Source organism: Phoca vitulina, unplaced genomic scaffold, assembly GCF_004348235.1.
Source record: "Phoca vitulina isolate PV1807 unplaced genomic scaffold, GSC_HSeal_1.0 scaffold5, whole genome shotgun sequence".
NCBI lineage: Eukaryota > Metazoa > Chordata > Mammalia > Carnivora > Phocidae > Phoca > Phoca vitulina.
The window spans coordinates 5,234,412-5,306,500 of record NW_022589708.1 but is presented as its reverse complement, the minus strand read 5'-3'; positions in this window follow the sequence as shown (position 1 = coordinate 5,306,500).

The following is a 72,089-nucleotide window of genomic DNA, read 5'->3' as shown; positions in this document are numbered from 1 at the left end:
ATGAAAGGAAGCAGCTTTGTCTGGGTACTCCTCATCTGAACTCTTCATCCAGACCCACTTTGGGGGACTCTGCTTTAGAGTTTCTTTTTTTCCATTTTATAGAATTCTTCTTGTGACTGATTCCTCTGTTTCACAAATATAGAAAGCATTTTAAAAATGCCACATATGGACCTAATGGAGGAATACAATATATAACTAAAAAAGGCTATACTATATTTTGACATCAAAATATAAAAAGCATTCTAAAAGGTAAAGTTCTGCTTATTTTGTTTTCCTCTAGTAGGAAGTGAACTAACTTTCTCCGAGACAAATGGTAATTTTTTTAAAAAATCATGTTGAATATAGGTTTTCCTAAAGGAAAGAAAAATTATCTCTTCAAGAATCAGAGTATGTTTGTCTCAGTGAGCAGGCTAGAGAAAAAATACATATTTAAAATAAATTCATATCCATGATTTATTGAAGGAAAAACCTGCCACATTATTAAATTATGATGATCAACATGCTTGCTTTCATCAAACCCTGTGTCTTATAGGACTCCAGTCCAATTCAATTTGTTTTTTTTTTTTCCTTAAAGAAAAATTAAGCACACAGGACCATGATCCATAGAAATGCGCCTCTGGAATTGTATTGTGTATGTGCTGCTTCTTCACGTTCTTACCACCAGCAGCCACAGCCCTCACGTCTGTGGTGGCCCCCGCAGTTTGTTGATCCCGCACGCAATGGGACTTCATGTCTTCCACAGAGATTACCATGTGCAGCTCAAGTATGTAGTGTGGGGCTCTCCATCCATGGATCAAGGACAGGACAAGGAGAGCTACACCTTCAAAAATCTACATCAGACTGAGCCAGAGAATACTACCTGTTAATTGTGCATTATTGGTACATTTTTTAAATCATGTTTCTTTTAGAGTTGCCCTCATTCATAATATTGAAGTTCACTCAAGATTCTCACCTTTGGGTGGTATTAGAAGCCTTTGGGAGTTCATGCATTATGTATAATCTACATAATCATAATCCACACACTTGAAAATTAAGCCATTAGAAGTAATATTAAAAGTAATGTAAAATAATTTATGCTCTGTCAATTTTACCTTCAAACGTTTTTATTTAACAAAATCCCCACCTGTAAGGGTCTATAGAATTAGTTTGTCCAAATGATGCTACAAATAAATAACATTTCTAGATGCTGATTCTTTATGATTCTGTAGCTATTGGCTTGTGTGACGTCATGAGCCAGTAAAAGCAGATGAGATACAGGTTTGGCATCCTTGTAGTCCTACTGCTGATACGACTGTCTAAGTTTGGGTTCTTCCAGTAACGGTGCCTGAGGGAAGGATCTGAGTGCAAGCAATTGATTAGGAAGAGCTCCAGGGTGCCAGGGAGAGCAGGACAGAGGGAGGAACAGAGCCAGGCAAGGGTGGGATTTCAGATGAAGACCCAGACTCCCCAGGATTCTGCAGGGGCTCTGAGAGCGTGTCTGGATTCAAGGCCAAGTACTGGGTATTTGTACTTCCGTACCCGTTGTTTGTCCTTCTGTGCTTGAGCCGCTGCTGCTGGTGGTAGTCCAGAGGATTTCTGGCTCACTTTACAAGTGGGGCAGTGAATTGGACGGTGGAGACCAGCCTGAAGGTGGCTGATGTGAGCCACAGTGGAGCAAGGATGCACGGAGCGGTGCAAGACACAGATTCTGTGTTACCCGGGGAGGGGGAAGTGAGCACGAGCTCTGCCTGCTTACACTACTCACACTCCCGGAAGATCGGGTGCCTTCCCTGTGTGCGTGTGCGCGGGACGGGCAGGGGCTGCCTGCAAAGAGCGCGCTAGTGGAGGATGAAGGGACATTAAACGCCGTGTGAAAGGGCCCGGCGCAGCGCCCCAAGTGCGCTCATCAGTTGTCCGTGCTAACTGTCTCTCCATACTCCTCCACGACTGCTTTGTTGCCTCATTCCCAGTTGAGGAATATTCTGTGCTTCTTCTTTCCCACGGGAGGCACCACATTTGGCATTTTTAACAAACACCCTACAGGTCAAAACTGCTGAATCCTGAAGCTATGGAGACCCTCAAAGTCCACGAACCCACTGAAATTGTGTGGGGAAACACGGATTGCAGCTTTTTTTTTTTTTTTCTGGAAAAAGGGCCTGTCTTGGAGAGGCAGGGGCGGTGCCGAGCTCAAATTCCAGGTTGCCTACTTCCTGCCACGTGTACCTCTGTCTTGCTGCTGGTGTGAAGAGAAGTGATGGGGCTGGAAGGATGGAATTAGGAGAAAGAACTTGTATGAAACACGGCGGGCAGCCCACTGAAATCGCGCGCGCATGCGCGCCTGTGTGCTACTGTTCGTTACCACTGCTCTTGTTACTGCTGTTATTGGCCTCATCACATCAATACGCGCTGCTCTCTAAAAGCCCCGATCCCTATTCCTGCAACTGTGCCTCTGCGCATGTGCTCCCTTCCCTGAACTTTGCTCTCCAAGTAACACCCTTGCACCCGTCCGAGGACCAACCCCTCCCCACCCCAGACACTGGGCGCTCCCTCCCCGGCTGTGAGTCTAATGTCCCAGGTCACTCCCCGGTAGCCAGTACGCGCTGATCCCGCACGTCCCAGGCTCCCACCAAAGTTCCCAACCCTGTATGTCTCATCCCTCTTAAAAAACTAAACTCTGTAGGAGGAGAGACCTTCCTTCTGTGACCCGATGCTCTACTCATCAAGTCTCGTAGAACCAGTAAATCCTAAGCGAGCGGAGTAGACCCTCGCCTACTGTGTGTTCAGTGCATCATTTTAATGTAGCTCATCCCCGTTGCCAAAGGAAATCTCAAACAAAGAGTGAGTTACTTCCTCACTAACAGTGACCAGGGACATCGAGCTTATGGGTGCCTCACTGAACGCCCCGTGCACAGTAGGTGCTCAGTCAGTATTATTGAGTGGATCAAATAAGCAGTAGAAAGGTTTTACTTAAACTACTGTGAGGGGCACCGGGGTGGCTCAGTCGATCAAGTGTCTGAATCTTGATTTTGGCTCAGCTCATGATCTCAGGGTCGTCAGCGGGAAGTCTGCTCCAGACTTTTTCTCTCCCTCTCCCTCTGCCTCCTGCATATGCCCATGCTCTCTCTCTCTCTCTCTCTCTCAAATAAATAAATAAACCTTTAACAAAATGATTATGTTTGGCATGGATACCAGCATTGATGAATTTATGGTACCTTTACATTTAAAATGTATTAAATAAGGGAGGGAGAACATTATTTCCATCATAGTCATGTAGAAGTTAAAGTATCAAAACAGAGCTGGAAGTAAGAGAAGACAGACTTTTCCACACACTACAGTTTGTGAAGCAGCCAAGTGTCCCCTGCTATATAGCACGACACTAAAATAACTGTTGGCTTTGGGGCTGGTTAATGATACCTCATTACTGATAGAAGATAATGAGATGATAAGGGCAAGATTCATTGACCTTTCAAAGGCTTTTGATTTAGTAAATGACACTGTCAGATAAGCTAATTAATTTTGGCTTTTCTCCTGTAGTGATGTAGGAGTTCAGATCTCATTTGATTAGTAGGAAAAATCAGGGACTGTTTTAAGGCTATCAGCCTGATTTATTGCTCTTCCTATCTGATGGTGCCTTAGGGCTCAAGAACTGATTGACTTTATTTTATTTATTTTAAAATTATCTTTCTGATGCAAGCGATAAGCCAAGAATTCACTTCCAGAACAATGATAATACCGCTGCAAATAACGTTTCCCTTAGTGTCCCAGGACTTAGTATGCTTTTGCCTCTGAGTCCCTACATTTGCCAATAAGGAAGATTCTGGAAGATAAGCTTGCTAATGGTGGAAACATTGCTCGGTGACAAACTCCCCTTACACAGGTGACAGCAAACAAATTGGAATCTAAGAAAAGCAGGAAGGCAAGCAGTTTGGTAGAGCTGAGTTAGTCAAAGAGTCTACCTAATTCTCAGTTTCTAGGTAATTTGAGGCATGTTCCCACAGCTCTATTTCAATGGTAAAAGCTTGGCGTTTTTTTTTCAATAAATACTGGTCTGGCCTGCTAAACCAGGTCCTACATTGCACTGCAGACAACTCCATAATGGGAACAGATGACTACATTTATTCTTTAGACTGAGGCATGTATTTAAAAATGTTTGACACCTACAAAAAGCCTGTAATTCTATTCTTCATTGAGTTTGATTCTATTCTTTACTGACTGAAGTTAAACGAAAGGAATGTAAAGCAATCTTCTTTTTAACTGAAGTGAGTGTATTTTTTAGAACTTGCGAGTTTAGATTTATTTCCCTTCGACTTTCAAAGACATACCTGTAAATAGTCATTCAAAAAAAGTGGAGCTGAACTCTAATGAGGAAATAAATCATAATTCAAAGCTAGAATTTATAGGAGAATGATACATTGGGCTTCTGATCTCTCTATTATATAATAGAGAACAGCAGAGTTAAAAGCCTATTAGCCACATACACCTACCACATGACCCCAAGCCATCCTCCTAGGCATTTACCTAAGAGAGCTAAAAGCATATTTCTACTCGCAAATGTTCATAGAAAATTATTCATAATAGCTGAAAACTGGAAACTACTCCAATGTCCAGTAATGAACAAATGGATAAAAAAATTGTGGCATATACGTACTACACTATATGACTCAGCAATAACAAGTCAAATTATCAATACAAACAACACTGACGGATCTCCAACTAATGGCGATGAATGAAAGCTAGACAATAAAAGAGCACATACTGTATTGTTTCATTTGTATCAAGTTCTTAAAAATCCAAGTTAATCTATAGTAACAGAGAGCAGATCAGTGTTGCCTGGGCTGGGGCCAGTGTGGAAATGGGGAATGTATTAGTCATGGTTCTCCAGAGAAACAGGCCCAACAGGAAGTGGAGAGATGGAGATTTATTTTGAGGACAGATTCACATGATTCTGCAGGTGTAAGTCCGAAATCTGGAGGGAAGAGTAGTTGCTGCAGTCCAAAGGCCTTCGGAGGGCAGGATTCCTTCTCACTTGGGAGCTCAGTCTTTTCTCTTAGGGCCATCAGCTGATTGGATGAGGCCCACCCACATAATAGAGGGCAATCTGTTTTACTCAGCATCTACCAATGTAAATGTTACTCATCCAAAAAACACCTTCACAGAAATATCCAGAATAATGTTTGACCAAATATCTGGGCACCATTGGCCCAGACAAGTTAACGCAAAATTAAACCATCACAGGGAAGGACAAGAGTGAGGATTGCCGAGACCATGAGGGAATTTGGGGGATTGTATATATGCTGATTATCTTAATTGCGGTGATCAGTTTCACGTATACGTAAGGTGAGGTTTATAAATCTGTACACTTTACATATGTACAGCTTATTATATGTCAAACATATTTCAGTAAAGTTCTTAAAAAACAGAGTCAGGCTTACTCAAAAGACAGTCACTGAGCAGGCTGGGTGCCACGGGGGAGGGAGAGATCTCCAAGGCCTCATCTATGTGCCCCTTAAATAACTTCTTTAAAAAAATGCTCATTGGGGCGCCGGGGTGGCTCAGTCGTTAAGCGTCTGCCTTCGGCTCAGGTCATGATCCCAGGGTCCTGGGATCGAGCCCCGCATCGGGCTCCCTGCTCCGCGGGAAGCCTGCTTCTCCCTCTCCCACTCCCCCTGCTTGTGTTCCCTCTCTCGCTGTGTCTCTCTCTGTCAAATAAATAAATAAAATCTTTAAAAAAAAAAAATGCTCATCAGCAGAGAAATGAAATGTTGCCATATGAAAATAACTTGTGCATGGTAATAATGGTCCATAGGTTCTACTATTAAAAAATTGCATGCTAAAAAAATAAAACAGGTATGGGATACTGTACTGTTGACATCCCTCTGAGCATCATGGCAGACTTCACACTTCTGGTGTTAACTATTTTCTTTCAATACAGTAGTTTTTATTTTATTTTATTTATTTTTTATTTTTATTTATTTTTTTATTTATTTGAGAGAGAGAGAGCACAAGATGGGGGAGAGTCAGAGGGAGAAGCAGACTCCCCACTGAGCAGGGAGCCCGATGCGGGACTCGATCCAGGGACTCCGGGGATCATGACCTGAGCCGAAGGCAGTCGCTTAACCAACTGAGCCACCCAGGCGCCCTCAATACAGTAGTTTTTAAAAAAGAGCCCATTCTTTGGTATGTGGTTATCTGGCGCTGTGAAATGGATTAGGGCGCGTCATACCCTGGCGTACAAATCCATGATGACAGGGGCACTGCGTGCCAGGGGAGGGTGACTTCTGGCAAGATAATTAACTCCTAAATGGAATGCACCACTTGCCTCTTCCTGTCTCCCCATCCTGCTCCCACCCCCACCAGTAATTGGCAGATAATTATTTTAGTAGCAAAACAAACCTTCAAATTATACACTCTTTCTTGTGAAAAAAAAATGAATTAAACTCATTTCATGGTTGTAAATGCTAATGAGAATCTGAGAGATGTGTTAAATGAAAGTCCAAGTGGTAGGTTAATATTATTTAGGTCCAGCAAGCTCAAGGCCTTCAAAAAGAATGATGAGTTATTCATGACAGTAAAGGGAAGCTTTAAAATAATAACTAAGTTGAACTTTTTAAAAACTTTGTTTTTAAGAGTTTTCTAGTCTTTCTTCAGCATTTAGAGTTGATATGACTCTTTATCTTTAGGATCACTGAAATGTGTCTTCTTAGGGCTGCTTTTCTCATTGATCTTCCTCTCTTATAATCGGTGCCCTGACTTGATGCAGGTGAAAATACCCTCCGAATCTGCCTTGCACAGCAGAATAAAATAGGGAGTCTTTCAAAGGTCAGGCAGACTCCGAATCCTCCTGGACACGGCGTTCCGGGGATCACTGACAATTGTGCGGTGACGAGGCAATTGAAACAAATTTATTATCAGCAGTGCAAATGGCACCGTGAGTGTAGAAAGATCAACTCTGAAAACAAACAGTAGAATCACGGGTAGAAAATATCATCGTACCCAAATGCCTCCTCCCTCTTCCAGCGACACCCCTTTCTTAGCCCACATATACAGAGAGACCGTACTCCGTCCGCGTCTAGAAAGCTCGTGTTGGGGAAAGGAGGACGGATTATGCCAGAATATTCTCCCTCTCTGAGGGAAAACAGGATTCTTGGGCCCTGCCTTCCGTTCCAGGTGTGCGATTCCAGGAGACATGCCTCGAGGCTGTGATCCCTCATTAGTATTCTCCAGGGGGTGGTGGCGCCACTGTCATTAATAACCCAAAGGGGATATTTCACTTGTGAATCTTAAATACCTTTGCAGTTGTTGAATAATTTATATTTTTTCATAACACTCCTGTAGAAGGAAGGAGTGGTCCACCTCATTGCTTCCATTTCACATGTGAGGGAGCAGAGCCCGAAGTTAGGTTAAGTGACCGGGGGCGTGGGGACTGGCCAAGGGAGAGCAGAGCTTTGCCTCCTCTTATGGTTGCAAATGAGCTCCTTTCTCCTGGGGAGCCTCCTTCCCTCACACTCCCCCCCCACCACTCGCCAGTTCCTTAGTACGCAGAAGCTGGTGCTCCCCCCGAAATACGTGTCCTCCCTTGGACACTGTCACTAGGACTTAGAGAAATGGGACCCAGGCACTCACGCTGTTTCTCGAGACAACCCGTTTATCGACTGCTGTTTCTTCAGCAGCGTTAGTCACCGCGGTAGGGTTTGGACTCTCTTTTAAATAGAGATGCAAGTTTTCTGTGTATTCTGAGGGAAGGGACAGGGATGACATGGGTGGGGGGAGAGGGGCTAGGAGTTGCTTCACGTTCCTTTCCTTTGCATGTCTCCAGGCAAAGGGATGCTTCCCAAAATGCTTGTCTGATGTCCCCAGATGATAGCCTGTGTTTTTGAGCAAGGTTTTCCACTTTCGCCCGGTATGTGTCTCCTGTGATCACTTCATATCCAGACAGGAGAAAACAACTTCAGTAATTGCCGACTTAATTGGCAAGCATGGATCTCCAGGCTGTACTTACGTGTCTTGTCACGTCAGGCTGCTCCACGATTCTTGGCTGCCCCAGAATCACGTTATTCCCCAGATGGGCACTGTGCATGCCTTTCATTTTCCAGTCACTGTGCTAAATCCCACCCTCCACTTCCCGCTGGTCTCAACTACCTAGATCGTGAGGAGGAGGAGGGGACACCTGCAGCCACTTGGCCGTGTCACAAGAAGGCTTCTTTGTGTGCGTGCGTGTGTTTGTTTGCAGACCCTGTTCATGCAACCCGCCCACTGGTGGCCTTCAGCCAGCAGGGAGTGAGGGGTCCCTCAGGGGTCTTCACAGTACAGGGCCCGTGAGGTTGTGGCAGGGGACGTGGGCGAAGAATTTCTCAGCAGGCTGAGGATGAAATTGCTTATTGAAACTGGAAATAAAAATAATGAAACCACAAGATCACAGAAATCCAAGGATTGTAGACTTGAAAGGGGCCATGGAGAACATCTAATTTAATTCCCTCTTCTGGGATAAAACGTGGGTCTGAGTCCCAGTGAGGTTAAAAGATTTTAAAAGGATAATTTCATGTTTCTCTTTGCTTTCTTCCTCGAGGGCTTTCAATACTTTTTGTTTGTTTTTGTCTATATGATGTCTTCTCTGAGAATCAACTCTTAATTACAGGGGACATGGGCTGGGAAAGGCAGATAAAAGGAAGGTCACTTATGTCTTTCTTTTTGGACTTCATGTGTGAGTGCCTGATGTCTGAGAAATCCATTAAAGAATGAAGCCATATTCCTCAGACCATCCTCACGTCAGATGTAAACTTATCAAATCTCTTATTGGACTGCTGTCCATATTTAAATCCAACTCCTTTCCTCCTCTTCCCCGTACCCTAATTTAGATAATGTCAAATTAAGCCATGAGGAATGAGAGTCGATTGTCTCCCTAAACCCTCTGAAATAACTGTATATTTCTGCTCATGTAAAAATTAAATATTTATATATTATCCCCAAGGCAGGCCACATCTGTGAACAGAGGACGTGAGAAGATCAATAAAAATTTCAGAAATCTCAGAGCTGTCCTTGCTTCTGCTCCAGATTCAGCACTTAATTCTAGAATATTCACTATTCCTTTGGAGTCATAGACCTTTTGGGGGAATCTGATAAAGATTTGTTCCCTCAACCAGAAAAATAACATATCCATGTGCACCAAATTCTGTTTATAACTTACAGGAAATATAAAGATCTCGGATCAAGAACCCCTATTATGGATTATCTGTAAGAAACTTAGTCCATTTTTCAGAGTGATTTAATAGCTGAACTTGTGTTTGGAGTCAGGCTGAACTAATGGTAGATCAACCAATGATAAGAATTAAGATTTTTAGCTAGGACTGATGACTGAGTCTAGTGAAAAAGCCACTAGCCAGACCAAAGATATTTGAAATAACCAAGACTTCTTGTAAATTGGCATAATGGAGACTCCTCAATGAAGAATTTGGGAAAACTTAATGATAATTACCTTAATGGTAAATATACATTAAAATACAAATGAGATGAAAAGTTGTTAATGAAATGTTTTTGTAAATTTTATTACTTCCATAGAATCAAAAGTATGGGGTACAGATGTGGTTAAAATAAAAGGTTTTTTAAACCACCCTCCCACCAAAGGTGAGCCAGAGGTCAAAACAATATAATCCATGTAGAATGTATATATTCCAAGAAAAGCAGATTATGTGATGAAATTGCAATGCACACAAAGTTAAAGAAAACAAATGTAGTGCACTGGGCCTTGAAAATTCCTAAGTTTATTCTTTGATGAAATTCCAGAAACAGTTAAGAGGTGGGATCTGGAAGAGGAGAATCCATCAGTTGGATGGATTTTAGGAATTGTAGAAATACCTTTTAGGAATTGTAGAAGACAGAGAGGAGATACATTTCTTTGAAAAACACAGACACTTTGGTAATTATACAACACAAGGACACACTGCAAGTTATGAATTTAAAAAACCATAATTTAATGCAATTATTTATTGACTTATATATATATATAATATATATTATATATTATACATATATATACTATATATATATATATATAGTATATATATAAAAAAACTTTTTTGGGCATGGGGCCAGACAAGATAAGCAGGGAGGGCAGTAAATCCAGTTAAATATAAATCACAATTTCTACCATCAACAAGATGTACATAAAACTGTTAAATAATAACACAAGGCGGCATTTGAGTATTGGCACGTAGAGCAATTTTAAAAATAGAACAAGAAATGTGTGGGAAGAAGGGGATCAGCAAAGACATATGTGAGGGAAATCGCTATGTAGGAGCTGGGAGTTAAGATGGATTTGAGGTCTGGAGAGAATCTGGATGAGAGTCGGGATGCTGGCTTTAGTTTTATGATCCTTAGTGACAGGCTGCACTCTCAGTGGTAGGCTGAAGGAGGTCCTGTAGTCTGGGACAAGTCACCAAGCAGCACTAAGGAGCTGAGGACTTCACAGCCGAACTCCCTAAGTGATAACTTCGAACAGAGACCGGCATGCCCACCCCCCAGGGCTGCATGGGATGGTGCATTGCAAAATCAGGGTGCGCCTGACGCTTTGTCCAATTAATTCCACATAAATATTGGCCACCAGGATTGTTGGGTGTCAGGTAGACAAAAAGACAACGCAGTGGCCGAATCTGTCATTTTTATCAAGCTATTATTTTGAAGACATGCAATTACAGAGCTCACTTCTTACTGTAGGCTCTGTGGATGTTGGATTAATGAGGGTATGGGATTAAGGTATTCTGGGGGCGGGAGGGGTGGTTATATTTTTCCTCAAGGGATGGTCTTTTCTAGGGGAAATTCTTGCCTTGCAATTTTCAAGGAAGAAGTGAGGGAAGGAAAGGTTTATTATTCATTCATTTGAGAGAGAGAGAGCACAAGCGGGGGGAGAGGCAGAGGCAGAGGGAGGAGCAGACTCTGTGCTGAGCAGGGATCCTGATGCGGGGCTCGATCCCAGGACCCCGGGATCATGACCTGCGCTGAAAGCAGATGCTTAACCATCTGAGCCCTCCAGGCACCCCAATTGTTTGTACTTTTAAAAAACCTCTTCGACCTTCTGGTAAACAAAGAAAATCTTTCTTTAATGTCACTTGAAATCTGCACATGTATAAAAACAGCCAAAGAAACCAATTATAGTACGGAGGGTGCCTTTCCAACTATTCAATCCCTGGAGATTCAGAAATGCCCCATCGGTCAGCTAGACCCGCCACAATCGTATCTGTCATGCCCTGCAGAGAGCCCAAGAGATTTCAGTGGCTACGATCTTGGGAATTTATTCTTATTCTTATTTTTCTGCCCCTTCTTTTAACAGCACACTTTCAGATGGGTCTTCATAAGTTCAAAATTACCACTTACCACTTTGAAACGGGGAGAAGCAAATCATAAGAAGAATATAACACAAATAACACTTAACCTATGCAAACAGAAAAGTAGTCGAGGGCAATCATTTCCATGTTTGTTTTCTTCCCCCATCAAGAATTGGGGTTTTTGCATGGGAGGCTAAGCTCTGTCTGCAGGTGCTGTCTTCCTGGGGGTGAGAGGGCCAGCTGCACAGGGAGATGCAGAGCAGAGCGAGGGGTACAGTGCACAAGGTAGAACCCCCAGCCTGTTTCTGGAGTGAAGGCACATGTATGGGGGCAGACCTCAAAGACCCAGGTGATTTTCACGGGGAGGAGAAACCCCACCACGGTGGCCAGGGACACCTCATGTGACACCACTGTCAACCCCAAATCTCTGCCCAATTGGGAAAGTCCTCAAGGGATTAAAGACAGTCTCTCAATTCTCCAACTGGGGACTGAGTCAGAGATGCTGTTATTGTTACCCCAGGAGAACATGGGACACTCATATTCTCGGTGCAGGCCAAGATTCTGAAGGGGAGAAATGTTTCTCACGTCTCTAATTTCCACTGGATAATAAACCATTTCAGTTTCATTGAGTTCTGCCAAGAGTAGACTCCCAAGGTTTGAATTCTCTAGACATCCGGCTTTGCTCAGGTTGTTTAAGCTCTCCAAACCTCACTTTTCTGTTTGCTTGTTTGATTTTTATGGTAGAGCATGGATAAAGTGACTACCTTATCAAATTTCGGGTCCAATGATATGTATGTAAAGTGTTTCTGTGTGTGGCTGGTGATGCTGGCTGCTAAATTGGACCCCTCAGCTTGACCAGCGCCACTGTGTTGATGGTTCTCTTGCTTACACCTCCTGGCCCAAACTCTACATGATCATTGGAGAGATGGCAGCTTAAGAGAAGGGTTAGGATTGTTTAGACTCTGCCCCCTCCAATGTTATGTGCTACTGCAAAAGTTACTATGTGCCTTAGCTGCTTCATTGGTTCATTGGGTAATAATAATACCAATTTTTGTGTGTTACGAAGATTAAATTCGTTAATATAGATAAAATGCTTAAAGCACGCTTGGTCCATGGTAAGTACTCAGTGCATTCTGGACCATATTACCTCCACTGAATTTCTGATAAGCATCTTAGTTCCTGCCATGTGCAACTTCCTTCACTCATTCAGTAATTCAACAGTTACAGAGCACCTGCTCGATGCAACTGGGGACATGGTGGTTAACTAGACAGGATTTCTTTGCTCATAGAGCTGACATTCCAGGGCAGAGACACACAGTAACTAGACAAAGACACAATGCAATTTCAGCTTCCTCATTTCTGCCAGGAACCCCCAGGCAGGCTCTGCCACACGGCTGTATCTCGTGCCTCATGGCTAGCCTCTTCCCCTCACTGCTTCCCCTCATGCTATTCATCTCTCTTTCTCGAGTGTCCTGGCCTTGTTCCAGCCCTGAACACACTGCTCTCTCTGCTGGGAGCATCCTTTCCCTGAATTTTCCCATGGTTGGTTCCATCTTGGCATCCAGAACTCACTCCCAATACCACCTCCTCTAGGAGTCTTCCATGGCCTGATGTTGCCCAGTGCCCAACCTCAGTGATGTGCTGGGTCTTGATCCTGTTTATTCTCTTTCTTGCACTTGCCCACTCTGAAATCATTAATGCTTCTTTCTTAATTTCTTTCTTTCTTTCTTTCTTTCTTTCTTTCTTTCTTTCTTTCTTTTTCTTTCTTTCTTTCTCTTATTTATTTATTTTTAAAGATTTATTTATTTGAGAGAGCAGGGGGAGGGGCAGAGGGAGACAAGCAAACTCCCCACTGAGTGGGGAACCTGACGTGGGGCTCAATCCCAGGACCGTGAGATCATGACCTGAGCCGAAATCAAGAGTCAGAAGCTCAACTGACTGAGCCATTCAGTTACCCATTTGTTTCTATCTTGCCTTCTTGGCACCAGAATGCAAGTTCCATGAGGACAAGGATCTCCATCTGGTGTATTGCTCTGTCACCTGCCTGCATGGTGCCTGGCCTTAGGAAAAGCTCAGCAATATTTACACATAGAGAGAAATGATTCCTCGTGTGCCACCATCCCCCTCAGCGAGACCTAATCAACATATCTACTTGTCCAGGTTCCATCTTAAAAGAGGGCCTCACATGGTCACGACTCAATACAGGTGGCAAATTACAAATTGTATGATCCTGTTTGAGCATTTCCTCATTGTGAAATGTAAGTGGCTCTGCTTTGCCGAATGTCTAAGGAGCCTGCCAATCCGCATCCGGCATGCCTCAAGTACTTTTGAGCTCTCTTCTTTCTCTAATTGCTGCAAACCTTAGCTCTGCTGTCTATTCTTGAGGAGACAGAGGTATACCCCTTGTTAGTGGTCATTCCTGAACCATATGTCTATATAACAACATAATCAGATGTCACACAAGTAGTGAGGTTGGGTTCAATGCACACACCTAAAATTTTTTAAATCATTACGTATGTATACATTATATGTAAATTATTTATATATGTTATATATAATGTCTATTATATTTTATAATTATTTTAACTATCTAGTCATTTATCAAATACTACTGAGGTTTTTGCTCTGTGATAAATATCATGTTAATTGTTAGAAATGGAAGGAGAGTGCAAAATGATCTTCAGGAGTGTGAAATTAAACAGAAGAGATATGTATGAGAAACATGATATCATATAGTATGGGCGACACAAGTAGATAAATATATACAATTGTATAGAAATACAAGAAAAAAGGAAGTTTCTGCCTGCAGAGTCAGGGAAGGCTCCGTGAAGAGGGTAATTTGAACTGAATGCATAGTAGGGGTTTTCCCAGTGAAGAAGGGTGTGAGGAGGTGTGAATGGAAATTGTGAGGCATGCATGGCTTATATGGTGGCAGAAGAAATGGAAAAGTCTGGGGAATGTGGCAGAGACAGAATATGCAGTGACAAGCAGAAACAGATGCCCCCAAAAGGGTAGATTGTTGCTGAGTTGAAGGTCCTCATTGCACAGTTTACATTTTTATTCTGGAAAACCAACAGAATATTATAAACATTGGAGTTGCTTGATCACTCTTTTTTTTGAAGGATTATTTTGATAGTGATATGATAGAAGGATTGAACTGTGCATGTTTGGAAGTCGGGACTAAACTATTGTCAGTAAATCCTGATGGAAACTCTTTTAATACTTCAGGGGAAAAAAAATACCAGGGTCACACAGTGTTAGGGTAAGTGGAATACAGTGGCAAAATTTTAGAACCCACAAGAGAATGGATACCATTTGGTTGTTGTTTAGAAGTGAGAGGTTGCAAATTTTCTAGTTTAGAAGGCTAGATGACAATGAGGTTATTAATTGAGATCCAGAACACAAAAGGAAGACCATGATTTAGGAGGAAGGGAACACGTGCCACTCTGTACCTATGAGACCCACAAGTAGCTCTACCTATGGCAGTTAGATACCGAGATCTAAAAAGTAGAAGGGAATAGGGCAAATAATTCATTATTCATATAGGTGGTATTTACCAATATAAGCAGAGAGAAGCAATGCTGGGGGAAAAGGAGCCAGGTCCAAAATGTGTCATGATATGCCCAGGTTTTGCATAAGGGAAAATGACAAGGGGGTGGGGCATAATTTTTTTATTTAAATTCAATTAGGCAACATATACTACATCATTAGTTTCAGATGTAGAGTTCAATAATTCATCAGGTGCATATAACACCCAGTGCTCGTCACATCACGTGCCCTCCTTAATGCCCATCACCCAATTACCCCATCCCCCCACCCACTTCCCCTCCAGCAACCCTCAGTTTGTTTCCTAGAGTTAAGAGTCTCTCGAGGTTTTTCTCCCCCTCTGATGACTTCCAATTCAGTTTTCCTTCCCTTCCCCTATGGTCCTCTGCACTGTTTCTTATATTCCACATATGAGTGAAACCACATGATAATTATCTTTCTCTGATTGAGTTATTTCACTCAGCATAATACCCTCCAGTTCAATCCACGTCAATGTAAATGGTAAGTATTCATCCTTTCTGATGGCTGAGTAATATTCCATTGTATATATGGACCACATCTTCTTTATCCATTCATCTGTCAATGGACATCTGGGCTCTATCCATAGTTTGGCTATTGTGGACATGGCTGCTATGATCATTGGGGTCCAGGTGTGCCGTTGGATCACTACATTTGTATCTTTGGGGTAAATACCTAGTAGTGCAATTGCTGGGTCATAGGGTAGCTCTATTTTTAACTTCTTGAGGAACCTCCACTCTGTTTTCCAGAGTGGCTGGAATTCCAGCTTGCATTCCCACCAACAGTGTAGGAGGGTTCCCCTTTCTCCAAATCCTCGCCAACATTTGTTGTTTCATGTCTTGTTGTTTCATGTCTTGTTAATTTTAACCATTCTGACTGGTGTGAGGCGGTATCTCATTGTGGTTTTGATTTGTATTTCCCAGATGCCAAGAGATGTGGAGCATTTTTTCATGTGTCTGTTGGCCATTTGTATGTCTTCTTTAGAGAAATGTCTGTTCATGTCTTCTGCCCATTTCTTGATTGGATCATTTGTTTTTTTGGGTGTTGAGTTTGATAAGTTCTTTGTATATCTTGGATACTACCCCTATATCTGATATGTCATTTGCAAATATCTTCTTCCATTCCATAGGTTGACTTTCAGTTTTGTTGACTGTTTCTTTTGCTGTGCAGAAGCTTTTTATTTTGATGGAGACCCAATAGTTCATTTTGCTTTTGTTTCCCTTGCCTTTTGAGACGTATCTAGCAAGAAGTTGCTGCAGGTGAGGTCGAAGAGGTTGCCACCTGTGTTCTCCTCTAGGATTTTGAAGGATTCCTGTCTCACATTTAGGTCTTTCATCCATTTCGAGTATATCTTTGTGTACGGTGTAAAAAAATCGTCCAATTTCATTCTTCTACATGTTAGCTGTCCAATTTTCCCAGAACTATTTATTGAAGAGACTGTCCTTTTTCCATTGAATATTCTTTCTTGCTTTGTTGAAGATCAGTTGATCATAGAGTTGAGGGTCCATTTCTGGGCTCTCTGTTCTGTTCCACTGATCTATGTGTCTGTTTTTGTGCCAGTACCATACTGTCTTGAAGATTGCAGCTTTGTAATAGAGCTTGAAGTCCGGAATTGTGATGCCACCAGCTTTGGCTTTCTTTTTCAACATTCCTCTGGCTATTCAGAGTCTTTTCTGGTTCCATACAAATTTTAGGATTATTTGTTCCAGCTCTATGAAAAATGTTGATCGTATTTTGATAGGTATTGGTTTGAATGTGTAGATTGCTCTGGGTAGCATAGACATTGTCACAATATTTATTCTTCCAATCCGTGAGCGTGGAATATTTTTCCATTTCTTTGTATCTTCCTCAATTTCTTTCATAGTGTTCTGTAGTTTTTAGAGTACAGATCCTTTACCTCTTTGGTTAGGTTTATTCCTAGGTATCTCATAGTTTTTGTGCAATTGTAAATGTTATCAATTCCTTAATTTCTCTTTCTTCTGTCTCATTGTTAGTGTATAGAAATGCAACTGATTTCTGTGCATTGATTTTATATTGCCACGTTGCTGAATTCCTGTATGAGTTCTAGCAATTTTGGGGTCTAGTCTTTTGAGTTTTCCACATAATGTATCATGTCATCTGTGAAGAGTGAGAGTTTGACTTTTTTGCCAATTTGAATGCCTTTTATTTCTTTTTGTTTTCTGATTGCTGAGGCTAGAACTTCTAGTAACATGTTGAACAACAGTGGTAAGAGTGAGCATCCCTGTCCTGTTCCTAACCTTAGAGGAAAAGCTCTCAATTTCTCCCCATTGAGGATGATATTCACTATGGGCTTTTCCTAAATGGCTTTTATGATATTGAGGTATGTTCCCTTTATCCCCACACTGTGGAGTGCTTTAATCAAGAAAGGATGTTGTATTTTTGTCAAATATTTTTTCTGAATCAACTGAGAGGATCATATGGTTTTTGTCCTTTCTTTCATTAATGTGAGGTATCACACTGATAGATTTGTAAATGTTGAACCACCCTTGCAGCCCAGGAATAAATCCCACTTGGTCATGGTGAGTAATCCTTTTAATGTTGTGTTGTATCCTATTGGCTAGTATCTTGGTGAGAATTTTGGCATCCATGTTCATCATGCATATTGGTCTGTAATTCTCCTTTTTGGTGGGGTCTTTGTCTGGTTTTGGGATCAAGGTAATGCTAGCCTCATAGAATGAGTTTGGAAGTTTTCCTTCCAGTTCTATTTTTTTGAAACAGCTTCAGAAGAATAAGTATTTGTTCTTCTTTAAATATTTGGTAGAATTCCCCTGGGAAGCCATCCGGCCCTAGACTCCTGTTTGTTGGGAGATTTTTATGGGTCTGTTCAGGTTTTCTATTTCTTCCTGTTTCAGTTTTGGTAGTTCATAAATTTCCAGGAATGCATCCATTTCTTCCAGATTGCCTAATTTGTTGGCATATGGTTCTCATAATATGTTCTTAAAACTGTTTGTATTTCCTTGGTGTTGGTCATGATCTCTCCTCTTTCATTCATGATTTTATTAATTTGGGTCCTTTCTGTTTTCTTTTTGATAAGTCTGGCTAGGGGTTTATCAATCTTATTAATTCTTTTAAAGAACGAGTTTCTAGTTTCATTGATTTGTTCTACTGTTCTTTTGGTTTCCATTTCATTGATTTCTGCTCTAATTTTTATAATTTCTCTCCTCCTGCTTGGTTTAGGCTTTATTTGCTGTTCTTTCTCCAGCTCCTTTATGTACAAGGTTAGCTTGTGTATTTGAAACTCTTCTAATTTTTTGAGAAAGCCCTGTATTTCTATGTACTTCCCACTTAGGACCACCTTTGCTGTATCTCAAATGTTTTGAACAGTGTGGTTTCTGTTTGTTTGTTTGTTTTTAAGATTTTATTTATTTATTTATTTATTTATTTATTTATTTATTTATTCATCAGAGAGAGAGAGAGAGAGAAAGAACACAAGCAAGGGGAGCGGCAGAGGGAAAAGCAGTCTCCCTGCTGAGCAGGGAGCCTGATGCAGGACTTGATCCCAGGACTCTGGGATCATGACCTGAGCTGAAGGCAGCTGCTTGACTGACTGAGCCACCCAGGCATCCCTGAATAGTTGTGTTTTCATTTTCATTTGTTTCCATGGTTTTTTTATATTATTATTATTCTCTAATTTCCAGGTCCACCCATTCATTCTTTAGTAAGACGTTCTTTAACCTACAAGTGTTTGAGTTCCTTTTAAATTTCCTCTTGTGATTGAGCTCAACTTTCAAAGCAGTATGGTCTGATAATATGCAGGGAATAATTCTAGTCTTTTGGTATGGTTTGAGATCTGATTTGTGACCCAATATGTGATTTATTCTGGGGAATGTTCCATGTGCACTTGAGAAGAATGTGTATTCTGTTCCTTAAGGATAGAATGTTCTGTATATACCTGTGAAGTCCATCTCACCCAGTGTGTCATTCAAAGCCCTTGTGTCCTTCTTGATCTTCTGATTAGATGATCTGTCCATTGTTGTGAGTAGGGTGTTGAAGTCCCGTACTATTATTGTATTATTATAAAGTGTTTGTTTAATTTTGTTATTAATTGGTTTATATAATTGGCTGTTCCCAAGTTAGGAGCATAAATATTTATAATGTTCTTATTGGATAAACCCTTTAAATATGATATAGTGTCCCTCTTCATCCCTTACTACAGCCTTTGGTTTAAAATCTAATTTTTCTGATATGAGGATTGCTACCCCAGCTTTCTTTTGATGTCCATTAGCATGATAGATGGTTTTCTTCCACCTCATTTTCAATCTGGAGTTGTCTTTGGGTCTAAAACGAATCTCTTGTAGACAGCATATGGATGAGTCTTGCTTTTTTATCCAATCTGATACACTGTGTATTTTGATTGGAGCATTTAGCCCATTTACATTCAGAGTAACTATTGAAAGATATGAATTTAGTGCCATTGTATTACCTGTAAAGTCCCTGTTTCTATAGATTGTCTCTGTTTCTTCTTGGTCTATGTTACTTTTGGTCTCTCTCTTCACTTACAGGATCTCTTTTAGTATTTCTTGCAGAGCTGGTTTAGTGATCAGAAATTCTTTTTGCTTCTGTTTGTCCTGAAAACTCTTTATCTCTCCTTCCATTCTGAATGACAACCTTGCTGGATAAAGAACTCTTGGCTGCATATTTTTCTCATTTCTCATTTAGCCAGGTCTCTGTGGATAGGTCTGCTGCCAGTCTAATGTTCCTACCCCTGTAGTTTAAGGAGTCTTATCTCAAGCTGGTTTCAGGATTTTCTCTTTAGCTCTGAAATTTGCAAGCTTCACTATTATATGTCGGGGTATTGATATATTTTTTTTATTTTGAGGGTGGTTCTCTGTGCCTCCTGGACTTGAATGCTTGTTTCCTTCCCCAGATTAGGGAAGTTCTCAGCTATGATTTGCTCAAATATACCTTCTGTCCCTCTCTCTCTTTCTTCTTCCTCTGGGACCCCAATAATTCAAATTATTGTTTCACTTTATGGCATCACTGACTTCTCAAAGCTTCCCCTCATGATCCATTAGTTGTTTTTCTCTCTTTTCCTCAGCTTCCTTCCTTTCCATCATCTTGTCTTCTATGTCACTGACTCCTCTGCTTCATTTATCCTACATGTTAGAGCATCCATTTTATTTTATTTTTTTTAAGATTTTATTTATTTATTTGGCAGAGAGATAGAGAGAGAGCACAAGTAGGCAGAGAGGCAGGCAGAGGGAGAGGGAGAAGCAGACTCTCCACCAAGCAGGGAGCCTGACGCGGGGCTCGATCCCAGGATCCTGGGATCATGACCTGAGCCGAAGGCAGCTGCTTAACCAACTGAGCCACCCAGGCGCCCCTAGAGCATCCATTTTAGATTGCATCTCAGTTAAAGCATTTTTAATTTCAGCCTGATTATATATAGATATATAAATATATAGATAAATATATAGATAGATTATATTATATATATTTCTGCACTAAGAGATTCTCTCTTTTATACTTTTTTCAAGCACAACTAGTAACCTTATAATCATTTTCCTGAATTCCAGCTCTGACATTTTACTTATATCCATATTGATTAGATCTGTGGCAGAGAGTATTACCTCTGGTTCTTTCTTTTGTTGTGAATTCACCCTTCTAGTCATTTTGCCCAAGGAAAAAAAATGGGTGAAAGAGAGAACAAAATAGAAAATATCTTCCATGACCCAAGAGACACTAGACAAATCTGAAGAGATCAGAACCAAAAAAGAAAAGAAAAAAAAAAGGGGAAAAAAGAGAGAATATAATCTCCCAGGTGGAAAAAACAGGGTGATCCATTTGGTTCTGGGTGTATTTTGGTCTGTTTGTTAGAAGACATTAAATCCCAAAATTGTAAAGAAAGCAAAACTTACATATATATACAAAAATGAAATTGAATATAGGGAAAGGAAACCAGAAATGAAGAATATATATATAAAATGTAAACGTGAAAATGAAAATTAAAAAAAGTACTTAAAAACAAAGAGTTATATGAAAACAATGGATCGTGGATCACCACATCAAAAACTAATGAGGTATTGTATGGTGACTAACATAACATAATAAAATTTAAAAAATATATAAAAAATAAATAAAAACAAAGAGTTGACAAAATAAGAAACTAGTTGAAAAGGGGAAAAAAGAAAAAAGAAAAAAATTTTAAACTGAAAGACTAAAGACTCATGTGCTAAAACCTCTAATTCTATATACTATTTTTCCCTTGTGCAGGAGTTTTTTGGTTCTGAGTGATCTATAAACTTGGTATTCACCTGAGGATACTGCTGGTCTTCTGGGGGAGGAGCCTCTTGCACTGATTCTCAGGTGTCTTTGCCTGGGCGGAGTTGCACCACCCCTTGCCAGGGGGCTGGGCTCAGTGTAAGATGCTCTGGGTTGCCCTATGTGGCTTTTGTTCCCTGAAGGCTTTTTACACCATTTTAGAGGAAGAGAAAAAAGTAAAAAACGGCGATGCCCCCATCTCCAGCTCCAGAGCTGAATGTTCATGGCCCCAAGTCTTTAGTGCACCCTCAGGGAAAAAGCAGTCAATCCCTCTCATGTGGGCCAAACCCCACAGACTCCTGCCGTGCACGGGGGGGGGGGGGGGGGTCTCATCTCAGCCCTGCTGCTGGCTGGGCTCTTGCTCGAGTAGCATTTGCCCAATCCTGTGCACACTAGAGCCACTCCTCCCAGGTGAAGGAGCCGGATCCCCCAGAGATTGTCACTTGCTGGGCCCCTGCTTGGAGAGCAGTCACCTCATCAGTCAGCAGTTCACGGTTTATGGCAACACCTAGCTGAGAGGTCACTCCAGGGCTCACTAATTGTAGCCATCTTCTCTGCTCCAATGCTTGGGAACTCTGCCGACTCAGGCATCCCCCCCCCATTCTTTCTGTGACCCCGGGGACCCTGAAACCACATTGTCCCATCTAGGATTCTGCCCCACATCGCCACCTGAGCACCTTTCAGGCAGGGATGTTCCTCACAGGATCAGACTTCTAAAAGTTCTGATTTTGTGCTCTGCTGCTATATCACTTACCAGTAGCTGGCTTATGGAGGCTCCCTCCCCCCGGGATTTATCTTCCCACATATCTCCTTGATTCACATCTCTGCACCTCCCACCTTGCAAAAAGTGGTTGCTTTTCTATTTGTAGAATTCTAGCAATTCTTTTCTTAGATCTCAGGTTGAATTCACAGGTGCTCAGAATGATTTGGTAGATATCTTGCTGAATTCAAGGGACCAGATGAAACGTGGGTCCCCTTACTCATCCTCCATCCTCCCTCCCTTGGGGCACAGAGAAATTAACAGATAAAATGAAAACACTAAGCAACCAGCAGCAGAGAAAATATAAAGTGGGAATATCTACAAAAGTGAATGCAGAAAATAATAGGATCATAGTCATGGTGGAAAGGTATAATGAAAATCCAGGAGCATGTACAAATTGTGATTTCAATTTTTAGGGTCATTGAAAATGGTCTCTTTATGGTCCTTGTCCTTTTTGTTCTCTGATAATTTGGCTTTCTCCAGGCTCCCTTTCCTGTGTGTCTTTATATTATTCCCACATCTCCTGCAGTACTTAGGAAACTTGAATAGGTCATTGTTTCTTTCAATTAAAAGAAGCTAGCCTTTAAACTGAATGTGGGAGAATAAATTGATTTGTATGCATATTTAGCTATATAAGTTATTATAACTGTATGTACATATGGATCCAGGAATTCCAAAGGAAATGATCAGAGATATGCAAAACATTTGCACATAAGGATAGATATTCATGAGAATGTTGTTTCCATTAACAGAAATTTGGGAAATGTCTAACTATATACAATAAGGTTAAATAATATAACATGCATGTACCATGTGTGAAGGAAGGTTGTATTATGACATAATATGGTATTAGGCAAAATTAAAAAGATTTCAAAACTGTATGTATTGTATGATTCAATTAAAAATACTGATCTATTCCTAGAGGCAGGCAGGTACACAGCAAATGTAAAACATGTTAGTTATCCTATGAGATTGGGACCTTTTCTTATTTATATACTCTAAGATAATGATTATGCATCAAAGTTTTAGTGAGATAATCACAAAGCAAAATCACAAGACAAAATGCAGAAAGGCAAAGGTGGAGAGAAGGCCTTATCTATCCATGGCTGAGAGGGCACAGGAGGGGTGCGGATCTAGGTTGTCTGATTAAAAATTGTAGCTTAGGTGTACGGATGGAATAGTTTCATTTTATCCTGCCTTTAAGCTCATCACTCAGTACCATAGCTTTCTTTCCCTGTGTCTTTTCCAAATGCTTTTAAGTCCCCAGGGTGCAGAGGTATTTTGCATGGAGCATTCCTTGGACAGTGTTTGGCATAAACCTGAAAATCACCAGATACTTGAAGGAAAAGTGAATGAAGAGAGGTTACTCTAGGAAAGGAGCAGTGGTACTTCTCTCTGGTCAGAAGGAAAGAGAAACGAGTCATTCTGAAATCAATTTATTCAAGTGGAAGGAGTGGAAAACTGAGGGCGTTTCTCCAGGGAGGACCCTACATCCCTGTGAGTGGGTGAAAGGTCATGTGCTGGGATCAGGGTGCTGGAAGATGGAGACAGAAGTGAAGGACAATCACTGTGGGTTGGAGTCCAGGATGCCAGTGACTTTAAGGGACGGGAAGATGTCCTCCTGACCTATGTGACTGGTCGGGAAGATGGGTCTATGTGAAAGAGCAGGGGATGATTTTAGCTTTGCTCTGATGAGAATACATCTGCAAAGCTTGTGTATTCTAGGGAAGTCTGTGCTATGACCACCCAGTGTGTCCTGAGATGGAAAAATCCTTGAAAAAAGGATGTTCCCTGGAAAGTGTCTAAGAGGGATATAGTTTAGTGGAATAGTTGTCACCTGTCACTCGTATTCACATCTCCTTACTTACTTGGCAGGCATCCCCTTTTGCATGGTTACAGTCTTCACTCTCTTGACATTGGCATTCACCTTTATGTGTGTCCTCAGTTACTTGGAATTTGGAGCCCCTGGGTGTGTACACCTTCCTTTTTCAAAAGAGGATCACATTAATTGTGACAGCTGTTTTGCTATGAATGTGGCTGTATTCATTTTCCCGGGGCTGCTATAATAAAATGCCAGAAACTGAGAGGCTTAAAACAACAGAAATTTATTGCCTCACAGTTCTAGAGGTTGAAAGTATGAAATCAAGGTGTCAGCAGGGTCATGATCCCTTAAGACTCTGGGCAAAATTCTTCCCACCTTTTCCTAGCTTCTGGGGGTTTGCTAGCAATCTTTGGTGTTCCTTAGCTTGTAGAAGCCTCACTCTGATCCCTGTCTTTATCTTCACATGGCGGTCTCTGTTTCTAATCTTCCCTTTTTTGTAAGGCCACCAGTCATGTTGGGTTAGGCCCCACCCTAATGACCTCATTTTAACTGGATCACTTCCATAAAAACCCTATCTCCAAGTAAGATCATATTCTGAGGCCTGGGGGTTAGGATTCCAACCTACCTTTTTGGGGGTGTACAAGTCAATCCATAGCACTGATAATAAAGACCCATGGGTTGGCTCAGATATTTTTTGAGTTATTCCCAGTCTTTTATGAAAGGCTCTACGCATCTAGCAGAACCTTCACCTTCTAACCTTGGGAGTGACATCCCAGGCAGTAAACCCTGCATGGTGCCCTGTGCTATCACTGGTCAGAAGGTTCATGGTCGCCTGACTCTGGTAGGTCATGTGAACCCCACCACTGTAACACTGATCTCTTTGTCCAAGATGAAACTTCAGTGGAACATCTTTCAGATCACCAAAAGGAAAGAGCTGGACCCTCACAGCTCATGTAATGGGTAGCTGTCCATTTTGTGTGCCATCAAAGGTCTGAGAGTTTGGCTGAAATTTGCCGAGATCAATGACCCTCATAACGAAGGTGACCATAAGAGCTGATTTGCCTGCAGGGTCTTCGTTTGTGCCTGTTGTCCAGGTATAATTACAAGTAGCCGTCCACTCCCAGTCCCCAGGGGAGCCTAATTTGGTAGCAAGGCTGGGGAGACATCTCTAATCCCCATCTACCTCTATGGCATTGGTAGAACATGATGCTTGTGCATTATCCCGTTGTCTTAAATGAAGGTATAACAGGGAATCACAAGGACTCTGGTGGATGGAACCCCAAATAGGCATACTGGAGCTGCAGCAGAACAGTCCTGCATCCTCGTTAGCTACGGGCGGAGAGGAGCAGTCTGTCTTGAAGGGCAACCGGTGTTTGGATGTGTAGCTGGGTAAACAATGCTGCCTGGAAGCCTAGAGGACCTTTCTCCAAGTCACAGAGCTTAACAGCTGCACTTATCTCTATGCACCGGCTCCTCGTAATGACAGATATCAGACAGATTTCATGTCTCGAGGCTGTAAGCCAAATTCAATGTAATATAGTAAATTTTTGATGGTTCTCATTCCTATATTTGTCAGTGTCATTTATGTGCCTTACAGTAGTCTTAAGAGAAAGTAATTCGAATTATTCTAAGTCAATGATGTACAACGATGCTGAATCAAAATGGAAAGACTGTTATCTTTGACCTACTTTCAGGTTGACCGACACAGACATCAGTTTAACCCAATGGAGGTTCACTGACTGAGGAGATGCCCCCCACTCATCCTGCCCCTCAAGGTATATTTTAACCACGTTTGTACTAACTTAGTTCTAATTCATAGTTACATGGTCTTTGATACTTCATAGGGTAAACAACTACCTCATTTCTTTTTTTGATACTGAAACTTCCATATCATTTGGTTTATTGACTGACATGTAGTAGACATCAAATATTTGCCAGACTGAATTTAGGCCTGAGATTCTGTTCATTCATACTGAGGTTAAATGCCGGTATCCACTAGCAACCAATACCAGGTATGAATTGAACATGGGGCTGATATAGGTTATTCCCTTGTAGGCAGGCTATAGAATACTTTGTGTGTTTCCTGTGAATGGCCTGTTATGTGTGACCTTCTGAGCTGACCAGACGCCTAGGATAATAGCTCCCACAAACTCAGCACTTAAAACATGTCTGTCTTCTTCTAGTTTTCCTGGGTCTAAAGTACAAATCAGATAAGTTGGGTTCTCATCCCAGGTTCTCATCAAGGTATGAATCCTGGTCCAGCTGGGCCTGTGGTCCCATCCGAGGCTTATATCCTTGCCCCAGTTCACTGGTTGTTGGCAGAAGGCTGTTCTCTGTGGTTGTGGGACTGCGACCTCGGCTCCCAGAGGCTGTCTGTCACTCTGTCACGTGGTCCTCTCCATACCATGGCAATTTCCTTCTTCAAGGAGGGCATTTGTTGCTGCTCTGATGTTCTCTGGCCTCTGGGTTCTCTTTTAAAGTGCTTACCTGATTGGCCAGATGCATTCAGATTAATCTCTCCTTTGATTAACTTCTTTCCTTTGATTGGAGACCTTAATGGCATCTGCAAATCTCTTTCTGTTTGCCATGTATTCAGAGGTCTTACCCATGCCCAAAGGGTTCAGTTATAGAGGGTGTGTACACGAGGGGGCAGGAATCTCAGGGGCCATCTTAGAATAAGGGTGACACCCCATGTTCCATTGAAGAGAGGCAAAACTCTTGTACTCAGCTGTAAAATGTGCACAGTAATACCTTCACCCATGCATGTATCATGAGGATTAAGTGACATAAAACACGTATTCATCAAAGTACCTAACAACATGGTCAGGCTCAGAGTGACTTATTAAAAAGAGTGACACTGAACCTACCAGAGACTTAGTATTGCTTCATATTCCTGCTGCACCAGAACGTAATATATTTTAAGGCCACAGTGGTGCCCTGCATTCTACTCTCCCTCCCAGGGCTGCCCAGGTAGATGGATGCCTACATGGGGGATGAAAAGGTGCCAGGCATTCCTGCAGACTCACATAGCATTCCACTCTGTATAGTTGGGGGTAAAATTTAAGAATGTAAGATTTGGTGGGGCACCTGGGTGGCTCAGCTGGTTAAGTGTCTGCCTTCGGCTCCTGGGATCGAGCCCTACATCGGGTTCCCTGCTCGGCAGGGATCCTGCTTCTCTCTCTCCCTCTGCCCCTCCCCCTGGCTCATGCTCTCTCTTTTTCAAATAAATAAATAAAATCTTAAAAAAAAAAAGAATGTAAGATTTGGGGGTTGAAGCGGCCACCCAAACATCATATTCCAAATATATCACAACCAGTAAGGCACAAGAAATTTTCAATAAGGACAGGCCAGATTGATATCTGGAGCTGGACCTAAAGACTCCTTGTGGAGTAAATCTTCAGTTACTGGATGATGATGAGGTTCCAGAATCTAAGGTGGGGCCTAGGGCTTATGAGCAATTTATTTACCAAAAGGTATAGAGATGTTTGGATATTTTATCAGTCGGTATGCAACATGTACATACTGGCTATAGACTGGCCCTATTTGTAGTTTAAGAATATTTACCTCCCAAGAGATTTCCCAGGAGAGGTAACCTATCAAGCCCTCATCAGGGCTAGCGATTAAACTATCAGACTGTAGGGGAAAGGCTGCTTTATGCAAATGCCTTGATATGGTCCAGGTCCTTGTGGTGCGGAAGGGAGAAAAAACTTTCAGAGAATAAAAGGGGGTTGTTCCGGAGTCCAGCCAGCTCTCCTCCCCTGGGCCTTGTTCTGTCTCCAGGAATACCTCTAACATCTGTTACATGCATCAGCTACATCGCTGCAGAGCCCTGGTACCGCTCTTGCATACACGAGACCACGGGAAACTGGCTTTATAAATTAGAGTGCTTGCTATTTGTTTCCATTCATAATTCATCGACATCCTTGCTAAATAAATTTTGGGGTATTCACTCATCCCAACCAACTATCTAAAAGAAGATACATCCATCATAAGGGTTCACAAACTGGGAGAGTAGAGTATAAAAAGTTCTAATTAAAGGAAGCCTACTTTTAATGGCTCATGTGCCCGTTCTCATCCATATGTGTTCAGTACTTCCCAGTACTGGAAATGAGGTGCCAGCCAGGACGACACATTAGAACACAGCAGCAGGCCCTCTCTGATGGAGCATGGCTGTTACGGAGGCACCTGCGGACGGGGAACGGCGGAGGTTCTGGGTGTTCCCCTTGAGGAATCTTCATTCCTCCTTTTGCACCAGGATTGCGGCAGAATAAGCCCGGGGCCCCAGCAGTGTGTCTGTGTCACAGATGGATATAAAGTTTCCATGACCCGCTCCCACTACTTGGACACCCAAGCAGCCATGCTGGCCCGCTTTCAACATTCAGCGAAAGTCAGGCAAGTTTGAAAATCAGACCCCACACACGTTCCAGGGTATCAGAGATTGGAGGGTCTCCACAGGAGAGTCCTGCCTCCCCCCAGCTTTGAGAGCCTTGAGGGATACCTTCGTGCTGGCCATCACGCCCCTCTTCCTTCTTTGGGCTTTGAATGGCAAATCATTAGGGCTTCCTCTAGGGCCTGAGTCAGCCCCTAAGTTACATAAATGATGCATGGAAACAGTTTCTTGCTCCATTTTCCCTCTCAGAGGGTTACAGCAGCCTTCCCACATGAGGTCTCTGCCTTTGTGAGTATTGTAACATGATCCTCCTGTTGACTTGATGTAGAGGCTTGGGCAGCCTTCCAAACAGGTTCTTTGCACCATCTCTTTCCTGATTTTATCCCTATGAAAATGGCCTCCCTATCATTATCCTCGAAAATATCACTGAGTCCCGTAGAGGGTTATGCACCAATATCTCTGCCGGGGTCAGTCCTGGAAATTGTTTAAAAAAACTTAGCTTCCCACCTACCTGTTGCCGCCTCTGGCTCGGGTGTTTCTTCACGGATTGCTACAACATACACAATGAAATCCTGAGGTTCCAGAGAATGCATTGTTCCTCCCCGCTGCCTTATATTTTATCAAACGCTGATGGTGATGGGGAAGATGACGAATTAAACATTCCATTTTCTTAAAAATAGAATAAAAAATCAATGCACAAGTTTGTTTTTAATATTTTACAGGATCCTATAAACTAACAACAAGTTACCTTCCGTTTCCTGGTTTGAACAAAGTGGTTTTGAGCCTCTGCAGCCAAGTCTTTGGGAGGAGGCATGGGATGATCACTGCTTTAGAAGTTTGTGAAAATAAATATTGATAATGATGACTTGAAAAGGCAGCACCATTCTAATGAACTTATGTAAAGGGTTTTCAGAATGGAGGCTGACATGCAAGCACCAGGTGACTGCCATTATTAGTCTCTCATTGGTTCCATATTGGAAGGCTCCTTTGTTTGCTTCCCATCTTGAACAGGGAAATAATATGGTCTGCCTGCCACCTGCTTGTAACAATGAATGGAAGAGCACTTGCTTGGCCCTTGGAAATTTTGCGTAAGAGTCTTTCTGAGTGTTGAATGGTTTTATGTATTTCATTTGTTTAAAAGATTGTGGAACGAAACCTCTCTTCTGGGATTCTTTTCAGGAGTCGCACATTGCTGTCAATTGTCATTCACAATTAACATTAGCGAAGGAATGATTATTGAATCTTTTCTGATGCGCTGCATTGCATGGCCCAGCAGCATTGCACGTCCAAATGACAAAACAGCAGTTCCCTGTTGTAAGCTCAAGTGTGCACTGTTACTCTTCATTCTGAGAGCAGCTCTCACATCCTCGGGAGGCTTTTTCTCCAGAAAATAACAAATCAAGCCTGTGTGAGGCTCTCTGTCAGTCTTCAGAATTTCAAACAGCATCTTCCAAAGAAAGAAATTTAACATTCATATTAAGAATGGTGGGGTTTTTTTGAGAAATGTACATTTCTGAGAAAATGTGTCTTTCAGATTTCAAAAGATGGCTTACTGCTTCCTGATGAGTCATTGCAAGGTGTCAATTGCCTGCATAGCATAATTCAAAGTAATGTCAGCAAAATAAAATTATTATAGTGATAACATCTTGAACTCATATAACATTTATTCTGAAGAATAGAGAGAGAGTCATATAATCACATTTACTTGTAAAACCTCAGAAAGTTAGTGGGATGTTGTATTCCCAAAGACAGTAATACAAAGAAATGTTATGTAATGCTAAAGTTGACACTAAGTTGAAGGTATATTCATACTTCCTATCTCCCTCAAAATGATATTTCATCAATAATTGTTTATAAAATTTTGGTTTGGAAAAAAGTGATGAGTTTTTCTCGTCTTGTTTCTTCTTCTTCTCTCTTTCCTTCATTCTTTCTTCCTCTGCCTTCCATGAACATTCACTGCGGTTATTGATTCATTCAACAAAGTATTTATAGACGACCTACTGTGCGCTCCACATTGTACTATGTCCTGGGATGTAGCAGTAAATCAAAGAGGAAAAATTCCTCTTTGTCTTCCGGTGCCAGGCACCTCGGGAACCACTGGCTTCAGTGCAGACACAGTCAAGTCCAAGAACAACGCCATGCACAACTAGTCATGAACATGGTACTGAAATGGCATCAAGAAACCTCCGTCATAAAGACATGAATCTCTGAAGAGCGTGGACCCCAAGTTCCTGGGGAACATGTGCTTTGCTAAGAAGCACAAGAAGGGCCTGAAGGAGATGCAAGCCGACACTGCCAAGGCCATGTGTACATGTGCTGAGGCCATCAGGACCCTCGTCAAGCCCAACGAGGTCAAGCCAAGGTCCCAAAAGGTGGCAGCCGCAAGCTCAATCGACTTGCCTATGTCATTCACCCCAAGCTAAGGAAACGTGTTCATGCCCATCTTGCCAAGGGTCTCAGGCTCTGCCAGCCAAAGGCCAATGCCAAGGCTTAAACCAAGGCCAAGACTTAGCTGTGGCTCCAGCTTAAGCTTCCAAAGATATCTAGGACCCCACAAAGGCTCCAGCCAATGTGAGGATGGAAGAACTGGTGCAACCCCTGAGCTTCTGTCTGCATCGGACTGGTGTCCTCCTATGGTATTTGCATAAAGAAACCTGAAATCTGAGGCAAGATCTGTTAAAAAAAAAAAAAAAGGCAAAATTCATATATCTCTGAGCTTGTATTAGAGTTGGTATATATACAGAGAGAGAGAGAGAGAGTATTAGATGTTAACAGTTGTCCTTGGAGAAAGAATAAGCAAGAAAAGAGGTAAGGAGGGCCAGTATGGGAACAATTAATAATGTTATAATTTTAAAATAGAGTGTTTGCAGAGGAACCCCCTCAGACCATGGAGCCAGGCATAGGGATAGGCACAAGGATGAAGACGGAATGTTAGGCAGGTCCTCACTCTGGAGGGGGCCATGGCGGCGGGTGGGAGAGGCATATGGGACAATGGCTGGCGCACTAATGGATGCACATGGCAGATGCCATGGATTTGCTCTCTGAAGTCCATTGCAACCCTTTTTCCTTCCCTCTTCCGCTACTGTAATGCCTGGGAAGGTAAAATCCTTATTATTCCAGCCTTCTTGCAACTGGGGAGTCACATGACCCAGTTCCGGCCAGCAAGGGACAAGCAGAAGTCCCTGGGGAAGGCTTCCCTTTCCAAAGAAGAAGGACACATCTAGTAGGAGAACGTCCATCCCCTTTCCCCTCCTGCTCCCTGGAGTGCTGGTGTAATGCCTGGAAGCTCCACAGGGAACTTGGGATCCTGAAAATGAGAAACAGAGGCCCTGGGTGAAGGAAGAGGAAAGATGCCATATCCCATAACATCGCGTGCAGCTACCCACCCTGGACCACAGATTTCGTACTTCTTTTATGGGAAGAAAAACAACTCTTTATTAGCATAATAATAATAATAATAATAATAACTATTAATTTCAAGGCCTTTCATTAACAATGATGGCCTAAACAAATCAGGTCTGTTCTACTGCAGTGAAAGCTTGAGCAAGGATCTGAGCAAGAGGAAATCAAGAGAAGCTCCCCTTCAGAAAGAATGGCCTGAGGCCCGGGCCCTGGAAATAGCGAAGACTCTTCTAGGTACAGAACCAGGGAGCATGGCAGGCCACGTCTCCATCCTGTGACCGATGTCTTCAATGTAGTGCTCTGACAGGGGAGCACTTACGTCTCAGAGGAAGGTGAAATTTACTGGGGACCCCAAGAACTTTTGTTTGTGTGAATTATAACTATGGACACTTGTGATATTAAGCTTTAAAATTTTAATGTATTTATTAACTAATTCTTTAAAAAATAGCAATAATAAAACCGTCATACGTTAAGATAAACAACACCTCCGTATGAAAATAACCATATTTTCCAACATGTAAAAAAGTGAGAAGCATGACGTTGTTTTTGCATTTTGCAAATCTCTTAATGTCTGACTTAACAGAAGACAGCTGTGTTCTCAGATCTGCTTTTGCATTCAATCTGCTGTAAGCCATTGTTTTGGCTTAGGTCTAGGAGAAAAAATCTGGCCTCACACAAATACGAGATGTAAGAAGAAAGGTGTGCTATGGCAGCCTTTTCAGATAATTCTGCGTGTTCTTTGATACTTCAGCGAAACTCAGCAAGTACTTGTCTTGGAAAGGTCAGGTGAAACATGGAAGCCAAAATCCTATCTTTGAACTTTCCATGTGCTATTACTTTAGAAGCCTCCAGTCTGGCTTGGACTTTGGTTGGCTATTTTACTGGTGCACAAATTTGATAAAGTATGCAGCTAACATACGCATATATGATATTTTAAAAATCACATTTGTCATTATCCTAACTGATCTAATTAGAAAGACAGTCAAGCACTGGAAAACCATTAAGCTCAGAGTGACAAACACCAGGTGTCCAAAATTCTAATTTTTGCTCTAAACTCAACATTTGGCAACAAATACTGGCATTTTTGTGTGTGTGTGTGATAATGAACTCACTTTATTCATTTTGGAGAAAATGTCTGCCAGATACTCACATCTGAATAACCAGTCTGTCTGTCAGTTTTTCTTTCAAGTAAAAATATTGCTCCATGAATAAAAGCTGCTAGTTCAGCTTGCAACTCAAGTGATATCATTACTTTTCCTTCAGACAACCACCCCCTTTTGGTGGTTTGGCACCAAGTACTTCATGCATACTTCCCATTTCATCACACAAAATAATAAAAAGTAGGCACCCAAGGGTCAAGTTCTAATAAAAGTAATTTTTTTTACTGTGTAATAAAGAATGTATTCAAGTGAAATTAGCATTTCTTTGTAAAATTGCACGCTCATGCTGGTGCTGCTGCCTTGATTGGTGTTAAGGAATTGGCAGTGTCATTCATCCTTGCTTTTATAGCAAGAGGGCAAATTCTAACGCAGTATAAAAGGCAAATAGCATCTTGATATTATTATAAAAGTAGTTTTCCTTGCAGCTTGAAAAGTTTGGGGATCCGCGGAGGCCTGCAGCCATGCTTTGAGAACCACTGCTACAAAACTGTGGTTCTCAGATCAGTGTGTATCAGAATCTTGTTGTTAAAATGCAGATTTCTGGGCTCCACCACAAGAGTTCCTGACTCAGTTCCTGGATGAGCTCAAGAATCTGCGTTTCTAACAACTTCCCAGGTGGTGCTGCTGATCTGGAGACCATGGTTTGAGAACCAGTGCTATAGAAGGGAAATCCAGTCCTTTAATATAAAATTCCTACAATATACGTCTCTTACTTGGAAGTTGCGATCCATATCCGTGCGGTTATAAGCATGTCCTACATCCTCGTACCATCTAGCATTGCATTTTGCACAAAATTAACATTATGTCCATAATTTGGGAATAAAAATCACTTGAATAGTGTTATTGCTATCAAAATGTCTTTTCAGACTGGCAACTTGGAAGAAGATAGGATATTATAAATATACCATGGACATGTTATGAAGGTACCTGATACACCACTTCTAAAATCAAGAAATTATCATAAGCTGAGATCATGTTCAAGAACAACTTAGCTTTTTTTTTTTTTTAAGATTTTATTTATCTATTAGACAGAGAGAGAGAGCATAAGTAGGGGGAGTGGGAGAGGGAGAAATAGTTTCTCCACTGAGCAGGGAGCCCGATGTGGAGCTCGATCCCAGCACGCTGGGATCATGACCTGAGCTAAAGGCAGATGCTTAACCGACTGAGCCACCCAGGTGTCCCTCAAGAACAACATAGCTTTTGCTTCCTGTTGGTTGCAATGTTTCTGGAACCAGAAAGAGGTGACTGTGTGGTTATATCTATCTGATCCATAAAACATTGCCTTTGACGACAGGCTCTTTTAGTGCAGAGCGTGGATTTCTCTTATGGCCTCAGTTTCCAGTGAAAATGAATGAGCCCTTGATCTTATTGTACCCGTCCAGGAGCTCTTACTAAAATAAAGAAGGGCTGCTTATCAAAGTTTCAGAACTGGTCTTCAAGGTTACAGTGTCTAAATAACTTTAAGATCACTTGAAGCTAAAAAAAGGGAAAAAAAAAGAAGGTTGATGGATGAGGAACGGTAAGGTAGACAAGTTCTCATTTCAAATATCAAAATAACTCAAAACGTCCACACTTTAATTACTTTTGTCAAAGCACATATTTTAGATTCATTGAGTTCAGGAAAGGATGGTTAAACGTCATGAAAAATTGAAAATGTATTTTTATTTCTGCAATGATGAAGTGACATTGCATTTCTCAGTACTCTGCTGCTAGCTGGTTTTTCAAAATTTATTGGCATGATATCCCAGTCAGCCCCAATGTCAATCAAACTTATTAAATATTTGTTTTCTGCTAAAGAAAAACAACACGAATGTGAGACATACTAATAATCAAAGTGCATGAATGAATATTGAAAGAAACCATTTTTAAGTGTCTGCTATCAAATGTGTCACTTCTCATTTCACTTATAAACAATATTCCTCAATCTTTAACACATTTTCTTTTCTCATAGATACGATTTTATGTTAGAATAGTACAAAGACATTTTTATGTATTGTGGTTAGGCTTTAAGACAGTCATTATACACTTCTGAATTCGAGAAGGACTTAAGTATAAAACTTAATAGTATGCCGTCAAAGAAGGAGGGTGAATGCTGGAAAGAGAAGATGCTAAATCACACATTTTGGCTGTGGTGGGTGAATAATTCTCAGGAAAGAATAATGTTCAAGTTCTTCGGACCAATGAAGGTTTTATTTATCTGTAGTTATCACCCCCAACATTGACGTTCAGAAAGTCCCAGAACTGGAATGGGTCATTCTGGCTACTCTTGCCTATTTTCAAACCAAAGGACGAACGTACTTCAGATAATCATGAGCCGTAACACGACCACGTCCAATGTAAAGCTCACTAGCTCGTGGCTGACACAACTCATTCACCTCAGCAGATGTTGGCGTGAGTTGCCTTTCATGGGAGGTTTTGTGCTAAACCAGAAAGGCTCCCTCAGTTTTGCTCAGGAGCATCACTGAGGTTGTGCAAGCTGGCACAATCCTGGTTTTCCCCGAAAGGGGCCTTTCACGTTGGAGAAGTAATCAGAGTGTGTTGGACCCCTCGGTACCATTTTGATGTGGCATCGCCATGAACTTAGGCGGCTGCATCTGGGACGCCCACACGGTCTCTGCTCATCTGAAAGGCGGCTCATTTAGGGACACGTGGGAGACTTCTCATGAAGTGAAAAAAAACATATTGAAATAGCCCCAGATAACAGCTTGACGGCAGCAGCAATGAACCAGAATGCATGGACCTAGTTCACCCCATTATCAACCTCCCCCCTTCTCCACCGGCGGCCGTCCCGCCTGAGGCTTGAGGGCTTTTGGCAGGAGGCTGCATGCAGAGGGCACAGAGTAATGGTGTGGTGGTGGTGGTGGGGGGGTTCTCAGCATTAGCTTTGTACTTTTCTATCTCAGGAGGATTGCTTTTAAAGCATATGGCTGTGGAGAGGGAAAAAAAGCAAAGACTGTCTTCCCGAGGAAAATGTTTGAGAAATGTTGGAGGCAGAGTGCTGTGTGAAGGTCCAGGACTGTCCGTGGCTGATCCCCACCTTCCCAGAAGTTTACACTCCATGCTCAGCACTGCATTTCAGGGGAAAGACTGCGTGATAATTTGAAAAAAATCAATTTCATAAAAACTTTTAAATACTTCTTTCATGCATAAGCAACAGGAAAGGATTTTGGGGAGATATGGTTTATCTATGGGATTCAGAAAATGTACTCAAAGTAGTTAATTCTGTGAGGGAAAAAAAAAGTAGTCAGAGTTGACCCTTAGCATTGGGTAGACCAAAAATAGGTGATCGTCTATGGTTTTCACTCTGTATTTGATTGTGTTAATAATCATCTGTCACCTTGTCCAGAGCTCAGTACTGAGCTGGAGGTTATGGAGAGCATGACCCAACTGAAACAATGGTCTCATCCGATTTGAGTTCAGTGAATATTGATCTATAGAAATATGACCCTAGAAACTACAAATAAGTTAAATCCTTAGGAAATAACCTAGGGAAAGTTAACTTACATGAGTGATAGCTAACTGCAGATGTTGTGTCTCCATTTAAATTGGAAAAGCAGAGGATAGAAATCTAAGGCTGGAAGGCTTAATTGGGATTTTCTGTGATAAAACTAGTGTATTGATTATATGAGAAAAGGTCAGTATCAACCAAAGAGGGAAAATCTGTACAGAGCAAAGACAAATGGAAGTCAGAAAACATAAAATTATAGTATTCATTCAATGTTCAACAGAAAGAAATCATACATCTCCCATATCTGAATATTCAATCACTAGAGAAGGTGCTCAATTTCAAGACCTGCAGAGTCCACTAGGTTTATATATTCTCTGGGACAATTATTATTAACATGATTGAACCTATGCTCTTACACCCCCCTATCCTCGGGTTCCTGAAAACTGCAGAGTGACCCTGTAAATTCTGCATCGTAAGTTCAAGTATTTTGATCTCTGTAAAAGACGCTTCTCTCCTTTAATATTATAACGTGGAATATTGGCTTATACATTGATCTCTTGTAAGTTTTATCAGTGTAAGTTGGTCCTCCAAATCTAAGCCTTTCTAAATGTACTGACAAAAATCAAGCTTCTAGACACGGACTCTGAGAGCCCAAACCTTTCACTTGGGGACCCCATTGAATCCTATACAACGAGTGAAGCCCAGTTTAACAGACAGCAGATCATTATCCTCTTTGTCCTAACGACATCAGTAAATTAAATTTTGTTCTGAAGTCACTATTGCCAACATCTAATTATGCACATGCACCCTATAATCTCTTGAACCTACGACTGAGCATAAATGTGAGCCTGCATGGCTACCTGAGATTTGAATGTCCTTCGTGTGTTCACACTTCTTGGGGTAGGGTTTGGGGTTTTGCCGCGTTTCCTAGACACCTGTGTCATCGCAAGTCTCGACTGTAGTCCCACTTGAAGAAGAGCTGCGGAAAACGTGCATTGAGGGTGATGCCTTGAAGTGGGACTCAGTCGGCGCTTGGGCGCGCAGCCTCTGGTCAAGTCTCGTGCAGGAGCTCTTGGGCCTCACAGACACCATGTGGCACTCTGCTGTCATCTGTCCTGTGCAGGTTCTGATGAGAGGTAACCCCTGGAAGCTTGGGTCCTACAGATCGGCAGAAGTCATGGCTGAATATGTTGCTTCCACTATCGTGGCAGGAATGACTGTTCTGTTCCACTGCTGGAAGCGACTGTTTGCAACCCCACCAACTGTGTGCTTCCGATGTTCCTTTTGGAGTTACCACTGTGTGGGGTAGGTGGTATGCCAGATTAAGCTGAAGTCCCTGCTCAGAGAGCACAGAGGTGGGGCATTTAAGGAGCACGGACTTAGAGAGTATCTCGGGGAAAGACAAACAGGTCTCACCTCCCAGGTCGTAGCTGCCAACCCAGTGGCTGATGCTCTGTGCTAAGTCTGAAGCTCTATCTAGATTCAGTGGTAAAAGTGCCCTGTTGATTCATCATGTTGGCCATGTGTGTAAAAGGCACTTCTTGAAATATCTTCCAAATGTAAGCATTCCTCAGCTTGTTCAAACCTCTCACCTTACAACTGAGGAAACAGATTTAAAAAGAAGTGCCTGTAGTCTGCTTTTCCTCCCCACAATGTATCAGGGGGAAAGAATCATTGACTTCCTAACCTTGGGGGTAGCTGCTCTTCCATTATCCTCTTCATTATGAAGAATAATAAAAAAAAAAAATCACTCCTTACAGGGAATTCTGTTGGATCTGGAAGTTCAGCGTCTCTGGTTTAGGTATGCCGTTGTTATAACGACTTTGAGCTACAGTACGCAACTAAGTCTTAGTGAATATTTAGGAGAAGAAAGTTTTATGTCTAAGGAATTGCTATAATGTTTAATTCGGGTCCTACGGATTATTAAAAATTACATTGGCAAGACATAATATGTGAGGAGGAAATCAGGGACATTTTTGAAGAACTCCAGTGGTGTGTGGCTAAGTTTCTGATGAAGGGCTTGAATGCCAGGCAGGATGTCAGAATCACTTGGGGTTTCTCACACCTTAGATCAGGGTTTCTCAACCTCGGCACTGTTGACATTTGGGGCTGGATAATTCTTTGTAGTGGGGGGCTGTCCTGGACATTGTAGGATATTTAGCAGCATCCCTAGTCTCTGCTCACTAGAGTAGAGAAGTACCCCTCTATCCCAGTTGTCAGAACCAAAAATGTTTCCAGATATTGCCACATGTCCCTTGGGGGCCAAAAGCATCTCAGCGGAGAGCTGCTGATCTAACTACACCAGTAGCTAGAAGCTTTGGGGAATATTAAGGAAGGAAGTACACAATGAAGGCTTTAAGTAGGATTAATCTGTCATCTCTAGCAGGATGGATTCTTTATTTAAACTTTATAACCTCTCAATTTGTGTGGTATTTTAGAGTGTTTAAGATGGATGCTTTTATTTTTAATTTTCTTTTTAAAAGATTTTATAGAGAGCAAGAGCGGAAGGGGCAGACGGAGAGGGAGGGAGAACCCGAAGCAGATTCCACACTTAGCATGAAGCCCTACATGGGGCTCCATCTCACGGCCCTGAGATCAGGACCTGAGATCGCTGGGAAGTGTGGTTGCTGCGTACGGTGGAGCTGACCGTCTGCAGGGCGTGCAAGGGAACAATGGAGACAAAGCGGTGGTTCTTAGGAGTCAGCACAATCCGAATCACCTGGAAGGCTTGTTCAACCACGGATCGCTGGGTCACCCTCCCAGTACTACTGCTTCCATAGGTCTGGGGTGGGGCCAGGGAATTTGCATTCTAACCAGTCCCAGGTGATGCTACTGCCCACGGAGTTACCCTCTGAGAACCATGGCTATGGAGCGTGCTGGGATGAGGTCACGGCCAGTTGCAATGGAAGTTGGCCTAAAGCGCTGGTGGGATTTAGCTAGATGAAGGGGGAAGGGGCCCTGGTGGGGAGGAGGGTTCCAGACACAGGCCTAGAACCCAGAGCCAACATGGCACATGAAAAAGATCCTTTTTTCACATTTTTTAATGGAAAGCTGTTACCAAAGTTATGTCAGTATTATTCATAGATGGACTTTCAGCTCAGCAAACAAGGTTGCGTTTTATGGACGTGAAAATACACACAGAATATTAGGAAGAGGGCGCCTGGGTGGCTCAGTTGGTTAGGCGACTGCCTTCGGCTCAGGTCATGATCCTGGAGTCTCGGGATCGAGCCCCACATCGGGCTCCCTGCTCGGTAGGGAGTCTGCTTCTCCCTCTGACCCTCCCCCCTTCTCATGCTCTCTCTCTCATTCTCTCTCTCTCAAATAAATAAATAAAATCTTTAAAAAAAAGAATATTAGGAAGAAATCTTTGTTATAATATTGGTCACACTGTAGTTTAGTTGTCTATTTATTTGCATGGCTTTCCAACGGAGGTTGGGTTGGGTTGATTATACCCCAGCTTCAGCCCAATGTCTGGCATGGGGGGTAGTTTTTATATTCAGGTTGCAACTTGAAAATACTAACACAAGCATGATTCCCAAAAATATATCAACATACACCTCTCCTTATTTCCATTTTCCCATTTTCGTGGGAATCTTGTTGGCAGACAATGTTGTAAATTGAAAACCATGCCAGAGCTTAGATGTATTGAACTAGAGGTTAGGTGCATTGACGTTTAAACATGGAGCGTTAGAAATGACTTCAGTGATTGTTTTGTCCAGAGTCCTCCATGTGACACTGACAAACAGGCTCATCTGGTTCAGGGATTTGACTCAGAGCACGCAGCTAGGTACGGGAATCCCTGGGATACAAAGCCAGGGCTCCTGAAGCGCCATCAAGTGTTCTTATTTCTCTTTGTCAACTGGGTCATGTCAGATGAGACAATTACCTCTGATTAATTTGATAAGATATATTAATTACCCCTGGCATCTAACTCCTAAAAACATTCTGCAATTTCTAAGCAGGGTTGGATCTGCTCTAAAAGCAGTCATCCTCGGTCCCCCCTCTGTGACGGCTCCTCGCCAGTCCACTGAGGTCTGTGCACGCAGGTAAGGAGAGGAGAAGCCCATTATCTCTGGTGAAGACAAATCACAGCCTCCATTCTATGAAATGTCTCCTCCGGCGGAGAATTTTCAGGACGGTGGGATTCAGTATTCTGTTCCTATCTTGGACTCAATCTTCACCCACCGCATTCTTGTTAGACTGTGGAGTTTCTGATGGCTCCCTTAAATTGTTCTCGATTCCAAATACTTGATAACTGCCTCCCTGTTCCCCAAAAGATTAATTTTGTAATATTTTGGTTGTGAGAGCGTTCTTTTAAATGGTTGCAGTTAAGAGTGCCTCACACTGTCAGGATAATAATAACACTTTGTCCTCATCAAGAGCTTTTCCTCGCCAGGGACCACGGTGCTTTCCAATGCACCCTGCAGGACCCTTGCAGCCTCCCGCCGTCCTGGAAATTCAGCTGATGTGTCTGAAAGGAAAGCCTTTACCCAGAACCTGACCACATTTGGCTTCTTCGCTTTCTTAATCTCAAAGTGAAGCATTTCTGTTAAATCTATCATGGCATTTTTGCACATGAATATTAAAATCTGGTACTTTTGAACATTGGGAAGGTTGGTTTTAACATCCAATCATATGACCTGCTTTTAAAATGCAATCATCGTCCCATTTCCATTCCATCTTTGATTATCTTGTTCTTCCAAGCATTATGTGTATTTCTGAAAACGCGCTTACTTTAGGCAAATCTTATAACAACGCTCTATCAGTGTGTTGTAAAACAATATGGTCTCAAGCGGTGGAAAGGGCCTTGAGAGAACAAAGTCCGTTTCCAGCTCTTTGCTTCATTAAACAGTTTGAAGGGCCCATCTAAAGGGCAAAGCCTTGAATGGTTAGGTTATCACAACGAAAACCTCAGCCCCGAGGAACCTACTTCAGCCAAGAGACCCCTTGGTGCCTGTGTGTAGATGATAAAAAAGAACAAAGCCCTAGCCCATTCACAGAGGAAGCATTCACCCAGCCAGGCTTCACTGGGAAAGCAGAGTTTAGAATGTGCTTAAAGCACAACATAATCGAGGAAATGATTTACTCTGGTGTTATTCCAAACTTAGGAAAAAAATCACTTCCAACCGGGGGACTCCGGTTTTGAGAGGACATGCAGCAAGGTAATTGGTAAGCACCCATGTCACGATCGTGAAGGTGACTTGTCCGATCCTGATTCTAGGTCCAGATATGGATAACAGTGTGGGCCTTTGGATAGCAGCCCCAGTTGGTTGCTTGCCTATATCCTTGTGATTAATAAAATAAATGGTAAGGTGACCAAAGGACAGAACCATATACATTAATAATAAATCCTGCTTGGAAAATACATTTTGAGAAGTATTATAAGCTTTTAGAATTCTACTGATCCAAGCATGCAGTAAAAGAGATAAGCGACCCATATGGCTCACCCATGAAGGCAGGCATTTCACTAGTTCTTTGCCAAGTTGACATAAATCATAAAACCTTTTGATCTTCCCTGGGGAAGATAGAAAGGAAATAAATTATAAATATTTACGTAGTGTCTAATGTCCCAGGCAGAAGGTTGTAAAATACAGAGACCTACTTAATAAGTACCAAAATACTAGGAATTTTTTGAATAGAAAGCTTGATACCCATCTCAGCATCGTCCAGTTTCTACAGCAAACAAAACCGATGCTGGACAAGTGGTTTAAATATATAAATGATGAGTTTCTTACTCCTGGGGAAGTTACCCTATTCTTGATATTTACTGTCAACTTAATTAGTAATTACAAGTCTTAAATAATTTTTAAGAACTTTTGCTTTTATTTATATGATAATCAAAGTATAAGACTGCATGAGTTTCATAGATGGATCCTTCTGATTATTATGCATCTTGGGAGTTTGGACAGGAGTCAGTCCGTTGCTAGGCACTTAGTCCTTCCTCAACGACACTTGTTCTCTGGATACAGAATACTGCATTTGAGGGGGGGAAAAAAGAGTTGTTTCTGAGTCTTGCTCCCACATACAAATCTTCAAAAAATAAAATTTATTTTTTGTGGTGGGGAAAAGTATTACAAAAATAGGTGATACATAAATTGAAATACAAGAAAATAAACAAGTGTTGTTTGCTTGATTTTAAACGTTCGTGCGTGCACATGCACATGCACACACACACACACACACACACACAATTACCCTGTAAAAGCATTCTGCTTAGTGCTGAAACTTCAGTGCACCCACCCCGCACACTCAATTCTCCTCTTTTATTCTTAAAGCTCTCCTGATCCTTTTATATTGTTCGCACTTCAGATGCTCTATATAGCTGGGAGTAAATTGAACTGAAATGGAATTCTAAGTAGGCATAATTTTCTCCACCTTTATAAAGAAGAATTCTAGGCCAGAATCTGATGAGCTGATCTTTTGCTTCTGCAACAGTTAGATAAGCTTAGAACTGATTCACTCATTGCTAGAATAGACAAAGCCTGAGAAAATCAAGCCTCAGCCTATATCAAATGCCCTTAGCCCCTGTTTACATATATTTCTGTTTTCTTCAAGTCGAAACCCAATTTATAGAAAACATTGTTTTCAACGTCATATATTGCAATAATCATTAGGAAGTTCTATCTGTGATACTGTTTAAAGTCCTGCCATCGGCCCAAATGTCTGTCTTGGGTTTTTTGCTCACATTTCCTGCACCTTTATGTGATCTTTATTGACTCAGAGGGTCGGTGTGATGCTCGTGGGAGCAGGGACACAACCTCTGGAGTCATCTCATTTAGGAGGTTAACCATGCAGAGACTTGATCGCCCTGACAGCCTGACTCACAGCTGTGAGTATATCTAATCCCCGGGGAGCTCAGAAATCCAGCTGGGCTGGGGCTCTTCCAGGTTATGTCTGTTTCTTCCAGCATCTTCCATATGGGTCACCTTCCTAATATTGTCCATTCTGTATAGAATGGGTTGGGAAAATGTAGAAATGGTGTTGAAAACCTGAGCACAAATGTAATGAGGTCATGATGAAGCAACTTATGAGCACAGGGCCTGGCACAGAGTTGGAGATAAATGAATGCTCACTGAATGGAATTGGCTGGCTACACTGTCATTTCGGAATTGCATTTTGCTTGCGACTTCATGAATCTAGTAGGGCAGGGATCTATTATTTGACCCCTTTGTTTCTTCATCAGAGTGCTGTCATGAAATTAATTAAACAGAGGATTAGCTTTGGTTTACTATACCCAATAACGTAAAAAAGTCAATTGATCAATCAATCCTGGCTCATAATGATTTTTGACGTACCTCAACATAGATTCCCAAGCAAACTAAATTTGAAGTGAGGAAAGGTAGAGAATGTCCATCAAAGTATTTTATACACTTTCATTCTTTTTTTCCCATTGGGCTCAGTACCTGATTATCATTAATTCCACTCTCTTTTCCTTAAAGCCAAAGGCATGTGGAATACGACTTATTTCATAGTTTCATTGCAATACATTTAATTTTTATATTTCATTAACAAAATGCCAATAAAATTGACACTAAATTTATGTAGCCAGGCAGATGGTGTCTGAGATATTTGATAGTTTTGTGTCAGCAGAATGAAATATGATGTTTGACAAAATCCTCCTTATGATATATGACACTTAGATTTGCTGTCACACATTTCATCATCACTAAAACGTGATTTATATTGTATTCTCCAACATTGAAATAAAGCCCTGAGCAAATCCCCCTCGCTGTACATCTAGGTCTTTCACCTTATTAGTGGACTTTTATGGCTGAGAAGAGTGACTGCTAATCACCAGTCCATGCAGATTTCAATATAGTGATAAATAATTATCTTCTAAGGTTATGTATGTGGTGATTTCCTCCACACTTGAAGTTACAGGAGGATAATTATAAGAGTACACAAAGACAGGATTTTCAGTGCTTACGTGTAGACAATTGGATGATTCTCATCAAATGAAACGCCAAAGTCTGCAAAGCCTTTCACTGCCCGCTCCAGGCTACCTTTGAGTGTTAAAGAACAGATATTTCTTCCCCATCTCCATGGGGCCATCTCTGTGCTGTTTCCAAAATTCCTTTGCCCAGCCACATTACTTGCTGTTTCCAAAATATTTTTTGCCATTATCCTAGCTGCACCTATGCCTGGGAGAGTTCTCTTGAGTTCTTCGTGCATAATGAAATTCTGCTTAACTCCAATGAAACACTCTTCCTCTTGGAAGCCCTCCATTACCTAATGTCTGGCACACAAAATTGAGCACTCCTTCTTGTGAATTCCTGTAGTGAGATATCTATCTATCTATCTATCTATCTATCTATCTATCTATCTATCTATCATCTATCTATCTATCATCTATCAGCACATTCAGTAATGCTGTTTAGATGCACGATTCCTCAAAGCAGACACTTGTGAAGTTTGTAGTCATACCACCTCACAAAGTGTCTGGCATTAGGCACTCGACAGGTAGTTGGATGAATGAATGAATGAAATAGAATGGAAGAATTTGAAAAATATTTTAAAGAAGGAGCTAGTAGTATTAGCTTTTATTTCTAAGACTGGTGCTGGGTTTTAACATCTTTAAATATGTTGTTTGATTGCTTTTGGCCAGCTAGTACTGCTATTGCTGTGAGTGCTCTTTTGTGATTTCTTGCTTGTTTTTGTGTGTGTGTGTGTGTGTGTGTGTGTTCCCCATAAAAGTGGAAGGTCCTTGAAGTTAGAACCCTTGACATAGGCTTTCCTGTATCCCCAGCCTACACTGTATGTGGCATGGAGCAGGTGCTCTATAAAAATTTGTTGAATGAATGAACACTCTGTCCTGATTCACTGGTGATTCAATGTATACTTCTAAAACTCCCTTCACCCATCTAAGTATTCCAAACATTTCAGTTATGGTAGGAGAATAGATATTTTCTTGCTCTCAGAGACCCTCCAGATCAGTTTTTCAGAATATTGCCTGTGGCCATCCTGGTGGTCCTTCTTCAGCAGGGCATAACACAAGACTCACTACACAGATCTTCCTCAACTTACAGTGGGATTACATTCTGAAAAACCTATTGTAGGGCCGCCTGGGTGGCTCAGCCCATTAAGTGTCTGACTCTTTATTTCAGCTCAGGTCATAATCTCAGGATTGTGAGATCCAGCCCTGCGTTGGGCTCCACACTGGGCATGGAGCCTCCTTAAGAGTCTCTTTCTCCCTCTCCCTCTGCCCATCCCCCCTCTAAAAAAAACCTATTATAGGTTGAAAATATCATACATGAAAAATGCATTTAATACACCCAACCTACCAAGCACCATAGCTTAAACTAGCCTGCCTTAAACATGCTCAGAACACTTATATTAGCCTACAGTTGGGCAAAATCATTGAGCAAACAGCCTATTTGATAAGGAAATGTGGAATGTCTCATGTAATGTATTGAACACGGTATGAAAGTGATGCACAGGTACAAAGGGTTGTCAGCATATCGGTTGTTGACCCTCATGACCATGTGGCTGACTGGGAAACGTGCTGCCACTTCCCAGAATTGGGACAGAGGATTGACCCGCATATCGCTGGCCTGGGACAAGATCCCAAGTTCCAAATTTGAAGTTCAGTTTCTTCTGAACGTGTATCACTTTTGCATCATTGTAAAGTCTTGTCAAACCATCCTAAGTCGGGGATCATCTGTATACCCGATAGGTAAAAATATTGAGTCAGCTCATATTTACATGAAATACAAATCAAATAATTTTTTAGCAATTGCTGACATCCCCAGTAGACTTTTGGGTACTCGGGGTACAAGAAAACTAAAGCCATAATCTTTGTCAGCAACCCCTGCAGGAGATGCTCTTTATGTAACCTCTTAAAAATGCGGATTGCTTTAGTAGTTTATAGTATAAAAAAATCACTAAAATTAGAAAAATCTGGAAATACTTGGAAAATGGTATTATTCTGATGTTCAGCCTAAACCTAAAAATTTCAATTGATGAATTATTTTGCCACTTATCAGAAAATAGTTCAAAAGAGTTCACTTTAAAACTCCAGGATATTTGATCTACTTGACCATATATTTGAGTATCGTATAGACAAGGCTAAATTCTAATTTCACGTTCACCAACTTCAGAAAGATTTTAATCCCTCTTTCACATCTGAGGGGATAATACTATGGATGTTTATTGAGTGACATGAATACACTGAAGATAACAATTCAATGTCTTACTTTGTTAGAAGGTATAATCAACTTGGACATCTTCTATAACATTCACAGTAATCTAAATTTTGGACAGAGGGAAAACATGAAAGTTTCAGAGATAAAAGTTAACTTTAACTAACTGAGCCACCCAGGCGCCCCAAAAGTTAACTTTAAAAATACACACCAAAACTGACTACTTAGGAGACACCATGTGATGATTGTCATCCAAAGGCTAAGTCTCAGTCCGTCTTGGTTAAGTCCCACCCAGCTACAGATGCTCTTCAGCTGGCAGATCCATTCTTCACTGGGTGGGATCTAAAGTTGTCTCAGCTCATGACTGTCCTTCCTGGAGTCCATGCAGAGCCTCTATTCACTCCCTGTGCATCAGGTTATAATTCTGCCCCACTACTCCCCTGTGTTTGTTTAGTCTGGGCCTGGGTGTCTGTCTTGGTTTCCTGTCTTGTACCATTAGTCCCTTCTGAGAATGGAATTCTGCCCTGGATTCCAGCTGACTTGGTTTGGCTGACCAGCCCTCTCCCCAGGGACTGGATTGTTGCCCATCTCCCCAGCCATTCACTGTTTCAAATCCCAAGGTTGTGTCTGGAGGAAAGATTCTGGAGAGGACTGATTGTGTTCTGTTCATCATTGTCTTCTCCGTGCCTCGCATTCATCTACTACTGAGGAGATGACAATTATCTGGTCAATGGATGAAAGAATGCATTCAGTCCTTTTCCCCTTTTTTCCTCCACTGTATACTCTTTGTCTTTACAGTCAGCTTTCTTGAAGGCTCATCCTCACTAGCTCTCCCCACTTCTCTGTTGCAGAGGTACTAAGTCTCCTAGAAGTCTTACGCTTAAGATTCCTCTCAGGTGTCCATCTGCCAGATCAGGCTTCTCATACATAGGGAGAAATGCAGATTGAAATTCATAACTTAGGAAATTGTGGTTTGGACGGCTGGTCACCCACCTGGGTCTCTGTTCTACAGCCATGCCCCCTAACTCCGCTTGGATTATTCATATTTTCCAACCATCACAGCCTCTCACTCTTGGAATGACAGAAAATTATTCTAGGATGTGGATCTGCCTCAAATGAGGATGAAGATACAAACCAGAATCTTCACAGTAGTTTTCAGGCTTTATAGTGGTCTCTGGAAAAGTCCATACTTCTCCTATGCAAGGAGAAGCATTAGAAATGCAACCGGGTAGAAAAAATTGAGACCTTTTGTGATAATTAACCTTTGTAGGATCAATTTCCTCATCTTAAATATAGGTATTATAAAGTTCATCTTAAAAGTTTTGGGAATGATATTTAATAAAGTGCTAAACAAAATCACTGTAAAGTGTTATTTAAATTAGGCTAATAATATCAGAAGTGTGCCAGGCCTTCACATGATATTTACAAAATTCATTCATTTTATTACAGATTATAGTTGACCCTCAAACAATGTGGGCTGAGGGGTGTCCAATTCCCCATACAGTCAAAAACCCATATATAACTTTTGACTCCCCAAACACTTAACTACTAGTAGCCTACTATTAACCAGAAGACTTACCGATAATATAAACAGTGGATTAACACTTGTGATGTTTTATGTTATATTTATTTTATATTATCATACAATAAAATAAGCTAGAGAAAAGAAAATGTTATTAAGAAAAACATTAAAAAGAGAAAATACATTTATAGTATGAACTGTAAAAAGTCCATGTATAGGTGGACCCACGCAGTTCAAACTTGCGTTGTTCAGGAGTCAACTATATGTTAAATATGGAATCCAAAATATTCTTATTAAAAAAAAAACTCTAAAAATTTAGTCTGTAGGATGAAATGATCTTAGAACAATTGAAATAATGTTAACCATTAATTTTCTGAGATTTTAAAACTTTAATTCATGTGCTTGACAATTAGGAAAAAAGAGTTCACAATTGCCTTATGTTCATATTGACTTAGTCATAGGGTAGAATCCTTTTTCCTTATCTGTTATTAATTTTGAAATAAAAGTCCTTTTTCTTCAAATGATAGTAAAGAAAGTCATTTAACACTTAAAAAAAATTCTTGCTGTCTTCTTCTTTAGCATAAAAACACAGAGTGAAAAAACCCCAACATTGCATTGAATCACAACTAGGTGAGCAGACACACAAGCAAGCTCTGGTTCTTGATGGTTTGTTCTCTCACATGAAGAAATGGACTCTCTCATGGCTTCAACCTGACCCTTTAGTTTGTCACATGGACCAGAACTTGCGGTTGATTTAGGCCAGGATATAACTGAGTGTTGACTACCATACCTTTTAAAACTGAGATCTACATTCCAAGAGGATTGGGAGGTGAGGGGAGAGGGAGACAAGTGTGGAGAGTCTGATATGTGCCTGGCACCCTAGTATGGTGTGCGTGAATCTGTCTCATTTCCACTTGTATCACAATCCTGAAGGGGGATATTAATTTCCTCATTTTAAAAGTAACAGAACTGAATGTCAGAGAGATTAAATTACCTATAACAAGATTAAGTTATAAGTAAGTAGCTAAGAAGAACCTGAGCTGAGGGTTGAACCCAGACCTGTCTGTTCCTCCATCAAATGCTCTGTCTACAGTGCTGTGCTCCTATCCATGTCTTATCCGCACAATGTAACCTAAAATCCTAAAATTTCTTCCCACACTTCTCCACTGACACAACCTCTCCAAGAACATCAATGGCCCTCACGCTCCAAGCCAATGGGTCTCCTATCAGTTTGTGTCCTCTGGGACTGTTGAGCAGCACAGCATCCTGTTGACCTGACTGCTTCTTCTTCAAACTCCTCAGTCTTCAGCTCCTCAGGAAATATTTTCTTCTCTATTATCCTCTTGTTTCCTGGGTCACACCTTTTGTGGCTTCCACATTCTTCTGTTCTCTAAAGGGGCGTGTTCCAGGACTTGACACCGAAATTCTTTATTTTCTCTAATTTCTCCCAAGACAAGTCGAACTCATAGAGTCAGTCATCAAATTTCTATAGGTAGTTCCATAATATCAACCTGTGATTTATCCACTTCAGGTTATCTCTGCCTGGATGCCCTCTTCCCATGTCTGCCACTTGTTTTGACTAGCTAATACAACATTTATTTTTAATGTTTTGAGTTTAAATTGAATTTAAATACACATAACATATACTTTTCATTTTGCTGCCATTTTGCTACCTCACCATTCTTTATTACTTACATTGAACTGATTGACACATTTGTGGTACCTGCTAGACATTGTAAGCATTTAAGTTTGTGATTTCTCAAAAATCAGCTTTTCATATGTCAACTCATCTAGCATAGGGATCAGCAAATTACCCTCCATGGGCCAAACCTGGTCTACTGTCTGTTTTTATAAATAAAGTTTTACTGGAACTCAGCCATGACCATTTGTTTACATGTTATCTACAGCTACCATCGTGCTGTAACAGCAGAATTAAGCTGTGCTGACAGAGACACTATGGCCACAGAAAATTTTTACTATCTGGTCTTTCACAGAAAATGTTTGTCATCCCCAGATCCTGCTCCTATTCCAAATGTCTTAATTTTGAGTAATGGCACTATCATTCTTGCTATAACTCAGTTAAAAACTCTATGTCATTATGACTTTTTCTTTTCACCTCTTCTATTTCTAATTACAAAAAAATTCTGTAAATTTCCTTCTTTTTAAAGTCTCTCACATTCTATTCTGTTTTCTTATACTCACCACACTAGTCCACATCACAGTTATAAAGGTCCTTTGGCTAATTTCCCTACTGTTACATTTTCGCCCACTTGCTCATCATGTGATGTACTCCTTATTGATTTTTCTAACTCCATAAAATCATCTTTCCTTCTGAATTCTTACAGAATCCCTCAGAATATGTCACAGAGTCACTTTATTACATAATGCTTCATCACAAAAATCATTACTAATCATGTCTACACACGCCTTAATACCTCAAACATGAATTAAATGAGGTCACTGGGAGATAAATAACTTGTCTAAAACTATACATCCTGTCCAAGGCAGAGCCGGGATTATAACCCAATTCTCTTGGCTGTCAATGGAAACCTCTTTTTACTACTTAGCCTAGGATACACCCCTGTCTGACTTCAGTGAAGTCTCTGAAGATTTGTTATCACCTCCTAAGTGAAACCCATCCTTCTGCAAAATGTTTCTGCTTCCCACCTTTGCATGTTAATCTTAGTCTTTGTTCCTACATACTATGCCCCTCTCTCTACTTTGTATTCATTGTTAGGCCCACTGAGAACACTTATCTCTATGAGTCTACTGCAAGTTTCCTACTTTCTCACAATCCCTGCTTCCCCTGTTGTGAAATTTCTTGTTTGTAGCACTGCTATAAACATAACCGACTCGTTATTCATGTTCTGCCAAATATAAGTCTTTCTAACCATATTATGCACCTACTTCTTCATGGAGTTATGAGTGGGGTAGAAGGAGTTGTGGGACACACTGAAACCTGGAACCCAAAGCAGGTGTGAAGCCCAGCCCGGAAGGGCTGTGTGTGGGGAAGAGCAAAGCTGACCACCCTTGAGGAGGGTGACCAGAAGTCCACTCTAGTTTCCTTCCGGTGAGTGTTTCTGTGCACACAGTCTCCATCTTGGTTGAGAGGCACACTGACAGACACGCATCTGCAGAGTGCTGGGGTCAGGTGGGACACAGGAGGGGCCCCTGGCACCTGGCCTCAGGATGCAGTTTGAGCTCAAGCATAGGAGATGGAGCTGATAAGACACAGGTATGATGGCAGGACACCAGCTCCTGGGGCTTTGAGTTATGTTAAGACCTTAATCCCAACAAGGGAAAAGAGAGCTGCACTGAAAATAGTTATAAAGGCTTGTCCAGTGTGCTGGGTGGAGGAGGGTATGGTGACTGTATGAGCATGGGGGGTCTCATCCTCACGGGACAGTACACCCGTGGGCACGTGGTCGGAGAAGACTGACACACAAGCTCATTGGTCACTTTGGGTTTGAGGACCAGTGGGGCTAGACCTTTTTGCCGAAGCTGAGAGTGTTCCCTGATGAAAGGCTCTGGGGACACAGGGACTGGTTCCTTCTATGATGACTCTTTTGATCCTGAGCACTTAGCTCTGTGCTTGACTCACATCAGCCTCTCAACCCATTTACTGCTGTTGCTCAAGAGAATCGCAAGTCATCTTGGGTAGACTTACCACCTTGCAGGAGGAGATAATGCATGGAGGACCGGGGGACAGAGACGGAGCAAGAGAGGGGGACAGTAGGAGACAGAGATGGAGCGACAAACGACAAATACAGACAGGAGACGAAATGTCCATGCTCTGAACCTGCCCGCGTTGGGGTAAGCAGTGGAAGGCAGAGACCAGCTCTTGATTATTTTGCACTAAAATGCAAACATTTTACCAGTGAAAATGAAAGAGAGACAGAGAAGAAAGGACACAGAAGGCAGTGAAGGACCCCCGAGGCCAGAGCTCCCACGCAGTGCTCCCCAGCATAGACCTGGCCCATGTGTGGAGGATGCCTGGGAAGATGATGATTAGCCAATGGAAAGAGAAAGCGGCATTTCTGAGAGGGAAAAAGGATACTCAGGAGGAAGTGGTGGGGTGGAAATTGACCACCATTTGAGGAAATATGCAGAAGAAATGTTTGCTCAGTGTGCCCACCCCATCTCATTCCCAGCCCCTTAAAGACAGAGCAAGGATGCTGGAGGTAGAAAGTGTGACAACCTCGGCCATCTGATGACTTTTGTTTAAACAGGCAAATGGCATCACCGAGAGGCTATGTGTCCAGTCTATGACCACCCACCAGGCACTCGGTGGAGCCAAGAACATGTTTCATCTTAAGTTGACTCCTACTCACCTGTTACTTAGCACTCTTCCCTGTGAGAGAAGCGAATGGAACATACGGTCACACAGGAAAGCAATATCCTTCCCCTAAAGAAATGGGTAGCTTGCCTGATGCTTCTGTCTAACCAAATAATGGTTTGACCTTTAAAGTGAGGGAGGAAAAGTCCTGCTTGGTTTAAAATCCTATTTTTAAGGCCCTTTCAAGGTCTGTTAATATTGAAATTCCACTGGCATTTTCTGAGCAATATGGAGCCCAAATTCAGCCCCTCTGGAGTCTCCTGTCAGCCCTCCTATCCTGAAACCCGACTCCACATAAAGCTCACAAGAGTGTTTATTTAAACTATATTCTTTTGTAACAAACAGATTTATTCCTAGACCAGCTGATTGAATGCTTTAATTTACAAACAGGTCTCCCAAAGCTCGGCAAAGCCACCAGATGCAAAGAGAGTGGCCGCATGGCCGTGATCTTCCTGTTTAATGCAGGCAATATTGTAAACAGCACTCTGGGGGCAGGTTTCAGGAGCGCATTTAATTGCATTTTCCACTTCTCGTGGCAGCAAGGGATTAAGCCGAGATGGAACGTAATGGATACCTGCTCCATCCTGTCACCTTAGAGCAGGAAGAGGAGAGGAATACACAATGGTGAGTTTGTCAGGAAGAAATGCCATCATCTTTATCCGAATAAGTTCGTGAACCTGCAAGAGCAAACGCATCAGTTTATATTTTACGTTTTCTGGTGGTCAGTTTGCAGTGACAAACAACCAGAGGTAACTCACATTTATTCAAAATACATTCCCACTCTCACAACGACATCTTGATTTCAGAAATAGATTCTAACACGTATTTTATATGCAGCACTATTTAAATTATTTACGCCATCCTGATCCGTACAATAGATAACGGGAGTATATGGCCTGGAGAAACCGGTGGGTCCTCTCTGCTAACCTCTCCAGTTATCGGGACCGTTGTAATGCCGTGTGGCTTCAGAAGAAGCTGCCCCAGGTGAACAAAGGTGAGTCGGGCATTCGCTCGCAACACTCTCGCTGGGACAGCATCCCCCTCAGGGCTGCACTCATGTCATGCCCAGGCATTAGTCCTTCTTAGAGCAGGCTGAATGGTGCTCTTTTTATTCTCATGTTTAGTCTCAGAAAGTCTGGACCCCATCTGTAGATTAGACCTCAGGCAGCTTTTTCCAAAATGGGGTTAGCCCTTAGCCGTCTGTGCCAGAATCGCTTGGATGATTGTTAGAAGTAGCAACGATCAGGTCTCAAACCTCGTGAGTTAAAATCAGAATTCATCCCCGGGTGTTTATTGTACAAGGTAAATTTGAGAGCTGGTGTTCTACAAGAATACTAAAGGCCCTATTTGGTCAATTTATAGGCTTTTATTGGGCCGGTTAGAAATTGTTTCAACGAGAATTGGCAAGTGGTCCCAAAATGGCATAAACTAATGTTTGTGACTAAAATTGGAAGAACATCAGAACTTTCGTGTTTTTCCCCCATAATTTGTCACAAGCATCAGTTCCTGCCAAATAGCAGACTCTTCAGATCCATCTTCAAAACACATACTGTCTCCCCCTCTAAAACCAAACCAACAACCAAGATGTGTAGGGTAAGTTCGTGGCTGTAACAAGCTCCAACCCCCAGCGGCTTGGTCCCATGCAGGATGATTTGTCCCTCCCGCCATTGTTCAGAGACACAGGCTTCTTCCATATGGTGGCCCCACCGTGCCCTATGGCTTAGAGCCCACGTGGGATGCTCTGCTTCTAGCTGGCAGATAAGGGAAAGGAGAAGGGGCAGGTGGAGTTGTAGGGGCCAAGCCCAGACATGGTACACTTAAACTCACACTCCACTGGCCAGAAATCAGTCACCGGAGCCCACTTCACTCAAGGAAGGCTGGGAAATGGGTCTGGCTGGGTGCCCACCTGGAGAAAGTCCTGGTGCTTGATGAACCCGTAGCCAACTTTGCCATGTGGAGGACACACTCAGTGTCCATTCATTAAGTAAGAGGCCTCTCTAGTCTGTTCCCCGACCATCCCCAGCCACCACTCCTGAGGTTCATTATTCCTCTGCATTTCTAGATGGGCCAATAATAGCTTCCTTAGAAACTTAATTTGATCCTTAAATGACATAACATCTGCAAGGTGACCAGAATGGTAGAAGGCACGCAGTAGGAACTTAATGTCAGCCAATTCCCATCCCATAACACTTAGTAAATAACAGCATTTTAAAACTAATCATATTATAATTCTCTTTTTTGTTTATATGTCATCTTCTAGCTTTTTCTACATAGCAGGAGATTTCTTGGATTTTTTACATTTCTAGTGCTTGAGCAAAATGCTTAGCAAAAGTTCAGACGTGAAGGGCTAAATCTAACACCTGCCACTTAGCAGCTGCTTGCTATCTCTTAGTCTCAAATCTTCAAACTTCTCTTCTGTAGATAACAGCACTGCTTACTTCACGGAACGAGAAGCAACAAACACAAATGCTTACCAGAGTGCCTGGCAAATAATCAACAATAAATTTTAGTTAATATAAATCTTGACTCTACGGTGTGTGGCTGAAAGTTTATGAGGGAGTGTGTGTGAGACAGAAAAGGCTGGTGAAAGCAGCACAATTCTGTTCCGAAAAAGCCCCGTGAAGTAACTTGTAGATGCTAGTAGGTACATGAAACAACTTACCGGAAAATCTAGAAGTGTGCAGAAGGATGCACACAAATGACATTTTAATTTTATTGGCAAGACTGGAAATCCTCCGAGTAAGACCATTTACGCTCCTGATTTATTTATTTTTTTAAATAGAGGGATGTTACATTCATTTTCTCATATTGCAAAATTTAACTCCCAGTTAGGAATGAACAAATCTGAACTCTTGCATGTTGAAGTGGGGGTGGGAATGGTGGGGAAACTTCCAAAATATGTATGAGTCAGCCGTAGACAAAAAACATCCAATCAGTTCTCTGGGAAACTATTGTCCTGATTCATCATCTGGAGCTAAAGTCTAAACACTGGTTAATATTGCATTTGAAAGATTAGAAAAAATAAGTAGTATAGTTGTCAACAAATTGATGCACCTTAGTATCAGTCATTTCATTTACTAATACTTCAAAGTATAGTTGAATTTGAGTAAGCCTGGTTAATAAGAAAACCGTCTTTCTTTTCGATCTTTACAAAATTAAGCATTAACTAGGCATTTCTCATAACAATATGCTGGGTGAGCCATACTACACACTTTCATCCCAACACAGACAATCCTCTCGATCCTATGCATGCGTGACCCAAGCCATAGGAGAAGAAAGAATTAGCTATATGATTCAGTGAGATATGTGGAGGTTAAGCTCAGGAAATACCTTGCTCTACCACCTTCCCCTATCCCACCCCAGGGGTGATCTGCAATACTGAGGGGGAAAAAAAAAACCTCATGTTAATGGTTAAGATAAATGGTCTTCTAAAATGTCATGTGGACAAACATGTTTCTGGGCACTGATGGACAAAAAGAAGTCACTTGGACAACAAACCCTGTGCAGGGGATTAAGTGGGGGCAGAAGAGAAGTGAAGAACAGCTCAGCCCCTGTGCCCAAACAAGAGGCAGGTGCAATGGACAAAGTCTGGCTTTTCGTGCTCACAGTGAAGAGCTTGTATATCCTCAGAACATCAATGTGCACAGGTTTGGGAAAGGACATTTGGAAAGACGTGGGGCATTTTGACAGTGTGACCATTCACCTGTAGTCACCTGAGAAAGTGGAACAAAGATGCACCTATTCTACACTTTCCTTCTTTAGAGATTGTACCTACTTGTGAGATTCAGAAGCCGGCAGGGTATTCAGACCTATGGGCCAATTAAAGTTGAATGGGAAGGGAAACCTGTTGAGTATTTCCTCAAGCACTGGCTCTAGAATTGACACCAAAGTAGGATTTGGGGCGTGATAAAGGTGCTAGGGCTCATGGAAGGAGGGACTTGCACATGGTAGATGTTCAACAAATATGTCTTGCCTTTATAGCATTCTCGATTCGTCAACTGACTTACAGATACCCTGCTTGAACTTCATTAGCTACTTCAGTCTTTAATCACTAATTCATTTCTCACGGAAACCTTTCTTTCATTCCCTGGCCCTGGTTGTTATAAAGCTCTGTCTGAAATCTGCCCTGAAATCTGCTTCCTTGTGGTTTCCATCCATTTTTCTTGGTTCTGCTAAATTGGACTTGAATTCGGGTGTATTGGTGCCCAAGTGCATGAGAGTGCCCAGATAGTTGCTTACTTGAGAATTTTGCCTTGGGATCCCCTGCTCTTCAGGGTCTGAGAATGTTATTCCTTCTGCAACAACGTGCCCTTCTTGCTGATACAGCTTACGTTCAAATTAACTCACCATTTCCAAGACTCAGGGAGAGTCGTGATTCAAATGCACACACGGCCACGTTCACCCATTGAGCCAGGTCAGAACCCATGCCAAATCCACTATTTTTAGTTTTCCTGAATACATGAAACTGTAAGAAAAGTATCTGGTTCACAAAAAACTACATTTACTGCTTTGTTTGGTTTCGTTTCACTCAAGTAAATTTAAGTGTCCTTGCTGAGAAATTCAGAGGGTACAAAAACATAGTAATTTCATTTGAAATTATCTAAGTTTTAGAGATAACAAATCAAATATTTGAATTAAACTACAATACATAGAATTTAATCCATGAAGGATATTGGTAGCTATTCTTTGTCTCTCCAATGAAATTCCATTTAAAGATGAAGAGTAAAACCAAGAAGAAACAAGCAGTTCCAGAGCATACAATACTAATTTTACATGTAATTAGAACTAACAATTTCTTTTCATTTATAGAACATACTCTGATGACCTTTGAGGCTGGTGGCAGAATAGGACATTAGCTTATAATTATGCTTTGATTTGCAATGAAAAATTGAAATGACTATTCCTGTTCAAGCTAAGAAAGGGCAGAATGGGAAAGTATGAAGCATGACTGCCCTCTCCTGGTAGTATTTGGCCTAACATCTCTAAAAAGGATTCCAAAAAAGAAACCAAATTTTAAAAATCATTTTGCACACTAGAAACGTTCTCCTTTATGAATTTACATATAATTTATTTTAAAATTATTATTTCGTGTGGCTTTCCAAAATTAAAAATGGTGCATAAATATTCTGAAATCTGGATATGAATTAATGAGCCAGAAAATGTAGGAAAAATAATGACGGTTTTTAATACCATGCATTGAGACATTTTCAAAGAGCATTTAATATGTGTTTTCTCATTTAGTCTCACATTATCCCCAGGAGGAAGCAAATTATTATATTTTATTTGTTCAACTTCTTAGGTCTGTTGTGGCAGCTCATAATTGATTTTTCAAATGCAAGTTGTAGACCTCTAATTGCTTTTGTGATTCAGTTATGTTTTTCCATCCTACAATAGCAGCAAAAGACAGTGCCCAAACATATGTACATAAATGATGACGTCTCTTGGAATAACACTGATCTCCATCCAGAACCAAAGGGACACATCCACATTTCCAAAGAAACATAACTCGTCTAGGGATTTCTACCATTTCACTTTGTCTTTAAAAAGAAAAAACTTAGATCAAAAGATGAGATAAGGCACCATTTATATTTAATTATGATTTATGATCCACTTAAGCGTTGACACCTGCTCCAAATCAGCGTTTACTTTTTTATTTTTGTATCCAGAAGAGAAAATTGCATTTATCCTTTGCTTAAGGACTTGAGAGATTATGGAATGATTGCTGTTCTCTGGTTTATATCCATGGTTGCACAAAGGGAAACCCAGATGGGGAATATTTGCTTTGGATTTGTGCAAGAAATTTCCAGGGTTTTGTTTATGTTTGTCTTCTCTTCTGTCTTCTGGAAAAGTCCCATTTTTAGGGTCTGCAACCATGGTTGCAGGATATTCATTTGGGTCGTTTCATTAATAAGGCTCACCTGGGTAATGCAGTGACAAAATCTTAAAGCTTTATCCTAATTGTACTGCTAAATAAAAACCAATGGCCTTTTATATGTCTTATTTTATAAAGCCCTAGAGTGTTCTCATGTTAAAGTGTTTTACAGCAAGTTTATTTTAGTACTTAAGGACTGAAGTCTAGGGTGAAAATCAAAGTAACGGTCTTTTACTTCATTGTAGCCTATAGCAACTAACATTCTGTCACTGACATGCAGTGAGCTTCCCAAAGGAGGTTTTCATCCACTGATTCAGTAAACCCGCAAGTATGTAGTGAAAGCCCATCATGAACCAGACACTGTTGGCAGAATGTACACTGCGTGAACCAAACAGGTGCAGCTTTGCCTTCAAAGACCCCAGCTGCAGAGATGGTTACACAGCAGATAAAGAGACAAACAAATTTAGGATTGGAATAAGCACCTGGAGGAGAAAAGAAGAGTGTTCCGGTTGGGGAGAAGAGCAAGGTATTCCCGGTGATCAGCGAAGGTGTCTGTACATCTGTGCTAAGTTTCCCATCACAACTCAGATGCACTGATTATAGGACACATTGATATTATATGTTCCACCGGGGAAAAATGTAGCTAATTAAACTATAACCCAAAGCTGTCCTTTAATTAGAATCTCTCTTTATACTTATCAGCAGATATTGTTCTAGACATAGATTTTTCAAATCATATGTCACCTTTGAGTGAACATAAAAAAGAAATGTGAGCAAAATAAATTGAAGTAATTCTAAAACTTGCACCTGTTCAGAGTTCAGATGGGAGTAGGTGGGATGAGAAGAAGCAAGAAGACCTGGTATAGAAAGTGTCGAGAAACCTGGCTGTCAGCAGAGCAGAGACATCGGGCCACAGTTGTAGAAGGACAGGTAGACAAGAATACATGGGTGGCGGGTGGAATGTCCAAATGCTGGTGAGAGTAACCAGCAGAGGGCAGAGTGGACAGAGGCATGAGGGGCAGATAGCTAAGGAAGCCACATCCTTGGGCAGGTATAAGAGGGTGGGACCCTGGACAGTGTGTATTGCTCTTTGATGAGAGAAGTCTCGTCCCTTTCTTTGAAAGGACAGAGACAAGTAGGAGGTGACTCAGGTAGGGATTTAGATTTGAGATGAGATGGTCGCAGGGTTTCAGTGTGAAGTTTTCTGGTCTCTTGATTGAACACGAGGCAAAGTCATCAGCTGAAAACGGGAATTTGTGGGAAGGAGGTTACAGGAGGTTTGAGAGTTGAGAAAAGTTATCAAAAAATCTTTGCATTATGACTAGGAAACCTGTCATTTTGTTGGACAATGTTGCAAGCCCACTGGAGCCCACTTGTATGCTGGAAGGATCTGGGACTATTTTCTATATGGAACAAGCCACAGATTGTGTACATTTGTATTTTTCCTGTGTTAGAGTTTGCCCAATAAAGATCTTAGGAGAAACATCAAGGGAGTCTGAGCAATTGCAAGGAAATAATTGTAATAAATAGTGGACCACACCTTCAGAGCACTCAGTATGTGCCAAGCTCTTTTTTTAACCACTTTGCGTGAATTACCCATTCAGCCCTTAAAATAGGACCATGAGCTAGGAACGATTATTACTAGCATCCCCATTTTACAGGTGAGGAAACTAAGACACGAATAGGTTAAATAACTTGCCCAAGGTCACATCCAGTAATTGGGAAAGCCCAGGACCAAAACATGGCTGTGTTCCCTGTGTGATGGTTTTTCTAATTGGAATGCTTGCTTAATCCTGTGATTTCAATGAAATGCTGTCATAAACAAGAAAAAGAAGACATTGGTGGATGACAAATAAGGGGATTTGGTAAGATCCTCATTAGCCATGTTAAGGATGATTTTTGCCAATGTGTGACCAAAAAACATAACAATAATGCTATACAAAAGGAAAGGATAATCAGATTTGTGTCTTTTAAGAAAGTCATGCTGCCACTGTGGATAAAGGACAGAGGACAATGAAGACTGGAGCACAAAGATCCTTTAGAAAGCTCTTCCAACAATTCACTAGAAAAGTTAGTATCATCCTAGGGGATGGATTGTTCGAATAAGAAACAATGAATACATAAGAGAGACATTTAAGAGGTACAATCAATAGGACTTTAGATTTATTTAAAGGAGGAGGGGTCAGTGAAGAGTCTCAACTTTCTGTGTAATTTAACTGGATATTGGAACCATCCATCAAGGCAGAAGCAGAAGTCTGAGGACCATTCCATTTTGGATATTTTGAGTTTGAGATGCCAAAAGGATATTTCGACAGAGAGCTTTTGTTGGGTTTGTTGGGATTTTGTTGGGACTATGAAGAACAACAGAAATACAGCCTGGATTGAAACCTGAAAAGTTGACAGCTTGTTGGTTGTAACAGTCATGGACGAGCTCCTCAAGGGACACTGTGACAAGGGGGAGGGATTAGGACCAAAACCAGAGATGGGCTGGGAGGATGGAGGAAGCAGGAAAGAAGGCAAAAGAGATGGCTAAAAGAGGCAGGAGACCAGTCAGAAGAGTTTGCAGTCGTGGAAGCGATGAGAGGAAATATTTCAAGAAGGATGGAGTGACCAAGAGCTGCAGAAAGGTCAAGAAATATAAAGCTAGAAGTGTCTACTGGTTTTATTGACAAGGAAGTCATGGTGATCTCAATGAGAGGCATGATATTGAAGCAAAAGGGTAGATGGTGGATTTCAGGGGCCAGAGTAGGGCAGGAAGGGGAAGAGCTAGAGATAGCAAGTGTAAACAAGTCTTTGCAAAAGTTAGTTGAAGTGGAGGAAAGAGATACAGCTGTAACTAGCGGGGTCAAGTGTTTATTTCAAGATGGAGGATGAAGAATGTTCAAGTAGTGCTTAGAAGAATCCAATAGAGAAAAATAAGCTAAAGATATAAGGGAAAAATCATAATGAGAAAAACGTCCCTGAAAATATCAGGAGGGGACAGTGTCCTGAGGCAGAAGAAGGGATCGCTCCAGATGGGGACAGACATGTTGCCCATTGCAAGCAGAGGAAGAATCCATGTGTGTGGCATGTGTGTGTGTGTGTGTGTGAATGAGTGTGTGTGTGTGTGTGTGTGTGTGTGTTTGGGTACAAGTAGATAGTCATCACTAGGGACAGAAAGTGAAAACATCTCCTGTGATGGCTTGTTTTTCCTTTGAGAAGGGGAAGGTGAGGTCACCTGCTTAAATTAAGTGGGTAATAAGAAGTCAATGATCTGAGAAGGGAAAAGATGGTTTGAAATAACCACTGGAGAGTACAGGAGAGAAAAAGCAAAGTTAGCACAGCAGAAGAGTTTATTGTCATTGGTAGACATTCTGTACTTGTAATGGCGGCATCGAACAGCATGACTGTACATTTTTTTTCTTCTGGCACTCTTAACATCTTGGGTAAAAATGTGGAGAAACATTGATCAAGGATGGGATTTTGACTGGCAAGAGTAATAGAGAATATCTGAGTCAAAGGTGGGGGATTACCCAAAAAGAGTAAAACGGGAAACATGGATCATATGTAACTACTTTAAGAGCATTTCTCTCATGCTTCCTTTTTTTTTTTTTTGAATAGTCTTTTGATTCTCTCTGGTCGCAGTCCATTAATTACCTCACTTATGGGAAAATGGTTAGGCTTATATTTCATAGGCCAGATTGTTGGGTTTCCATTTTCTGTTATCTGGTCCCTTCAGGGAAGAATACAGCTAGATGTTACTCCATCATAGCCAACTCAACAGACTTAGGTTTGTTTTTTTTTTTCTTTTTATCTTTTCTTTTCTTTCTTTCTTTCTTTTTTTTTTTTTTTTTTGCTATGTCCTATTACTTACTCTCTACTGTAAAGAAAGTTCCTGCATCAGCTCCAGATGCATAAAGGTTCTCGAAAGGCATTAGAATCAGGACGAGTCAAGAATTAGGACATGGAGTCATCATGGGGAGATTTAGGTCACATGAAATTCTGTAGCTCTCAGCAAAAGGAATCTCCACAGGAATCGGAAGACTTTCCTTCATAGCCAAGCTGGTGCCCTCTCCATGTGGCAAATACTGACAGCTGTCAATATTCTACTGTTTATTAAACATTTCCAGGAATTATCCACTTTGCTCTAGTAACATGTTTTTAAATTCAAGGGCAGCTTCTCTCAAGCTGTTTCCTTCCCCTGCCATCATCTGTCAGTGCCTAGGGAATATAATTTTTAATATTAATTGAATGTAATTGTTAAGGTGAGCCAGGTCCAGAAAAGACATAGAGTGCATACGAGAGCCAGACAAAAATGATTTGGGGTTATTCATGCTTTTGCAATGCCTCTACTTCCTCTCTCCGCCATGAGCATGGAAAGCTAACAGTTGATTGAAATCCCAAAGCAGCCTGCCCAATTCCTAGAACTCAGTAGTGATCACTGTGTTCCCTACTTTGAAAATATCCTCTTCACTAATTTGCTTTATAATCTCTCTGAGATGTGTCCCTTCTGATTTGAGTAACCTGGAATAGAGTGGCCCATTTGGCTCAATCAGATTTTTTTTTTTTTTTTGGCTCATAATCTCATAACATAGCACTACAATTGACTTTACTTTCAAAGCAGAAAACTTGCTCTGCCAACAGTAGCTAATAACACTATCTCTCTTTACCACTGGGCAGCTAATTATCCTCTAGGTACAACCAGGAACATAAAGAGATGTTCATCATTTTTTATAAACTTGTTTATAAACCAGAGTGTGTATATAAATCAGAACTATTTTTTTTAAATAAAGGAATTCTTGAACTTTCAGAAAAAGAATGGGTTATGATCCAAAAGTTGATATTAAAATTGTTTGGCTGGAATATTTAAATGCATTTTCTTGTAGATGCAGTGATACAAATTCTGGTTAGGTTTCGAGCATCATAATAACAACAATCATTTATCAACAGCCTACTATTCGTTAAATACTGCCTGTGATTTGTGTGCTGCCTACCTCGTCAGGTTTTTTCACTGTTCTACTCTTCCCTGAATTTTTGTATTTTATTTCTTTCAGAGGTTGGCAAACGTTTTCTGCAAAGATGCAGATAGTACATACTTTAGGCTTTGTAGGTCACCGATCTCTGGTGCAACCACTCAAAGCTGCCATCATAATGCGGAAGCAGTCACAGACAGTAAGTAAGTGGATGGCCACGTTCAAATAAAACTTTATGGAAACTGAAATTTGAATTTCACATCTTGTTCATGTGTCACAAAATATTATCTTTTTAAAACTATTTTATTTTATGTTATTTTATTGTGGGAAGAAAACAACATGGGCTCTAAACATTTTTAACCATTTAACAATGTAAAAATTGTTCTTAGCTCACCAGCTGTGCAGAAAGAGGGGGCAGCAGGATTTGGCTCACGGGCCATCACTTGCTTATCTACATGAGTTTTCTTCCAATTCCTGAAAACTACCAATGCCTCCATGCCATGTCCCCCTGTCCATTCCTTTCCCTCTACCTGGTAGACTCCATAGTTTTCCACTTTTCCCTTTGTTTTCTCCTCATTGTATCAAAGTACTGCACCTTCAGCCCCACGCCCTTCAGAGCCCACCTTGACTACTGTGAAGGAGGTCTGCATGAACCCCAACACCAGTTCTGACTTCATCCCTACCCGTGGTCAGCTGTCACAGTGTGTCCTGTGCTTCTCCCTGGAAGAGTTACCACAACCATAATAAATTACAAACAAAAAGGTTCCTGTGTAGTATCTGTCTATACCGCAATAATCTATATCTGTAAGCTTCTTGAGAAGGTGATTATATTTGTGTTGTTCACAGCTGTATGCCCCGGGCTTAACATGTTGGCACCCACAGAGTAGGGCTTGATACATGTTTGTGAAATTAGCCAATCACTTAATGCCTAATGTAACTCTGCAACATAAATATCCCCACTTTACAGACAAATAAACTGGGGTTTCGGTAAGATAGATTCTTTTCTGGAGGCCATAAGATTAAAAAGGTTATATCTGTCTAACTCCAAAGTTCTTGCTGTTTCCACCATGCTACTACTGTATTAAAATATTATGTTAATTTGTATTAAAACACTATGCATTTTCATTAAATGATGAAATCCATTGATTTCATTTAAAAGAGTAGAAAGCATTGTGCAAAACATAAAAATAAGAGTACAAGAACTTGTTTTTCTATCTCTGTATATGTTAATAAGGATTCTTGTTTATCCTTGAAGCTTGGAGATTTTGGACCAAGTCTACACTTGGATATTTGTCTTTTCTCACCAATCCCATCTGGAACTCAATGATCCCTCTCAATTTCCAGACATAATTCCTCCTCAGAGGGAAATTTTCTTCTCTTAATTTGTTTAATTTGCTATCTTCTACTCATTACATCTTTTCGCAAGTCTTATGAATCTCTCCTTAAAGTCCCTTAGCTTTGCCTTTGTGATTTCTACTTTTTTATATATTTTTCTATGATTTGAAATAATTTTCCTACTTGACCTACTAGATCTCCACAACATTCAATTTAGTACCTGACTCTTTATTTCAATAATCAGATTTTTTTTAAATCTCCCAAAACATGTGTTTTCTGATCTGTTTTATCCTTGAGTGCTCTCATTTAATTTTTAAAAAGTTGTCATTGAACTCTTCCATCTACTCTAATTCACCAGGGAGCTGTTCTCTTTCTTCTTATGCCCCAGCTGCCAAGGCCTCTTAGACCCACAGTTCTCTGGTATGTTAAGTGGCAGAGGTGAGCTGCCTCAGCATCTTATGGGTTAGCATTTCAGTGTGATGGAAAGGATAGCATTTTCTGCTCTTGGGGCCTGTAGTGTGGCAGACTGGAAATGAGAAGTTTCCTGTTGAGACTCCAGAAACATGCTATTTCTGTTCCCATATATCTTTGCTCTTTCTCCACCCAGATGTTGAGTTCCCCTCATTTCCACAGGGGCCAAAGGACAGGCACACTCACATAGCCTGTGGACCCTTTTGCCTGGAGGGAGGAAGGATCACTGAAGTTCAAGGTCCTGCATGGATCTCTGCCCCTCCTCACCCAGCACTCAGTTCAGGTCCCAGTCTCCCTTCTGATCCTCATATGAGAAAATACCTTCCTCGTATGAATGTTTTCCTGAAATGTAGGTGAAGCTCCTTTATTAAGGCACTTCCTCTTAAGTAGCTCATTGTTGGAATCTAGGTCACTGATAGTCCTTTATATTATTTTGGATGGAATAATTCTGTACCCGATGCTGTGAATCTCTCTTCTTAGTAAACTGAGTGGTAGATGAAAAATTCAGAATTATATTTTGATGAACTCTGAAAGCACCAATCTGTTTATTCCTAAATTATATCAAGCAATAGTCTGACCACAGGCCTGCTGCACAACCCTGGTTATGAGAGGGTCCTCTGTATTGGAGTGGTGGTGTAAGAACTAAGAAGCTGCCCTCGTTAAGAAGATTCCAGGCACACTTTCCACCACAGAGCATAGTAAAGTTGTCTTATGTCCTTTCTATGGAGAGTCATTCAATTATAAGCACTCGGTCAAAGATGACCATAATCTTATTATTTAAAATTAATTTTTAGAAAAAGTGTTAATTTTCATTAAGAACCAAAACCTTAATTTCCAGCATTTGTGCCCTTATAGATTAGGTGAAATATTTTTTATGTCATAGAGACAATGCACACAATAACTTGAGCATGTTGTTTGCTCTTCAGCTTATAATTTTATTGATGTTTTGGCCCACCTTCAGATTCACAAAATAAGTCTTTATGATTTCACAATAGCCTTACAATTTTTTCTTTTTGTATTCTACTTCTCTGAAATTATTTTTTTATTGAAGTATAATCGAGATACAACATTTTATCAGTTTCAGGTGAACAACATGGTGATTTGATATTTATATAAATAATGAAATGATCACTATGATAAATCTAATTATAATGTTATTTACTATATTCCCTGTGCTATACATTATATCCCTGTGTCTTATTTATACTGTACCTCTTAATCCCCTTCACTTATTCATCCCTGAAATTCTTTTTTTTAAATTGTAGATTGCTTTGGTAATGCTTCAGTTTTGGTATTGTTTTCTGTTTGTTGTTTGAGACTGCTAGCAGCAATACCTACTTGTGTTTATTAGGACAACAACTGCCTTTTTTAAAATAATGCTTTATTACTTAGCTTAACTATTTATGGAACTCAGAAGACATGAGCTTCAAGGGTAGTCAAATACTTATGATCACAAATATTTATGAATATAGATATGAATTTCAGGGGATAGCCCTTGTAAGTGGCCCATAATAGTAGGTAAAAGTCTCTTAGGTTTGGGTTGCTAAGATGGATTATTTATGTAGAAAACAGTCACCCCATGACTCAGAATGGTATTGACTTATTTGGTTAATGAATATGGACACTACTTCCATTGCATGACATAGCGATCATGAGTATTTCAGAGTTTTGTGACAGATTTTTCATCAATATATGAAGAAGTAAAACTATGCCTGTTGTATAAAAACAAAACAATAAATAATGAGCTGTCACAACTAGGTCAATTATTTTATTCCTTCTAAATTAGTTTCCTTACCTGAAAGAAAATAAAAGAAAGCAAAACAATTTTTAAAAACATTTGGAAGCATCTACCATCCTAAAGTTCATTCCCCTCCTCCCTGTGCTTATTTATTTCACTTGTAGCTGTTGAGCAAATGATTTTAATTAGGGCACAACTATGGCTTCCTAATTGAATTTCAAACTGGTGTGGGAGAATGAAGAATTCAGATTTTAATCACAAAGCACCACCAAACAAAACTCCTTCAAAATGACTACAAATAAAATGTTTATCAATAAATAATGCCATGTTGGGGCACCTGGGTGGCTCAGTTTGTTAAGTGTCTGACTTGATGTCGCTCAGGTTATGATCTCTGTGTTGTGGGATGGAGCCCTGCGTTGAGCTCAGTGCTCAGCGTGGAGTTGACTTTAGATTCTCTCTCTCTCTCTCCTCTCTGACTCTCCCCTGCTCATGTGCTCTCTAAATAATAAATAAAATATTTTAAAAAAATAAATAATGCATGTTATCAATAACAATAATATCAATATTATCTTACCAGTATCAATAAATAATGCCAACACTTACTGCATGTATTTTTAAAGATTCTTTCTTGGAAAAATAAAAACATTAAGGGGCGCCTGGGTGGCTCAGTCTGCCTTCAGCTCAGGTCATGATCCCAGGGTCCTGGGATCGAGCCCTGCATCGGGCTCCCTGCTCAGCGGGAAGCCTGCTTCTCCCTCTCCCCCTCCCCCTGCTTGTGTTCCCTCTCTCGCTGTGTCTCTCTCTGTCAAATAAATAAATAAAATCTTTAAAAAAAGATTATTTCCAACATTTTTGGCATTTCCGTATAAGTGAGAGCCCATCCAGTTTTCTTCAATGGGGCCATAATTCAATCTAGGGCAGGAGTTCTCAAAAAGGGATGATTTTTCTCCTCACAGGTTATTTGGCAATGTCTGAAGATGCTTTGATTGTCACAATACAACAAGAGTGGGGGTGTTTCTGGCATCTAGTGGTAGAGACCAGGGATGCAGATAAACATCCTGCAATGTACAGGACAACCCCCATGACAAAAAATTATTGACCCCAGAATGTCAGCAGTGCAAAGGTTGGAAATACCTAGAGACATTATCTGTGAGGAGGGGCCATAGAGATAGGGATGCTTTCCTTTGTCACAGAAAGCGTTGTTAAGCCCAGTGATAGTAAAATGCCTCAGGATGGGTCTGCAATATAAATTTTTAAAGAAAAAAAATTAGGAATCTTGATATCCAGGAAGAAATACTTACTTTAAGAGTCAACTTGAGCATGGAGGAAAGAATTAGATGATGGGCAGAACAAGGGACTGAGATTCCAGAATGACCACTCCTCGTAACCCAGTCAGGCAGTCACTACAGACCTTCCATTTTGATGAAACAAATATGTCTGAGGGAATTATGGCTAGTCCTTGGACAAAAATCTCATTGATACTGAACATTTGAACAATTAACTGATCAAATCAGTATTAAATGACATTGCTAATCAGAGCTAGTTTGTAGATATTGTTCCTATATATGAACAAGTGCTCCTTGCTGAATTCAACAAAATTATAGTTAAGTCTATTGATTAGGTCTTAGAGACCAATCAGACAATGCACAAATATGCACAGGAGAATGAGAGGGGAAAATACTACCAATTCAAATTCCTTTATTAGAAAATTAATACAAAGTGCTTGATCCACTTACTAAGAATGACCAGTATTGATCCTGCAGGCAAATAATGTTATTCGTTATGGGTTGCATCACATTCCCCCAAAAGATATGTTGAAATCCTTACCCCCAGTACCTGTGAATATGACCTTATTTGGAACCTGGATCTCAGCAGATGTAATCAAGTTAAGATGAGGTCATTAGGATGGACCCTAATCCAATATAACTGGTGTCTTTCCAAGTAGAGGAGAAACATAGAGAAGAGAATGTGAAGCCAAAGACAGAATTAAGGAAGATGGCCATATGAAGATAGAGGCAGAGATGGAAATGAAACTGTCACAAAGCAAGGAACACCTAGGGTTACCAGAAGCTGGAAGAGGCAGGAAGGATTCTTCCCTAGAGGTTTCAGAGGCAGCATGGCTCTGCCAACACCTTGATATGTTTACTGTGTCCATAATTAGTACAACTCTTTGCCAAATAAAAAACATAGATAATGTTTATAGCTAGAAAGCCTATCTTATAATATAAAATTGTATAGGAAATGAAAAAGCAATATACATAAATATTTAAATGCTCTTTATAATATTTAATTTAATCAGGCTACTTTACTCATTAAACATAAAAAGTACACATATATCCACATCTATATACACTTATATTAACAACTATTCCACATAATTCTTTTCGGTTTATTTGGTCCTTTGGGGGGATGCCCATACAAGGAAATATTGATTAGTATTGACCTATCCAGGCATTATTCAGCCAAGTTTAAAAATATATATATTTGGGGGTGATTGACCTTTATTTTTTTATGTATTTGTAACTTTTTGAGTAATTATGGTGTTTATTAATATCGTGAAAAACAGTGAAAATTTTTTATTTAATTTTCTCCTATTTCAACACACACAAAATCCTATAGGCACGTAACTAAATTTAGAAATTGTGCACTTGTATTGACCATGTCAATAAAACTTCAAGTTTTGATTGCAAATCAATTCAAACAAATAAAAAGATTAAACTCCCTTTAATTTGTCAGCATCTTCACGTCAGACTTTACAAAGGAAAGGAGCTAGATTGCCTATAAGGCTACCACAAAGGGTTCGTCCATTCTGACTGAGAAGACCCATAGATTTTTCAGCCATATTCATGAAGGATATCATTTTTGTTGCTTTATTTTCTCTTATAAAATCAAATGGTTTTGATGGGATACTACTGGCCCCATAAAATAAGTTGGTGAATGTTCCCTCATTATATTTTCTGAAAGACTTTGTATGGAATTGGTATTATTATTTTCTTAAATGTTTGAAAGATTCACTAATGAAACCACCTTGTACTGGAGTTTCTTTTTGAAAGGTTTGGACTGGGGGCGCCTGGGTGGCTCAGTCGTTAAGCGTCTGCCTTCGGCTCAGGTCATGATCCCAGGGTCCTGGGATCGAGCCCCGCATCGGGCTCCCTGCTCGGCGGGAAGCCTGCTTCTCCCTCTCCCACTCCCCCTGCTTGTGTTCCCTCTCTCGCTGTGTCTCTCTCTGTCAAATAAATAAAATCTTTAAAAAAAAAAAAAAAAAAAAGAAAGGTTTGGACTGGGCATTCAATTTTCTTTACTAGATACAGGGCTGTTTGAGTTATCGATTTCTTCTTGAGTGAGCTTTTGTAGTTTATGAGATCTTTAGGGGAATTTTTATATTTCTTTTTTCTTGGAATTTTTGTATTTCAACTAACTTGTTGAAATCATTGGCATAAAGTTGTTTGTAATATTATGGTATCCTTTTAATGTCTGTAGAATCTGTATTAATAACCCATTATTTGTGTGTTATATTGGTGATTTGTGTTCTTTCCTTTTTAGATGAGTCTAACTAGTGTGTTGTCAATGCCGATCACTTCAAAAGGCAAGCTTTTGGATTGGCTACTTTTCTCTATTTTATTTTACAATCTTGCTGATAGCTGTCTTACTCAGTTTGGACTGCTATAACAAACTATTATAGAATGAGTGGCTTGAACAACAGAAATTTATTGCTCACAGTTCTGGAGGCTGGAAAGTCCAGAATGAAGGTGCCAACAGATTCAATGTCTAGTGAGAGCCTTCTTTCTTGTTTGTAATGGCAACCTTCCTGCTGTGTCCTTCTTGCTGTGTTCTTGCTGTGTCCTCACATGGCAGGTGGGCATCATTTCTCTCATGTGTCTTTTATAAGGGTAATTCTACCATCAGGAAAGCTCTACTTTTATGACCTAATTACATTTCAAAGGTACCATCTTCAAATACCATAACACTGCGGATTAGGGCTTCAACATATGAATTTTGAGGGGACACAAACATTAAGCCCATAGCAACAACTCTTCTCATTTTTATTATTTTTTTCTTTCTACATGCTTTGAGTATACTTTGTCCTTCTTTTTCTACTATCTTGCAGTAGAACCTTAGAATATTGATGTTAAACCTTTCTTATTGTCTGAAATAAGCATTTGAATTTATATACATTTGTCTGAATACTACTTTAGTTATACCTTACAAATTTCGATCTATCATATTTTTATTATCATGAATTCAAATATTTTTCTAATTTCGTAAGTGATTTCTTTGAATGTGTTTAATTTTTAAATATTTAAAAAAATAATTTCTAATTATGAGTTTTCCTAGTATCTTACTGTTATTGGCTTTTTATTTAATTCACTTGTGATCATGTAACACATTCTGAATTACATTAGTCTTTGAAAAATTTTAAAGACATGTTTTATGGCACTGTATATATCCTATTGTTTATACTATTGTTTATTGTATTGTTCACATAATACTATCAGCACTTGAAAAGAACATGTACTCTACCATTTTTCTATAAGTACCAAGAACAACTAGGTGATTGTTAGTGCTCTGATCTTTTTTTTAATTTAAATTCAATTAGCCAACATATAATGCATCATTAGTTTCCGATGTAGAGTTCAATAATTCATCAGTTGCATATAACACCCAGCGCTCATCACATCACATGCCCTCCTTAATGCCCATCACCCAATTACCCCATCCCCCCCACCCACCTCCCTTTCCACAACCCTCAGTTTGTTTCCTGTAGTTAAGAGTCTCTCATGGTTTGTCTCCCTTTCTGATTTCTTTCCATTCCATTTTCCCTCCCTTCCCCCATGATGTTTTGCACTATTTCTTATATTCCACATATGAATGAAACCATATGATGATTGTCTTTCTCTAATTGGGTTATTTCGCTCAGCATAATACTCTCCAGTTCTATCCACGTCGATGTGAATGGTAAGTATTCATCCTTTCTAATGGCTGAGTAATATTCCATTGTGTATATATATATCACACCTTCTTTATCCATTCATCTGTCGATGGACATCTGGACTCTTTCCATAGTTTGGCTATTGTGGACATTGCTGCTATAAACATTGGGGTGCATCTGCCTCTTCAGATCATAACATTTGTATCTTTGGGGTAAATACCTAGTAGTGCAAATGCTGGGTCATAGGGTAGCTCTATTTTCAACTTCTTGAGGAACCTCCATACTGTTTTCCAGAGTGGCTGCACCAGCTTGCATTCCCACCAGCAGTGTCAGAGGGTTCCCCTTTCTCTGCATCCTTGCCAACATTTGTTGTTTCCCGTCTTGTTAATTTTAGTCATCCTGACTGGTGTGAGGTGGTATCTCACTGTGGTTTTGATTTGTATTTCCCTGATGCAGGGGCCTTTTTAGAGGATAAAAATAAAAATGGTGGCTCCACGATCTCCAGCCCTGGAGCTGAAAGATCACAGCTCTCACTCTTCAGCGAACCTTCAGGGAAAAGCAGTCAATCACTTTTATGTTGCCAAACTCTGCAGGCCCCTGCAGTGTGCACCCCTGCCGATCCTCCCCAGGGGAAGGAGGAGGGTCACCGCAGTTTTGCCACTTGCAGGG